This window comes from Oncorhynchus gorbuscha, linkage group LG22, assembly GCF_021184085.1.
Source record: "Oncorhynchus gorbuscha isolate QuinsamMale2020 ecotype Even-year linkage group LG22, OgorEven_v1.0, whole genome shotgun sequence".
Taxonomy (NCBI): Eukaryota; Metazoa; Chordata; class Actinopteri; order Salmoniformes; family Salmonidae; genus Oncorhynchus; species Oncorhynchus gorbuscha.
The window spans coordinates 30,448,043-30,505,361 of NC_060194.1; the positions used below are offsets into that span (position 1 = coordinate 30,448,043).

The window sequence follows — 57,319 nt, forward strand, 5'->3', positions numbered from 1 at the left end:
GCCTGGTGTAGAGGTCCTGGATGGCAGGCAGCTTAGCCCCAGTGATGTACTGGGCCGTACGCACTACCCTCTGTAGTGCCTGTACCAGGCAGTGATGCAACCAGTCAGGATGCTCTCGATGGTGCAGCTGTAGAACCTTTTCGATGATCTGAGGACCCATGCCAAATCTTTTCAGTCTCCTGAGGGGAAATATGTTTTGTCGTGCCCACGACTGTCTTAGTGTGTTTGGACCGTTCTAGTTTGTTGATGTGGACACCAAGGAACTTGAAGCTCTCAACCTGCTCCACTACAGCCCCCTCGATGAGAATGGGGGAGTGCCGGTCCATAAAAAGTTGATTAATTTAGCCCTCATACTACCATCATGTTTTACATTCATGGATTTCCAACTGGGGTCATTTTGAAACTAATGAAAAAAGCAACAATCATAAATGTCAACGTAATAATTTTCAAAACATCATTAGACATGTAAATAATGTTAGCGGAAATACAAATAGCAAAAACAGACTGTTATATTAGCAAACTGACAGTTAAATGGCATTTTCTGAAAAACAAAAATATGAATTGTTCTCTTAAATAATGTACAGCTACTTTCTAAAGTACAATCCACATTAGTACTTAAAAGCTGATTTACCATTATTTGATAGTAGTATAATTAAATTTTTAGAATTTCGAAGTCAATTTGAATGTTTTCTTATTTATGTGGTACAACTGCCTTTGAAATGGCCGGTACACCAACATTTGAAATTTACTTTGTTTAAAAAAAAGTAATTCACCTATTGATCCTGAGAGACAATGACCAATAATATGGTTTAGTTTTCTTTAGTTACTTACCCCACAGCCAGCATTAGCATCACTGCTAGGGGAACAATGGGAGGTAGGGCCAATAGCAGGATGCTTCAAAAAGCATGGCTAAATCTTCAGGCATACCATAACAAGTTGCACATATAGAATATTGGAGGATATTTTAGTAATTCTGGTATTTATATAACATTTCCCATAGAATAGCTTTTTTTCTGAGAATACAGCACTATGTGTACATTTAGAGGTTATCTGGTTTCTGTAACTGTCACGATCTGACCTTAGTTCATTTGTTATATCTTTGTTTTAGTATGGTCAAGGTGTGAGTTGGGTGGGTTGTCTATGTTCGTTTTTCTATAATTTGGGATTTCTGTGTTCGGCCTAGTATGGTTCTCAATCAGAGGCAGCTGTCAATCGTTGTCCCTGATTGAGAATCATACTTAGGTAGCCTGGTTTCACTTTTGAGTTGTGGGTGTTTGTCTTCTGTGTCCGTGTTTGTTACTACAAGGGACTGTTTCGTTTATTGGTTTGTTCCAGTGTTCTGTTTTGTTTGATTAAACATTATGGACACTTACCACGCTGATCCTCCGGTCCTTCTCGCTACTCCTCCTCCGAAGAGGAGAACGAGATCACTTACAGTAACACAGTTCTACCAAGTATTCATACGACTGACAGACTTTTATGAGCTGTTGTTTTTATTTAATTTTTATTTCACCTTTATTTAACCAGGTAGGCTAGTTGAGAACACCTTTATTTAACCAGGTAGGCTAGTTGAGAACACCTTTATTTAACCAGGTAGGCTAGTTGAGAACACCTTTATTTAACCAGGTAGGCTAGTTGAGAACAAGTTCTCATTTACAACTGCGACCTGGCCAGGATAAAGCATAGCAGTGTGAACAGACAACACAGAGTTACACATGGAGTAAACAATAAACAAGTCAATAACACAGTAGAATGAAAAAAAGAGTCTATATACATTGTGTGCAAAAGGCATGAGGAGGTAGGCGGATAATTACAATTTTGCAGATTAACACTGGAGTGATAAATGATCAGATGTTCATGTGCAGGTAGAGATACTGGTGTGCAAAAGAGCAGAAAAGTAAACATATAACATATATAAACAGTATGGGGATGAGGTAGGTAAATTGGGTGGGCTATTTACCGATGGACTATGTACAGCTGCAGAGATCAGTTAGCTGCTCAGATAGCAGATGTTTGAAGTTGGTGAGGGAGATAAAAGTCTCCAACTCCAATGATTTTTGCAATTCGTTCCAGTCACAGGCTGCAGAGAACTGGAAGGAAAGGCGGCCAAATGAGGTGTTGGCTTTAGGGATGATCAGTGAGATACACCTGCTGGAGCGCGTGCTACGGGTGGGTGTTGCCATCGTGACCAGTGAACTGAGATAAGGCAGAGCTTTACCTAGCATGGACTTATAGTTGCAGTTTTTAACTACAACTAAGCATATATGTAAGGTCATTTACATGTTGTACACCTTCAATCCAAGTTCTAACCAGTTCTAACCATAGGTGAGTTCATAAGGTGCTCCATCTCTGCTAGTGATCTGTCTATCTGGTCAAAATCACTGGTGAATGTCCCCCTCCTCCCTCTGAGGATATGTGTAACTTAATATATCTTTAGAGAAACCTGGATTTAAATCAATATTTCTCGAGATTTGTGCTAGAATAACTACTTTTCAGAGAATACATACCAGTACAGTTCTCTGTGTAGATTCAGAGTGTATCTGAATTCTGTTTTGCGGTTAGTATGTCTACCAGTGGAAGACTTTGTGTTGATTTTTATGGGCACAAAATAAGGTCATTTTCGTTTTGTACACAGTTATACGATGCATGGTATAGAAAAGGACAATCTTAGGTAAGTACATGAAATAGCTGTCTATCTGGTCAAAATCATTGATACAGGTCTCCCTCCACCCCTGGTGGTATGAATAGCTTGTTATTATGTCTCCAGTTATTATGTCTCTAGATTAAAATGAAGCTCCTTTCTATCAAATTACTACAGGTGTAAATGAGGTGTTTTGGAATTTGCATCAGTCCATCATGATACAGAATCACTAAACAATTATTTATATTTGTTAAGAACAAGTTGATTGACAAAGTCATGAAAAATGTGAAGAATTGAATAATCCAAAAATATTGATCCAAAATATTCCTCTGGCGTCAAAATGACCCCAGTTGGTAGAATGGGGGTAGAGGAGAGTTATTTAGTAGGATAGGCTATATCAGAGTACTTGGCAATTTTCCTTGCTTGAGACCCCTGGCCCTGCAGTGGTCCCTGTTTTATTTGAACAAGGGCTTTTCACTAAGCTTACCCCCTCTCTCCTTACACTCTATCAGGGCCACCAGGCCACGTGTGCTTCCCTGTCTGTCTAGCTGCTACCTGCTGCCCAACCCCAGGCCCACACAGCTGGCCTCGGCAGATATCTGAAGAGTGGACCAGGGAAGGGGGGGGGGGCAGGGCCAGGGCAGGCAGAGAGACAGACAGAGGGAGAGAAATAGTGACAGAAGGAGAGATCAAAACAGAGGGAAAGAGAAAGAGACAAAGACAGAAAAAAATATGAAAAAGCGATAAAAACAAGAGGGGAAAATGGGAAAGAGTGTGAGATTGTGTGTGTGCATGCTTAGTCTCACACAGGAAGATGCATCTAAGTTCATCCTAGCATCTGTATGGACAAGTATCCTATGTAGATTGGATATTTACCCGTGGAGGCTGGTGGGAGGAGCTATAGGAAGATGGGCTTATTGTAATTGTTGGAATGTAATTAATGGAACAGAGTCAAACATAGTTTCCATATGTTTGATGTGTTTGATACCGTTCCATTTATTCCATTCCAACAATTAGCCGTCCTCTTATAGCTCCTCCCACCAGCCTCCACTGATTCCACTATCTTACTTATTGACGTGGATGGAGCTGAGCCTGGAGTGGATAGCTGTGCCTTTGTTCATGTTATACCCTTCTTCTCATTCCAGATAATGGGGAATTCATATGCAGGGCAGCCGAAGTCTGCTCGCTTCGAAGAGGCCCTCCACAACTCTATCAAGGCCTCCCTTTGCTCCAGCAGTGGAGAACCACAGCCCGTCTTCACTCAGCTATACCTGGAGCCTGTCCATTATCATGGCAACATGGAGGGTATGTCCGTCTGTCCGTCTGTCCGTCTGTCCGTCTGTCCGTCTGTCCGTCTGTCCGTCTGTCCGTCTGTCTGTCTGTCTGTCTGTCTGTCTGTCTGTCTGTCTGTCTGTCTGTCTGTCTGTCTGTCTGTCTGTCTGTCTGTCTGTCTGTCTGTCTGTCTGTCTGTCCTCATCTAGATCGTTATATATAGAAACAGAACAAAACACTAGCTATAGCTAGCTGCCTCTTTCATTTAGTGGATCATAGTTAACAGAAACACATTGAAACTGATACTGCCATCTCTGATCATGTTTAATTATGCTGATGTTGACCAGCTGAATGGCACTTGAGAATGAGTCACTCAATTACACCCATACAGCAAGTCCATGTCATCTCAGTAATTTATACTTAACAAAAATATAAACGCAATATGTGGTGTTGGTCCAATGTTTCAGGAGCTGAAATTAAAGATCCCAGAAATGTTCCATATGCACAAAAATCTTATTTCTCTCAAATGTTTTGGACAAATTTGTTTACATCGCTGTTAAAGAGCATTTATTCCTTGCCAAGATAATCCATCCACCTGATCATTTCACAAGTGCACAATGTGCTGGGAACAATAAAATGTCAATCTAAAATGTGCGGTTTTGAGTGCAGGGATATCCAACAGAGCTGTTGCCTGAGAAATTCATGTTTATTTCTCTACCGCCTCTAACGTTGTTTTAGAAAATTTGGCAGTATGTCCAACCAACGTCACAACTGCAGACCACGTGTAACCATGCCAGCCCAGGACCTCCACATCCTGCTTCTTCACCAGCAGCATCGTCTGAGACCAGCCACCCGGACAGCTGATGAAACTGTGGGTTTGCACAACCGAAGAATTTCCACACAAACTGTCAGAAACCGGCTTAGGGAAGCTCATCTGCGTGCTTGTTATCCTCACCAGGGTCTTGACCTGGCTGCAGTTCGGCATCGTAACCGACTTCAGTGGGCAAATGCTCACCTTCGATGGACACTGGCACGCTGGAGAAGTGTGCGCTTTACGGATGAATCCTGTTTTCAACTGTACCGAGCAGATGACAGACAGCGTGTATGTCAGTGTTGTGTACATGGTGGTAGGGTTATTATGGGCAGGCATAAGCTATGGACAATGAACACAATTGCATTTTATCGATGGCAATTTCCATGAAGAGATCCTGAGGCATATTGTCATGCCATTCATCCGCCATCACCACGTTTCAGCATGATAATGCATGGCCCCATGTCGCAAGGATCTGTACACGATTCCTGGAACCTGAAAATGTCCCAGGTCTTCCATTGCCTGCATACTCACCAAACATGTCACCCATTGAGCATGTTTGGAATGCTCTGCATCGAGGTGTATGACAGCGTATTCCAGTTCCTGCCAATATCCAGCAACTTCGCACAGCCATTGAAGAGGAGGGGGACAACATTCCACAGGCCAAAACCAACAGCTTGATCAACTCTATGTGAAGATGTGTCACACTGCATGAGGCAAATGGTGGTTACACCAGAGACTGACTGGTTTTCTGACCACACCTCTACTTTGTTTTTAAGGTATCTGAAAGCAACAGATGCATATCTGTATTCCCAGTCATGTGAAATCCATAGATTAGGGCTAATTAATTTATTTCAACTGATTGATTTCCTTATATGAACTGTAACTCGGTAAAATCTTTGAAATTGTTGCATGTTGCGTTTATATTTTTGTTCAGTGTAGTTCTCTTGAAGAAAGGTAGACTTGAATGTGGCCATGTAATGTGTTATGGGTTCGTCCTTCTCTTGAAAAATACCTTGCAGTGTCCAATCTCCAGCTCCTTGCTTTTGTATGGCATCTTCACTCCAAGATAATTTCATGTGTTGTGTGATGTGGTGTATTATGGCGACATTGTCATAGGTGGAAATGATGTCTTACAGAGTCCTGGTTTCTTACAGGGTCATTATGTCTTATGGGGTCATTGTGTGTTATGGGGACATTATGTCTTAAGGGGTCATTGTGTTATGGGGACATTATGTCTTACGGGGTCATTGTGTTATGGGGACATTATGTCTTAAGGGGTCATTGTGTTATGGGGACATTATGTCTTACGGGGTCATTGTGTTATGGGGACATTATGTCTTAAGGGGTCATTGTGTGTTATGGGGACATTATGTCTTACGGGGTCATTGTGTTATGGGGACATTATGTCTTAAGGGGTCATTGTGTTATGGGGACATTATGTCTTAAGGGGTCATTGTGTTATGGGGACATTATGTCTTAAGGGGTCATTGTGTTATGGGGACATTATGTCTTAAGGGTTCATTGTGTTATGGGTACAGATATAAAGCCCAAGGTGGACCTGTACCTGCCGTGCGGGAAGCCTCCGTGTCAGGATCAGCTGAACGGCCAGGCCTCTAATGGTCTGGAGGAGATGAAGGTGGACGGCAACTCTGACACCAGCAGCCCCCCACCGCCCAACTTACAAGGCCCCTCGCCCAACAGCTGCTGCACCATGGACGGTAAGCGTCAAACCATCTCAAACTCCTTTCGACCTGGGACTTTCTCAGAAGTTGCGAAGCCCTCGGATTCAAATCCCTGCTAAAAAGAATATCTGAAGAACACATCTTGTTCATTCTCTCCCTAGGAACACCACGTTTGCAGCAATATTCACCTTAGTATGTTCCACTGTAATGTAGACATGTAGATTACATGCAGGGAGCCCTTGTCATGCAGGGCTTCTGGTAAAAGAGTCTTTGGTCTCAACGGGACTCCACCCTGGCCTGCCTAAATAATGGGGGGGTATTATTGTTGTGGATGTTTACTCCTGAGTTGACTGGTGTTCTCTCTCTTCTCAGGTTTCTGTCAGGCCGGTAGGGACCTCCGTCTGGTCTCCATGTTGACAGAGCCAATCCAAGTCCCAGCTGGCTTTGAGTTAGTTGGTGCCAAGTCCCCCAGCATCCCAGAGCACATCCTGGTGTGTGCTGTGGATCGACGCTTTCTGCCTGATGAGAACGGGAGAAATGCACTTTTAGGTCAGTCTGCCACGCCTCTTTGACTTGATACAATACGAAGGTCGTCCACAGCCTAGGTCAGAGTTACAGGAAATGCAATGTACTTTAGGCCTCTGAAATGAATGTACTATTTTACCCACTCAGCATGGATGAGTCATCTGAAGTGATATTTTTTCCCCACCATCCATAATGAGGCTTGCTACAACTTTTGATTTATGTTGCATTCAGCAGTTGATTGACCTGTGCTTTGCTGTCATTTAATGCAATAATAAGTAAGTTAATTGAATGGCTTATTTTGGGCTGTTTTGAAAATGTTTTGGTTAGCAATATTAACATAAGACAATAATGTATCCATATAACCTGAAATAATGCATACTTATTCTGTAAATACCTACAGTTCCCAACTCATGTTCTCTCTCTCTCTGTGTTTGGTGTGTGCAGGGTTTTCAGGGAATTGTGTTGGCTGTGGAGAGAAGGGGTTCCGGTACTTTACTGAGTTCTCCAACCACATCAACCTGAAGCTGGCCACGCAGCCCAAGAAGCAGAAGCACTTAAAATACTACCTGGTGAAGAACTGTCAGGATGCTCTGTGCAAAGGACCCCTCATCTGCTGGAAAGGTGAGATTTGTATTTGTATTTATTAGGGATCCCCATTAGCTGTTGCCAAGGCAGCAGGTTCCCTTCCTGGGGTCGAAACAGGCACTGGTATTACACGTAAAACAAAAGATTAAACAATACATTGTGTATCATTATTACTCCACTACATATCTACAATACAAAATGTATAATACCACCATACAACGTGAGATGTCTCTCCGATTCTATCTGCATATTTCAGACACTTTCTGGAACACTTTACATTGAATTGCTGTTATACCTGTGTAGTAACACTGTGGTTATACAACATTACATCATGTTTCATGCTACATGTCATTTAGTAAATGCATTATAAATGCATAGTAGCCTAATGTTTATAGTTGAGCGGTTTTTAAATTGAATTTGTAATAACTCAAATGTGGTATTGGTCTGGGGCTGTAATCTTTTTATGACCCATCAATATATGCACTACTGTTCAAAAGTTTGGGTTTACTTAGACATTTCCACATTTTTTTGTCAATTAAAAATAACATCAAATTGATCAGAAATACAGTGTAGACATTGTTAATGTTGTAAATGACTTTTGTAGCTGGAAACTTTTGATTTTTAATGGAATATCTACATAGGCGTACACAGGCCCATCCTCAGCAACCCTCACTCCTGTGTTCCAATGGCACGTTGTGTTAGCTAATCCAAGTTTATCATTTTAAAAGACTATTTGATCATTAGAAAACCCTTTTGCAATTGTTAGCACAGCTGAAAACTGTTGTTCTGCTTAAAGAAGCAATAAAACTGTCCTTCATTAGACTAGTTGTGTATCTGGAACATCAGCATTTGTGGGTTCGATTACAGGCTTGAAATGGCCAGAAACAAATAACTTTCTTCCAAAACTCGTCAGTCTATTTTTTTCTGAGAAATGAAGGCTATTCCATGCGAGAAATTGCCAAGAAACTGAAGATCTCGTACAGCGCTGTATACTACTCCCTTCACAGAACAGCACAAACTAGCTCTAACCAGAATAGAAAGAGGAATGGGAGGCCCCGGTGCACAACAGAGAAAGAGGACAAGTACATTAGATTGTCTAGTTTGAGAAACCGATGCCTCACAAGTCCTCAACTGGCAGCTTCATTAAATAGGACCCGCAAAACACCAGTCTCAACATCAACAGTGAAGAGTCAACTCCGGGATGCTGGCCTTCTAGGCAGAGTTCCTCTGCCCAGTGTCTGTTTTTGTCCATCTTAATCTTTTCTTTTTTTGGCCAGTCTGAGATGTCTTTTTCTTTGCAAATCTGCCTAGAAGGCCAGTATCCCGGAGTCGCCTCCTCTGTTGACGTTGAGACTGGTGTTTTGCAGGTACTTTGCAGGTACTATTTAATGAAGCTGCCAGTTTAGGACTTGTGAGGCATTATTGTATTATTTATTGATTCACTGATTGAATGGTTCCAGGTCTATTTTAAAAAGTGTATTTATTTCTCCCCTCCTTTTCCCCAGACTGTAAGACACGTCAGTTCTCCATTAGCAGTGCATACACCTCCAAACCCAACTCCTCATCCTCCCTGAGCATCAAGGAGAATGGAGGCACCAACAGACACAGCTGTTCCCCCTTCTCCCTGTCAGGTAGGACACAAACACCCTCCTCTTACCCTTCTCCCTATCAGGTAGGACACATACCCTACTCTTACCATTCTACATGTCAGGTAGGACACACACCCTCCTGTTACCCTTCTCCCTATCAGGTAGGACACATACCCTACTCTTACCATTCTACATGTCAGGTAGGACACAAACACCCTCCTCTTACCCTTCTCCCTATCAGGTAGGACACATACCCTACTCTTACCATTCTACATGTCAGGTAGGACACACACCCTCCTGTTACCCTTCTCCCTGTCAGATAGGACACACACCCTCCTCTTACCCTTCTCCCTATCAGGTAGGACACATACCCTACTCTTACCATTCTACATGTCAGGTAGGACACACACCCTCCTGTTACCCTTCACTCATGGCAGTGGAGCCTGGTCAGTTTGTAGGGTAGTTAGTGTTCAGTCAGTGTAAGATCTAACCTGATGTTAGACAGCTGTGCTCATATGCTCTATTGACTTTAGCCTCCTACTGAGCTACATCCTGCTCCTCTGTGAAGGAAGGGTAGAGGTGTGACACAACACCCCCTCTCCTCTCCCCTCCCTACCCTCTTCTCCCATCCCTCCCTCCCTCTGACCAAGATCTGGCTGGAGTGAATAGTGTCTGTGTTTGTTTACAAAGCATTGTTTGGTTAAAGGGGACAGTTATGGTCTACTTGTTGTAATGGAAAAACTGGATTGAGTCATTATTGTTGATTTGTTAGTGTTGTTTGGAGACATTTTGGTTAACGTCATTTGACAGGACCCATTCTAACACCCACACGGTATTCTTATTGCCCTCCAGACTCCCCATCTACCAGAATTCCCTCTGCATCCTCTGTGTTCCTCTCAGCCCTGGACCTGGCCCGAGAGTGCAGCTTCCTCAAGCCTTTGGCCTCTACCCCTGGGACAGAGACTCTACCAATAGGTTCAACTCTTCTTCTACTCTTGTTCTACCACGACTGTTTCTGGATGATATTGTGTTAATCTATGTGTGATCACATCTCCATCGCATAGTCATATTTCTCCCACAACGTCAGCTTCAAAGTGTTTTACACCATGGTACATCATACAGCAATAATATCCAGTGATATTATGCAGACTGCCTCATGTGTAATAGGCTTTAGTCTGGGTATTTCAGAACATTCCTTGTGTGTGTGTGTGTGTGTGTATCTCCAGTCAGTAGAAGAATCTACACTCCACAGCTCCATCTGGCCTATGCTTGGCCATGTAAACCAACATGCTTGTAGGCAACAGCTCATTCTCCTACTCAGACCAGGGCACATAGCAGAAGTGATGCCGTACGCACACAGGCCTCATCAATAATGAGCAGAAAATCCCTATAATGACTTTTTAAGGGCGAGATTGACAGGCCTGGGCTACACATACTGTACTGATTAATGTGTTCGCGTCTATGCACACACAGTGAATCTGAGATTGGTAAGTGCCCCATCAGTTCATTGGCAATAAGAAACCAATAGCTCAGTGTTAGGCGGGCATAAATCCTTCTTATAAAGTATATTGCTCAGTCTCTGTATTAGGAAGATATGTCAGGATGATTGGTTTTCTTTTGTGATTATCAAACACATGTATTTCTTGTATTTTTTTACTATTTGTTTCCTATAACAGAGGAAGATAAATGTGCATTTCACGTATGGCATCTCTCAAAAAAATTGTCTTACGAAAGTAAATGATTTAGCATCGAATCATCTGAAAATGAACTGTGGTGGAATGCATCAGAACAATGTATGGTCTGTCCGTCTGTCCGTCCGTCCGTCCGTCCGTCCGTCCGTCCGTCCGTCCGTCCGTCCGTCCGTCCGTCCGTCTGTGCCCACAGTTCTGATAGTGAACAGTCCGGCTAGCGGACTGGGTGCAGAGGGCCGCCCCCCCTTACTGAGCCTCTCCCAGGTGTCTCTGGGAACCCAAGGACAGGGGTACAGAACCTCGGACCCAGGAGATAGCCCTGGTGAGCACCATGTTCTCCTCCCAAACCTTTGTGACGCTTGTCTGTGTTGCTGTTTTAAACCCAAATAAGGGTAACTCAACCACCCTAGCTCCTCGTTTTAGATTCTATGGTCTGAAATAGTACATTTACTCATAGATTGCTATTGTAGAAGCCCAGTGAATGTTCTGGGGACCAGGATTGTAGGTATTCTGCAGTTTATTCATATGTTCCTCTTGTGTTGTTTTCTGTCCAGTTTCGTCTGCCATGACCCTTGGCCCGCCCAAGAAGCGCCACCGCGGTTGGCACCCCAACCCCCTGGTCCCAGTCCCCCCTACAGCCGTCCCTGTGCCCACCATCCAACCCATCGTCTACTCCCCAGGTCTGGCATTGAGTTTTTGATCATTTTTATTGTTTATTTACATAGGGACAGATTAATTTAGCCTCTCTCTCTCTGTCTCTGTCTCTGTGTGCATGCGTGCGTGATGTTGTCTAGTACATTGACCTCCCTTTTCGGGAGAAGGAAGGACACAAGGTCTGAGACATGCTCTGTTGTCAGTGTGATTCATTCAGCATCTCCATGGAGATCGGGTCAGACGGGTTAGTGCAGATACAGTATGAACAGAGAATTGCTAAAACTGAGAGGTCTGCGAAGCAGGAGAGCCAGGACACTATGACTTAAAGGAGACATACAGTATATTCCCTGGTTTTATTCTGTATATATCCAGAGGATAAAGGGCTGTATAGAGCCATGTGTATGACCACCCCACCTACAAACATTGGACATGGTTATCTTCAAATAATGGAAACAATCTGAAAAATCTATAGTAGACGAGGCCAACTCTCCTCCTGGAGTGGGTTGGCCTCGTCATGGTCCTGGTGAGTAGTTCAGTAGAATTAGCTATGCTAGATAAGGTTTTCAGTGAAAGTCTGCTGGAGGGTATCTCTGAAGGAGGAGAGTTGGTGCTGAGCTGATGTCTAGCTGTATTCTAATCCCAGTATTGACATGTAGCTCTCTGTCTTCTCCATCAGGCTCTGTACTGGCTATGCCTACTCCTCAGCCGCCTGTAGCAGGGGTCCTTCAGCCCAAATCTGTCACTGCCGGAGAGACTGTCATCGTCCCCAACAACCTGCTCAACACCTCAGGAGTCCGTCCTGTCATCCTCATCGGTACAAACCACCATTCTTTGAATGACTGCAATTGAATTGAATTTAAGTGAATTGAATTAACTCTGATGTTTGGTTTGGCAGGGCATGGTACGTTACCATACTTCTACGGGAACGTGGGGGACATTGTGGTGAGCCCCCTGCTAGTGAGCTGCTATAAAGGCAACCAGCTGACTGAGAAGACCCTGTCCAGTCTTGGACTGAACAGTAGCCAACTGCTCAGTGTGGAAACCATAATACTCCTCACCCTGCAGTACCTTGCAAGGCTAGGTAAAGGTCTCAAAACACTCATACACTTGCACTTACATGCATGCATACACCCTGTTCGATATGGAAGACTTATATAACATTTTGAATCACACAGGCTAAGCTCAGCCAAGGCCTGGTTGTTCTAAGTTTGGTAACACAATAGAGAATGACAGAGGACTCTAGTGCCCAAAAGACAGGCTTAGCATGGGCAGCACCATTGAAGATTTTCAACGTTTTGAAGATATCAACTGGGTGGGTCTTCCTATTGGTTAAGGAATGATCACATAATTCCATTCAGGTCATCAGGAGAGATCAGCTAATTAATTATACTCATAAATATTCCATAACTGCAGGTGGCAGTAAATGGCCAACCTTGACTTCATACCTGTTCTAACAACAATACAGGGGGTGGTGTGCACCCTTTCCGTTTGTTTACCAACTCATAGAAGTAGTAGAAGAAGAAAATGTACTACTTCAAAATGGTAATGGTCTCAATGGCACCGCCCGTGCACTCACAAACGCAAAAATGGGACGATACAATGTTCCGTCTTCTAACTTTATATACAAAGGTATATGGACACCCCTTCAAATGAGTGGATTTGGCTATTTCAACCACACCCGTTACAGACAGATTGATAAAGCCAGTGACTGATGTGGTGTACTCCTCAATGTCATCGGAAGAATCCCGGAACATGTTCCAGTCTGTGATAATAAAACAGTCCTATAGTTTAGCATCTGTTTCATCTGACCACTGGTGCTTCCAGCTTTCATTTTTGTTTGTAAGCAGGAATCAGAAGGATAGAGTTGTGGTCCGATTTACCAAATGGAGGGCGAGGGAGAGCTTTGTACACATCTCTGTGTGTGGAGTAGAGGTGATCTAGTATTTTTTCCCTCTGGTTGCACATTTAACATGTTGATGAAAATTTGGTAGAACTGTTTTTAAGTTTCTCTGCATTAAAGTCTCCGGCCACTAGGAGCGCCACCTCTGGGTGAGTGGTTTCCTGTTTGCTTATTTCCTTATACAGCTGACCTAGTGTGGTCTAAGTTATAATGCAATTCTGCATAATTTTGCATAACTGGAATCTTTAATATTGCACAAGTCGACAAATTGACAGACTACTTTGACACTGACAAACTGAGAATGTGATAAAAATGACCTTGTCTTGAATCCATCAATATCCTAGGTGTATGGAGACACTTGTGGCTACAATATGAGGAATTATCGTCCAGTTTCACTTGAAAGCATGTCTCTGTTATTTTACTTTGTAAAATGAAATATTTTGTTAGCCTACTGCAGACAGATTAGAGTCTTCTCTTTTCATCAGGAACCATTTGCATTCCAACCTGTGTTTTCCTGCGATTATATTGGAAAAAGGTTTATTTAGTATTTTTCATGCTGTTCATTCACAGATTTGCCACGTGTTCCCATCTGTAGGCTATGCCTTGTTGTTGGAATATACACAATCCACAACTAGGCCATTTTTTAAAATAAGTTATTGATTCTCTGTGTCAGTAGGCTACTCTAAATTATTTCATTTATTTCTGAACAGATAGCAGTAATTCTATAACTTTGGCTCATTTATTTCAATTCACCAGGGGGTGCTGCAGCTCCAGAACCCTTTGTGCTGGAGAGACGAGAGTTGCAGGCTCATGTCTATCAGAGCAGAGCGAGGGATCATAGAAAGTGAATGTCATTTTAGTTCTGTGAGAGATGCAGGCGTTCTTCTTACACAGCCATGGCCACGCGTTTGTCTCAAGCATAGGTTGTAATGTTGCCCAAACCATAAGCTGGCCCAACCCGAATCAACTCTTCGAATATCTACTTTTTCACATTACATTGGGGCAGGGGCAGGGGCAGGGGCAGGGGCAGGGGACTTTTTTTTTTTTTTACATTGCTAAAAGTGAAAATGATTTTTCAGGCCATGAGAGGTATAGGTTCCGGAAACAAAACAGTCCAAAACAGAGAGGTACCGGAGGATCCAGCTCAAATGAAGCACTGCATAAGAACACCGTCCCCTGCAAAACAAATAGCAAGTAGACATGGGAAACTGATATATTCATTTTTTATCTTCTGTTCTCTTTACTTCTCTTCTCTACACTTGTTCTCTCCTCATCTCTCCTCCTCCCACCCCAGGTTCGGAGCAGATCCCTCTGAGGGAGTTGTTTGAGCAGATCGTGCTGAAGGCCATGTTGATTTGTCCTGGAGGTCTCTCCATCTCCCCGGCCCAGCTGCCCTGGCTAGCCCGCCTGGGGGCCAGCGTCTCTGGGGGCAGTGTTCAGGTCCTAGTCACCCAAAACTCCCTGGGGGAGGGCATCTCCGAGTCCCTGCGCTCACTCTGCAGTGGGCCGCCTCACCAACAGTGCCTACCCACCTACGTGGTTATTGTTTTTGCCTCCAAGATGAGCGGCAATGAGTTCTGTGTGCTCGTTCTGGGTGAGTGTTCTCATACTGTCTTTACACTACAATACCTACATGTGTTGTGTCTGTATAGTTATAGCAGTGTTCCCCAACTGGTGGTCCACGGTCTGAATTTGGCCAACGGGTGATTTGACCCCCCCCCAAGTTTCCTGAGATAATTTTTAAAAATATATTTGTTGGACATAAAAGACACCAGCAAATCAGCTCCAAGTGATTTTAATTTTGCAAATCTGTTTCCATAAGAGATATATGTGATCGTATATACATGTAACAAGGTTTGAAATAGTTATGTTTTAGTTAAATATTACATCTGATAAAATTATTTGTAATTATGTTCCGGCCCCTTGACTATCCACTCTAGAAAGAATTGGCCCGCAACTGAATCTAGTTTATGATCCCTGATTAATAGGTGAACCTTGCCTGAGACCCTAAGTCTTGCGTCAGCTCCCAGAGCTGCCTAGGCATTAGCTCTGTGGGCTGAAACAGTCTTACGGCGCAAAGGACACTCAGGCTCATTCACACTTGTCTACATGTGTCTAACAGGGAAGTACCAGGCGAGAGCACTAGCTGAGGGAATGCTCACCACCAATGAGTTCCTGAAGGAGATCAGCTACGAGCTCATAACAGGAAAAGTCAGTGTCCTGGAGTCTAACTTCAAAACCACATCACTAGGTAAGTGCCATGGGACAGGACATCAATGGAAAAAACTCAACGATCATTTCTACTCTATTTTCTCATTTTTTGGTTGGAGGAAAAGTAATTACAGTGGGGCAAAAAAATATTTAGTCAGCCACCAATTGTGCAAGTTCTCCCACTTAAAAAGATGAGAGGGGCCTGTAATTTTCATCATAGGTACACTTCAACTATGTAAGTCGCTCTGGATAAGAGCGTCTGCTAAATGACTTAAATGTAAATGTAAACTATGACAGACAATATTAGAAGAAAAAAAATCAGAAAATCACATTGTAGGATTTTTAATGAATTTATTTGCAAATTATGGTGGAAAATAAGTATTTGGTCACCTGCAAACAAGCAAGATTTCTGGCTCTCACAGACCTGTAACTTCTTCTTTAAGAGGCTCCTCTGTCCTCCACTCGTTACCTGTATTAATGGCACCTGTTTGAACTTGTTATCAGTATAAAGGACACCTGTCCACAACCTCAAACAGTCACACTCCAAACTCCACTATGGCCAAGACCAAAGAGCTGTCAAAGGACACCAGAAACAAAATTGTAGACCTGCACCAGGCTGGGAAGACTGAATCTGCAATAGGTAAGCAGCTTGGTTTGAAGAAATCAACTGTGGGAGCAATTATTAGGGAATGGAAGACATACAAGACTACTGATAATCTGCCTGGATTTGGGGCTCCACGCAAGATCTCACCCCGTGGGGTCAAAATGATCACAAGAACGGTGAGCAAAAATCCCAGAACCACACGGGGGGACCTAGTGAATGACCTGCAGAGAGCTGGGACCAAAGTAACAAAGCCTACCATCAGTAACACACTACGCCGCCAGGGACTCAAATCCTGCAGTGCCAGACATGTCCCCCTGCTTAAGCCAGTACATGTCCAGGCCTATCTGAAGTTTGCTAGAGAGCATTTTGTAACGGTTTTGACTTGAGGTTATTATTTATAGGGGTGCCAGATAGGTTGTGCCTACCAGAGAAAACATTGGTTTCTCCTTTTAGTTTGGGTGGGAATGAGTCCCATCTGGTCCGTCAAGTCTACACCAATACAAAGGACTTATGTAAAAGTCAGGATGGAAATAAACTTTTCATAAACCCTTACAACATTGGAAAGAACTTAAAAAACAACTATATTATTTTGTGTGGGTTGTATTAGCAACAACAATGATTACACACACACATATAATAATATAACACAATGAGTTCTGGTTCCTCCAGAAATGTCCTGTACCTCGGGCCTAAAAAGAGTCCAGCCCGGTAAAGGAGTTCAGTGAACTCAAGTGACTTTTGTCACGCAATGTTTGTCCGTTCATTCAGTGTAGCGTAAACCCAGTATTTAAAACATACCATCAATATAACAATTATTTTACCACAGAACTTAAAGCGTATCAACTCTTATTAAGTCCTCAACTACAACTAACTACCTAAATCATCACAGTATACCTCACATCAAAACACATGAAATACCGTATACAAAAAGGTTGTAGTCAGTCGGTCAGTCAGACAATCCAATCCGCCAATAGATCTCCAGCGGAGAAAGGCCATGAAGAACGGAGAGGTGTAGTCAACGGACGCAAAGAGTGGATCCGATCCTGGGTAAACTCTATTAGGCTACAAAACACACGTTTAACGGCAACAAAACAAACGGAATAGAGAAGCTTCGGAACTGAGGGTTGAACACATCCTCATTCACGTCTCCATCACAACCCCACTTTTGCGCAGCTGATGCTGGCTATTTAATTGGGAATTAAAGGGAAAGCGCCCTATTGGAAGGAGCTGCACTGAGCTGGTTCAGAAAAATTTGGGGCCGTCACAATTTGGATGATCCAGAAGAAGATTGGGAGAATGTCATATGGTCAGATGAAACCAAAATATAACTTTTTGGTAAAAACTCAACTCGTTGTGTTTGGAGGACAAAGAATGCTGAGTTGCATCCAAAGAACACCATACCTACTGTGAAGCATGGGGGTAGAAACATCATGCTTTGGGGCTGTTTGTCTGCAAAGGGACCAGGACGACTGATCAGTGTAAAGGAAAGAATGAATGGGGCCATGTATTGTGAGATTTTGAGTGAAATCCTCCTTCCACCAGCAAGGGCATTGAAGATAAAACTTGGCTGGGTCTTTCAGCATGACAATGATCCCAAACACACCGCCCGTGCAACGAAGGAGTGGCTTTGTAAGAAGCATTTCAAGGTCCTGGAGTCCCCTAGCCAGTCTCCAGATCTCAACCCCATAGAAAATCTTTGGAGGGAGTTGAAAGTCCGTGTTGCCCAGCAACAGCCCCAAAACATCACTGCTCTAGAGGAGATCTGCATGGAGGAATGGCCCAAAATACCAGCAACAGTGTGTGAAAACCTTGTGAAGACTTACAGAAAACGTTTGACCTCTGTTATTGCCAACAAAGGGTATATAACAAAGTATTGAGATAAACTTTTGTTATTGACAAAAAACGTATTTTCCACCATAATTTGCAAATTAAATTAATTAAAAATCCTACAATGTGATTTTCTGGATTTTTTTCTCATTTTGTCTGTCATAGTTGAAGTGTACCTATGATGTAAATTACAGGCCTCTCATCTTTTTAAGTGGGAGAACTTGCACAATTGGTGGCTGACTAAATACTTTTTCGCCCCACTGTATGTAGGTAGTCCATTTAATGAATCAATCAATTAATCAAACAAACATGAACTGTGTTTCAAGGACAATGTTTATTTTAGTGTCAATATGAAAACAGAACAACACCACAATCTAGGTCCCATATTATTCTGTTTATGTATCTTTTCCCAATGATGCATATTCACCTTCCTTAATGCCCACTGGCCCATCCCTAATGCTTTGTTCAGCAATACCTTGAACTGGCAGTTTGGCAGTCACAGGATGGGAACGGGACACTGTGCCACAGACAGACACATCAATATTTGATGAGGTTTTGCTTATGTAGCTGCTGTGTGTGTGAGTGTCTTTGTCTCTGACGGGTGGTGGCCTGTTGTGTTGTTGTTTCCAGGGGACAACCTGGACAAGCAGCTGCTACACATCCAGCGGCAACGGAAGGGCCAGGTCATCCAGCCCTTCCAGGGCGATGTCACCGACCACATCCCGTCCCAGGAGGCAGCCACCATGGTACCTCCCTCCGAGTCAGGTGAGGCATGGCTACTGTCTGGTCCGTCTTCTCCTCCTCTTCCTGCTGGAGACTCACTATGAAGCTTCTGGATCAGAATATGGATGGATAGATATCAAAGTAATCTACTGTATATATTCAGCTCTAAGTTTCCAGTATTGTGACCTGCAGGTTCTTCCCCCCCTCCTTCCACAGAGCTGCTGAGTGACATGTTTCAGATCCACTCTCCCCAGCTGAGTGAGTTGTTTCAGATCCACTCTCCCCAGCTGAGTGACATGTTTCAGATCCACTCTCCCCAGCTGAGTGAGTTGTTTCAGATCCACTCTCCCCAGCTGAGTGTAGCCAGGAGCCTGCTCTCCCTGGTGTGTTCCATAGCAGACTCAGGCAGCCAGAGTCTGGACCTGGGCCGCTTCTGCAAGGTGGACTTCCTGGTTCTGGTTCCTCCGTCTCATGTCCTGGTGAACCAGACCGCTCATCGCATCCAACAATCAGGTATTCATGAGGGGCGAATAGGGTCAAATTAGAATTTGAAGGCTGCACTGGCAATACAATGGATTGAAAAATCACATCTTTAGGTAGTCGTCTACAAGAGACTCATTTCAAGATTACAGTATGTCTGCCTTTTATGACGTTTCTTAGTAGTGATTGTTGGACTTTTAGTAATCTCTTTCTGCCTGTCTCTAACAGGAGTGCTAGTGGACCTGGGTATAGAGGATGCTTCCTCAGCTCACCAGAGGTCAGACCAGTATGTGGTTCGTCTAGATGGAGACTTCCACGCCAAGATGGAGGCCTTTATGCGGAAAGTCAAACAGAATCCCTACACCCTGTTCGTGCTCATCCACGACAACTCCCACGTGGACCTGACCAGGTAACACATACACACACACACACACACACACACACACACACACACACACACACACACACACACACACACACACACACACACACACACACACACACACACACACACACACACACACACACACACACACACACACACACACACACACACACACACAGATTTGAGTAAACTGGAAGTTGTGCTGCTGATCCTGTTGGTTCTGACAGATGTTGTAATGAAAACTTTGCTATGGCTAGAGGGTCATATCAGTGTGGATGACGGATCACCACCTCAAGCTGAACCTCGGCAAAACGGAGCTGCTCTTCCTCCCGGGGAAGGACTGCCCGTTCCATGATCTCGCCATCACGGTTGACAACTCCATTGTGTCCTCCTCCCAGAGCGCCAAGAACCTTGGCGTGATCCTGGACAACACCCTGTCGTTCTCAACTAACATCAAGGCGGTGGCCCGTTCCTGTAGGTTCATGCTCTACAACATCCGCAGAGTACGACCCTGCCTCACACAGGAAGCGGCGCAGGTCCTAATCCAGGCACTTGTCATCTCCCGTCTGGATTACTGCAACTCGCTGTTGGCTGGGCTCCCTGCCTGTGCCATTAAACCCCTTCAACTCATCCAGAACGCCGCAGCCCGTCTGGTGTTCAACCTTCCCAAGTTCTCTCACGTCACCCCGCTCCTCCGTTCTCTCCACTGGCTTCCAGTTGAAGCTCGCATCCGCTACAAGACCATGGTGCTTGCCTACGGAGCTGTGAGGGGAACGGCACCTCAGTACCTCCAGGCTCTGATCAGGCCCTACACCCAAACAAGGGCACTGCGTTCATCCACCTCTGGCCTGCTCGCCTCCCTACCACTGAGGAAGTACAGCTCCCGCTCAGCCCAGTCAAAACTGTTCGCTGCCCTGGCCCCCCAATGGTGGAACAAACTCCCTCACGACGCCAGGACAGCGGAGTCAATCACCACCTTCCGGAGACACCTGAAACCCCACCTCTTTAAGGAATACCTAGGATAGGTTAAGTAATCCCTCTCACCCCACCCCCCTAAGTTTTAGATGCACTATTGTTAAGTGACTGTCCCACTGGATGTCATAAGGTGAATGCACCAATTTGTAAGTCGCTCTGGATAAGAGCGTCTGCTAAATGACTTAAATGTAAATGTAATGTAAATGGGTCAGTCCTCGGCTACACAGCGTACTGAATAAGAACAGAACAGCCCAAGCCAAGTCAGAACAAGACAGAAAAGAGCAGAGGTGTATTTTTCGTCATAAATATAGAACAGGACAGAACAACTTACCTCAAGGTAACTTCATTTTTGTTTCCCCTCGCTGTGTAGTGCCCGGTCCGGCTCGGTGTGCCACGGGGAGCTTCAGGGTATAGCTGACAGGGTGGTAAACTGCCAGGAGGTCCTGGAGGCCTTGAACCTGCTGGTGCTGCAGGTCAGCTGCTTCCCCTTCGCCCTGCAGACAAGACAGTCCCGCATCAGCGTTCACAACGAGGTGCACTGGCCAGACAACACAGACAGCCTGGTGACTGGCCCTGTGCAGTGGTTCATCTACATCTTCTGGTGGAACCTATTTGGAATTACAATCACATTTGGGTCATTTAGCAGACACTTCTATCAAAAGTGACTTAGTCAGTGCATTCAACTAAGGTAGGAAAACAAACCCATATCACAGTCAATGCAAGTAAAAACATCTAAATAGCCGCACAAATAATGGGGTCGAAAATGGTTCCACCACTGAGACAACAAGATTGGAAAGCTGCCACAGTCACCCCTCTCTTCAAATTGTATTAATTTATTTTTATTTCACCTTTATTTAACCAGGTAGGCCAGTTGAGAACAAGTTCTCATTTACAACTGGGACATGGCCAAGATAAAGCAAAGCAGTGTGACAAAAACAAAGGGGGAGACACTCTAGACCTAAACTGCTACAGATCTATATCCATCCTGCCCTGCCTTTCTAAAGTCTTCGAAAGCCAAGTTAACAAACAGATCACCGGACATTTAGAATCCCACCGTACCTTCTCCACTATGCAATCTATTTTCCGAGCTGGTCACGGGTGCACCTCAGCCACGCTCAAGGTCCTAAACGATATCATAACCGCCATCGATAAAATGGAGTACAGTTCAGCCGTCTTCATCGACCTGGCCAAGGCTTTCGACTCTGGCAATCACCGCATTCTTATCTGACTCTCAGATAGAGTTCAGAGTGTCAAATCGGAGGGCCTGTTGTCCGGATTTCTGGTGGTCTCTATGGTGGTGCCACAGGGTTCAATTCTCGAGCCGACTCTTTTCTCTGTATACATCAACAATGTGGCTCTTGCTGCTGGTGATTCTCTGATCCACCTCTACGCAGACGACACTATTCTGAATCATCTGGCCCTTCTTTTGACACTGTGTTAACAAACCTCCAAACAAGCTTCAATGCCATACAACACTCCTTCCGTGGCCTCCAACTTCTCTTAAATGCTAGTAAAACTAAATGCATGCTCTTCAATTGATCGCTGCCTGCACCTGTCTGCCTGACTAGCATCACTACTCTAGACGGTTCTGACTTAGAATATGTGGACAACTACAAATACTTAGGTGTCTGGTTAGACTGTAAACTCTCCTTCGAGACTCACATTAATTAAGTATCTCCAATACAAAATGAAATCTAGAATCGTCTTCCGATTTCGCAATAAAGCCTCCTTCATTCATGCTGCCAAACATACCCTCGTAAAGCTGACCATCCTACCGATCCTCGACTTCAGCGATATCATTTACAAAATAGCCTCTGACACTCTACTCAGCAAATTGGATGTAGTCTATCACAGTGCCATCCGTTTTGTCACTAAAGCCCCATATACTACCCACCACTGTGACCTGTATGCTCTCATTGGCTGGCCCTCACTACATATCCATCGCCAAACCCACTGGCTCCAGGTCATCTATAAGTCTTTGCTAGGTAAAGCCCCGCCTTATCTCAGCTCACTGGTCACCATAGCAACAGCAGCACGCATTCCAGCAGGTATGTTTCTCTGGTCACCCCCAAAGCCAATACCTCTTTTGGCCACCTTTCCTTCCAGTTCTCTGCTGCCAATGACTGGAACGAACTGCAACAGTCACTTAAGCTGGAGACTTACATCTCCCTCATTAGCTATAAGCATCAGCAGTCAGAGCAGCTTACCGATCACTGCACCTGTACACAGCCTACCTGTAAATAGCCCACCCAACTACCTCATCCCCACATTTTTATATTTTTGCTCTTTTGCACCCCAGTATCTCTACTTGCACATCTATCACTCCAGTGTTAATGCTAAATTGTATTTTTTTTCTCCTCTATGGCCTATTTATTGCCTTTCTACATTTGCACACACTGTATATAGATTTTTCTATTGTGTTATTGACTGTACGTCTGTTTATCCCATGTGTAATTCTGTATTGTTTGTATCGCACTGCTTTGCTTTATCTTGGCCAGGTCGCAGTTGTAAATGAGAACTTGTTCTCAACTGCCCTACCTGGTTAACTAAATAAATTTAAAAACAAATGTAAATGTAACTGACAGACACAGAGAACAGTCAGTTTGCATAGACAGCAGCTGATGTTCTTGTGTTTGACCCATAGGGGGAGGTCTCTCCTAAGGAGCTGGTGTACTTTGGCCTGAGGGACCACAGCAGCTCTCTGCGGTGGGGGGTGGCCAGCCCCATCCTGCGCTGTGATGACGCCTTCGAGAAGATGGTCAACATGCTGCTGGAGAGGTCAGTCAGTCACTCTGCGTCAGGGGTCAGGTCCCCAAAAAGCCAGTTCACCTGGACACCAAACCTGCCTTAAAACGACTAACACCACCACCTCTACTTTCTCTTTTGCAGACATCCCCGCCTACACAGCATGGTTATCAGGAGCTACCTGTTGATCCAGCAGTACACGGAAGCCATGATGGCTCTGATCTCCTCTCCTTCCCTACGGGACAACATCACCCCCGAGACCCTGGCCGTGGTGGAGGATCTGATCAGTGCTCCGGGCCGGGAGGGGACCAGGGGCCGGGGCCACATGCTGCTGATTCGGGTACCCTCTCTGCAGCTAGCCATGCTGGCCCAGGAGCGCCTGGAGGACGTCAGGAACAAGCTGGGTCTCCAGTTCTGCTTTGCCATACTGCTGGGGAACCCTGCCGCCGAGCTCAGCCTTCCACGACACTTCGCTAACCGACTCAGGGTGAGATTTGGGGTCACACTTTATTTGGATAGTTTGGATAGTCCATCTGTAGGTGCTCTACATATGGTAATACCATCAACAAAATATCTGTTGATAAGCAACTACTTGTTAACGTCACAGTTAGGGTTAGGTTTAGAATCAAATCAAATCGTATTAGTCAAATGCGCCGAATACAACAGGGGTTGTGAAAAGTGAAATGCTTACTTACGAGCCCCTAATCAACAATGCAGTTAAAAACAAAATAAATACAGATAAGAATAAGAAATAAAAGTAACAAGTAATTAAAGATTAACAATAGCGAGACTATATACAGGGGGGTACTGGTACAGAGTCAATGTGCGGGGGCACCGGTTAGTTGAGGTAATATGTACATGTGGGTAGATTTGTTAAAGTGACTATGATGACTATGATGACTATGATGATAACAACAGAGAGTAGCATCGATGTAAAAGAGGGGGCGGCAATGCAAATAGTCTGAGTAGCCATTTGATTAGGTGTTCAGGAGTCTTATGGCTTCTCACATAGGTGTTCCCTTTTGTCCAGGTGAGAAAGGGCAGTGTGGAGTGCAATAGAGATTGCATCATCTGTGGATCTGTTGATGTGGTATGCAAATTGGAGTGGGTCTGGGGTTTCTGGTATAATGGTGTTGATGTGAGCCATGACCAACCTTTTAAAGCATTTCATGGCTACAGATGTGAGTGCTATGGGTTGGTAGTCATTTAGGCAGGTTACCTTAGTGTTCTTGGGCACAGGCACTATGGTGGTCTGCGCAAAACATGTTGGTAGAGGCTGAAAATGTCAGTGAAGACACTTGTCAGTTGGTCAGCGCATGCTCACAGTAAACGTCCTGGTAATCCGTCTGGCCCTGCTGCCTTGTGAATGTTGACCTGTTTAAAGGTCTTACTCACATTGTTTGTGGAGAGCGTGATCACATTGTCTTTCGGAACAGCTGGTGCTCTCATGTATGTTTCAGTGCCATTTGCCTCGAAGTGAGCATAGAAGTTATTTAGCACGTCTGTTAGGCTTGCATCACTGGGCAGCTCTCGGCTGTGCTACCCTTTGTAGTCTGTAATAGTTTGCAAGCCCTGCCACATCCAATGAGCATCAGATCCGGTGTAGTACGATTTGATCTTAGTCCTGTATTGACGATTTGCCTGTTTGATGGTTCGTAGGAAGGCATAGCGGGATTTCTTATAAATTTCTGGATTAAAGTCCCGCTCCTTGAAAGCGGCAGCTCTAGCCTTTAGCTCAGTGGCTTCTGTTTGGGGCTTCTGGTTGGTACGGTCACTGTGGGAACGTCGAATTCGATACACTTATTGATGAATCCAATGACTGAAGTGGTGTACTCCTCAATGCCATCGGAGGAATCCCGGAACATATTCCAGTCTGTGATGGCACAAAACTCCTGTAGCTGAGCATCTGCTTCACCTGACCACTATTTTATTGATCTAGTCACTGGTGCTTCCTGCTTTAATTGTTGCTTGTTAGCAGGAATCAGGAGGATAGAATTATGGTCAGATTTGCCAAATGGAGGGCGAGGGAGAGCTTTGTATGCATCTCTGTGTGTGGAATAAAGGTGGTCCAGAGTTTTTTTTCTCCTCTGCTTGCACATTTAACATGCTTTAACAACGGATTTAAGTTTCCCTGCATTAAAGTCCCAGGCTACTAGGAGCGCCGGCTCTGGGTGAGCGTTTTTTTGTTTGCTGGGCCAAAATTCACCCAACTTACTGTGGGAAGTTTGTGGATGGCTACCCAAATCGTTTGACCCAAGTTAAACAATTTAAAGACAATGCTACCAAATACTAATTGAGAGTATGTCAACTTCTGACCCACTGGGAATGTGATGAAAGAAGTAAAAGCTGAATAAATAATCTCTCTACTATTATTCTGACATTTCACATTCTTAAATTAAAGTGGTGATCCTAACTAACCTAAGACAGGGAATTTTTACTAGGATTAAATGTCAGGAAGTGTCAGCTAAGGTGTATGTAAACTTCCAACTTCAACTGTATGTCATCTATTTTATTCTCCAACGATTGCACGTTTGCTAGCAGAATGGAAGGAAGTGGGCGTTTATTCAATCACCTACGAATTCTCAGAAGGCAGCCCGCGCTTTTGTCCCTTTTTTCCGCCTCCTCTTCCCGCAAACCATGGGGATCTGGGCCTGTTCCCGAGAAAGCAGTATATCGTTCGCGTCAGACTCGTTAAAGGAAAAACAGGATTCTGCCAGTCTGTGGTGAGTAATCGCAGTCCTGATGTCGAGAAGTTATTTTTGGTCATACGAGACGGTAGCAGCAACATTATGTACAAAATAAGTAAAAAATAAGCTACAAAAAACACAAATAAGGGTTAGTGTAAGTGTAAGAGATAGAGTTAGGGTAAGAGTTAACCTTCATAGCGTAACGGAACACCTCGACAACATTCCGCTGAAAAGGCAGCTCGCAAAAATCAATTTTTTTTTTTCAATATTCACAAGTCCAATATAGCAAATGAAAGATCAACATCTTGTTAATCTACCCATCGTGTCTGATCTCAAAAATGCTTTACAGCTAAAGCACAACATATGATTATGTTAGGTCATAGCCAAGTCGAAAAAACACACAGCCATTTTTCCAGCCAAAGATAGGAGTCACAAAAAGCAAAAATATAGATAAAATTCATCACTGACATTTGATGATCTTCATCAGATGACACTCATAGGACATCATGTTACACAATACATGTATGTTTTGTTCGATAATGTGCATATTTATATCCAAAAATCTCAGTTTACATTGGCGCCTTACGTGCAGTAATGTTTTTATTCCAAAACATCCAGTGATTTTGCAGAAATACTCATAATAAACATTGATAAAAGATACAAAATATATGACTTTTCCTTAATGCAACCGCTGTGTCAGATTTTTAAAAAACTTTACAAAAAAAACAATCTGAAAATGGTGCTCAGAACCCAAAACAGCCAGAGGAATATCCGCCATTTTGGAATCAACAAAGTTAGAAACAACACCATAAATATTCACTTACCTTTGATGATCTTCATCAGAAGGCACTCCCAGGAATCCCAGTTCGACAATAAATTACTGATTTGTTCCATATAGTTCCATAATTTATGTCCAAATGTCCACTTGTTGTTATCGTGTTCATCCCAGTAATCCATCTTCATGAAGCGCAGGCACTTCATCCAGACAAAACTCGAAAAGTTCCGTTACAGTCCTTTAAAACATGTCAAACGATGTATGGAATCAATCTTTAGGATGTTTTTAACATAAAACATCTATAATGTTCCAACCGGAGAATTCCTTTGTCTTCAGAAAAGCACTGGAACGAGAGGTAACTCTGTCGGGAGCGTGCATCATGAGACCAAGGCTCTCTGCCAGACCACTGACTCAAAGAGGTCTCATGAGCCCCTCCTTTATAGTAGAATCCTCATTCAAGTTTCTAAAGACGGTTGACATCTAGTGGAAGCCGTAAGACGTGCAACTTTATCCATATCTCAACGTGTATACGGTAGGCCAAGCTTTGGAAAACTACAAACCTCAGATGTCCCACTTCCTGGTTGGATTTTTCTCAAGTTTTTCCTGCCATATAAGTTCTGTTATACTCACAGACATCATTCAAACTGTTTTAGAAACTTCAGAGTGGTTTATATCCCATACTAATAATAATATGCATATATTAGCATCTGGGACAGAGTATGAGGCAGTTCACTCTGGGCACGCTATTCATCCAAAAGTGAAAATGCTGCCCCCTATCCCAAAAAGGTTAAGGTAAGGGTTAGGGTAAGAGTTACGTTTAGGGTTAGGATAAGGGTAACGGTTGGGGCTAGAGTTAGGATTAGTAGACAATTGAAATATTAGTGATAGTTTGTAGAGCGTCTACAGATGGACTTTCCAAATAAAGTGTTACCTAACTTGGTTTGAATTTGGTCCGTAAACATTTATAATTGTGTGTTGTGTTGTTGCTGCAGGCCTGGCAGGGATGTGAAAATGAGGACTGGATCCCTCAAACCTATGAGGATCTGGAGGGTCTTCCCTGTGTCGTCATCCTCACTGGAAAAGACCCTCTGGGAGAGACCTTCCCAAGGTGAGCAACTCAAACACATCACATTTGCCACAGTAGTATTAGCAAGTAGTATTGCAAATTTGTGTACCACTTGAGGTTGCTCATAAACCTCTATAGTAATGTTGTAATACTGCTAGTAATGCAAAGTGTTTCCCAATTCGGATACCTAGTCCCAATGGTCATCACCATCCTGTAAAAAAGGTTTACCGTCTATTGGCTTGACTTGGTAAAACTGCAGAATCCCCTACCTCACCTTTCCTAATTTTTCCCCTTAAAGGTCTCTGAAGTACTGTGATCTGCGTCTGATCGACTCCAGCTACCTGACACGTACGGCCCTGGAGCAGGAGGTAGGTCTAGCCTGCTCCTACGTGTCCCTGGGGATGGTGCAGGAGCCCCGCAAGGCAATGGCCCACAGGGACCAAGAGACAGACAAAACCAGTGGCCCCCAGGACCCAGACCGAGAGCTTCATGTGGACCTGGAGAAGTCCCAGAGCAATGTCAGCACTGCTACTAAAGCCTCCGGTAGGTCCCTGGACAACAGACTCAACATGTTTAGGAAATGGGAATGAGCCACTTGTTTTCAGGTTCCAGGATACTGTATAGTGAGGATGTTACAGTTGGAAAGGGTTTATGAAACAGTTGAAAGACTATTCTATGAGTCTGGACTTTCTCTCTGCCCATCCTATTCCTCTCCCTTTCTCAGGCTCTCTGGCAGAGAACGGGGTCAGCTATTCTGATGTCCCTGACTCCTCCCAGAAGCCCTCCACCTCCTCCTGCCCCCCCGGAGGCAAGGCAGGCAGCATCATGATGGACTGCAGGACAGTTCCGGGCACAGCCTCATCCTCTCCCTGCTGGGTCAAACAGGAGTGTGACTCCCTGGGTAATGCTGCCCCCTGCCCCTCCAACACCCCTCCCTCCTGCTCTTCCTCCTCCTCTACCCAATGCCCCAGCCAGTCCACGGGGTGTGGCGGGGGCAGCAAGTCACCTCTAGTCTCTCCACGGACTGTCATCCTGTCCCACGCAGCCTACAACCTCCTGGCTCCAGAATCAGGGAGCCAGCTGAGCTCCTTCTCCCTGCTGCCTCACGCTGATGTGGGCTGGAGCAGCCTGCTGAGGCCCCTCTTCAAACCTAACCTCCAGGGGGCAGAGCAGAGCATCTTCTACAGACAGTGGACCGTAGCCGGGCAGCACCATGCCGACCACGAGGCTCCCCCGGTGCCACACCCACGACGCCTGCTGCTCAGTGGACCCCCACAGGTTAGAGACCATACAGATATTAATATATCACCTCATATCTATATCAATGACAGCACCTCTCCTGTGCATGCCATCCGGCATAGTCTAGAGCTGCATGCTGATATGGATTGTCCTATCATATCCCTCCCATTCGGATACAGAGATAAGTATCAGTCTTCTACCACCATGTGCAAGAGAATATCGACCTAGTTGTATGGAGTCCTAAGAGGCAATTGTGTTTAATTATGGTATTTGAATGGATGCCTAAGATTAAGTGTTGATGGCTGCATGCAATGTCAGCTGTAACAACCGGATAGGTAAGTCCTTTTAAATACTCTGTTCTCTGTAATAGGTGGGGAAGACCGGTGCCTACCTGCAGTTTCTACGCATCCTGTTCCGCATGTTGATTAGACTGCTGGAAGTAGATGTGTACGATGAAGAGGAGTTGGAGGAAAGTAAGGAGAGCTGGATCTTATGTTTTATCTATCTCTGTCTTTATTTCTTTTTTTCTCTCTCTCTCTCTCTCTCATGCTGTGTGACTCGAGGAACTGAAGCTGATGTAAATGTTTATTGATGTGTCATTCTCCTCCTCTTCTAGCGACCACGGACATGTCTGAGGCCACACCCCCAGCAAGGACCCAGTGGCCAGACATCGAGGAGATCCGCAAACTACCCTTTGACCTCTTCCCCAGAGACCCTAAGTTCAGAAGGGCCAGTTCCGTTTACACTGACAAGATGCCAAAGGGCTTGAAAGGTCAGCAGAAATAAACTCTTATTCACGGCCCATGTCATTGTAGAAGGAAGCTGCCCTGATTCAGGGTCAGATATGAGTGGATCCCATTAATAGGTTGAGTTAATATTTGGTGTTAACATCTGATCTTACATCATCTGATCTTAGTTTAAGGGCAACTTCTACCTCAAGTGTATGTATATTGATTTGTTGTCTGTGTGTGTGTATCTTAAACTGCTATGTCCCATACCATGTGGATGTAACTATAATATTTGTCCATGCAGATCCCAAACTGGAAGGAGAGAGCCAAATGCCTGTAAAGAGGGAGACTGTGTCGATTCGGCTGAGTATGTTCGCGGCCCACAATGCATTTCACCATTGTAAGCAGTGTCACCATTATTGTGAAGGAAGCCCTGCCACACAGGTCAGTACATAGGGAGGGAACAGAGCCATCTATATATTTAGATCTAAAGATGGTTCTGGGAGGGAAAAAGTAGTTTGTCATTGTGAAGAGATTGTTTGTCTCATGGGAGAACTTGATTTATTGGCTTAACTAACAGAACACTTGTGTCAACTATTGCTGTGTTGTGTGTTCTCAACAGCCCCACCCTTCTTCCACTTTTATAAACCTATAGAAAAACACCACTCAGCTTGTAGAAGGACTGTTGTGCTGAGCATTGCAGCCTTTTGTGCTGGGTGGTGTGCTGGATGGTGTGCCGGATTGTGGCGGGTGATGTGCCGAGTGGTGTGATGTGTGGTGTACTGAGTGGTGGGTGGTGTACTGGGTGGTGTGATGGGTGGTGTGGTGTACTGAGTGGTGTACTGGGTGGTGGGTGGTGTACTGGGTGGTGTGATGGGTGGTGTGATGGGTGGTGTGGTGTACTGAGTGGTGTACTGGGTGGTGTGGTGTACTGAGTGGTGTACTGGGTGGTGTGATGTGGTGTACTGGGTGGTGTACAGAGTGGTGTACTGAGTGGTGTACTGGGTGGTGTACTGGGTGGTGTACTAGGTGGTGTACTGAGTGGTGTACTGAGTGGTGTACTGGGTGGTGGAGCTCTGAGTGTACAGGATGTGTAACGTTGTGTAACGATGTGTGTTGATGTGTTTTTGTTCAGCTGTCGGAGTGCACCTTCCACGCCTTCACATTCTGCTCGTCCATGCTGGGAGAGGAGGTGCAGCTCCACTTCATCATCCCCAAGGCCAAGGAGCAGCACTTTGTCTTCAGCCAGCAAGGCAGTCACCTGGAGAGCATGAGGCTGCCACTCATCTCTGCGCAGGTAAAGGGTGATATGGACAATCTTGAGTCTGCCCTCCAGTTCTAAGAATGTTGTTCCCAAGATGAGTATGAATAGTGGCAAGGAATGTTCTCCCTTCAGCTTCTGTAATCAGTAGTGCATTTTTTAAATGTATTTTTTTATTTCATCTTTATTTAACCAGGTAGGCTAGTTGAGAACAAGTTCTCATTTACAACTGCAACCTAGTCAAGATAAAGCAAAGCAGTTCGACACAAACAACAACACAGAGTTACACATGGAATAAACAAACATATAGTCAATAATACAGTAGAAAAGGTCTATACAGTGTGTGCACATTAGGTAAGATACGGCAATAAATAGGGGTTCACCTAGGGGTCATGAAAAGGGTTGTACCAAAGTGTTTGATGTATTATAACAAATGGATTATACTTATGTTTTATTAATAGAAGGAGAGGGGTTAATAGACCTCCGCCCTACTTACATTTATAGGGTTTTAGACTACTGATTAACAATATTGTAGAAGTTCAGTATTGTTCTACATTTGTATTTTAGTTTTCTCTCTCTTTTTCTGCCTCATTATAAAGAGGCCTCTTAGAAATGTGTGACTTAGATAGAACTCTGCAGGGGAGTGAAGGAGATAAGACAAGGTAAACATTCCACAATAAATCAACTTTGGGGGAAGGGGACATTTACTGTTAAGTGTTTAGCTAACAATAAAGGCCCTGTTTATACAGCTTTGTAGGCATGGTTTAGGTCCCAGGAGTAGAGGATGATGACGTAGGCAGTGACATCATCAGGGCACGACTTAGGGTTTAATAAAACTCTGGAGACCTTTTGTTGGATGCAGAACTTACTCAGAAACATTCATGATATGTTCCTGTTCGTCAACTTCTGTCTGCAATTGCATTAATAAAGGTTTTTTAATTATTTAACTGAAGTTATTGTCATAATGCTAATTTCACCAATGAGTAACTAATTGATGAGGAAACGAGGGAACGAACACTAACAATATACCAATTAAACACTGGAGTGATAGATGTGCAGAAGATGAATGTGCAAGTACGGATACTGGGGTGCAAAGGAGCAAGATAAATACATAAATAAATAAATACAGTATGGGGATGAGTTAGCTGGATGGGCTATTTACAGATGGCTATGTACAGGTGCAATGATCTGTGAGCTCCTCTGACAGCTGGTGCTTAAAGTTAGTGAGGGAGATATGAGTCTCCAGCTTCAGTGATTTTTGCAGTTCGTTCCAATCATTGGCAGCAGAGAACTGGAAGGAAAGGCAGCCAAAGGAGCAATTGGCTTTGGGGGTAACCAGTGAGATATACCTGCTGAAGCGCATGTTACGGGTGGGTGCTGCTATGGTGACCAGTGAGCTGAGATATTGCGGGGCTTTACCAAGCAAAGACTTGTAGATTACCTGGAGAAAGTGGGTTTGGCGACAAGTATGAAGCGAGGGCCAGCCAACGATAACGTACAGGTCGCAGTGGTGGGTAGTATATGGGGCTTTGGTGACAAAACGGATGGCACTGTGATAGATTGCATCCAATTTGTTGAGTAGCGTGTTGGAGGCTATTTTGTAAATGACATCGCCGAATTCGAGGATTGGTAGGAGTCAATTTTACGAGGGTATGTTTGGCAGCATGAGTGAAGGATGCTTTTTTGCGAAATAGGAAGCCGATTCTAGATTTAATTTTGAATTGAAGAGGCTTAATGTGAGTCTGGAAGGAGAGTTTACAGTCTAACCAGACACCTAGGTATTTGTAGTTGTCTACATATTCTAAGTCAGTACCGTCCAGAGTAGTGATGCTGGACGGGCGGGCAGGTGTGGGCAGCGATCAGTTTAAGAGCATGCATTTAGTTTTACTTGCATTTAAGAGCAGTTGGAGGCCATGGAAGGAGAGTTGTATTGCATTGAAGCTCGTTTGGAGGTTAGTTAACACAGTGTCCAAAGAAGGGCCAGAAGTATACAGAATGGTGTCGTCTGCGTAGAAGTGGATCAGAGAATCACCAGCAGCAAGAGCCACATCGTTGATGTATACAGAGAAGAGAGTCGGCCTGAGATTTGAACCCTGTGGCACCCCCGTAAAGACTGCCAGAGGTCCGGACAACAGGCCCTCCGATTTGACACATTGAACTCTGTCTGAGAAGTAGTTAGTGAACCAGGCGAGGCAGTTCTTTGAGAAACCAAGATTACTGAGTCTGCCGATAAGAATGTGGAAATTGACAGAGTCGAAAGCCTTGGCAAAGTCGATGAATATGGCTGCACAGGAATGTCTCTTATCGATGGCGGTTATGATATTGTTTAGGACCTTGAGCGTGGCTAAGGTGCACCCATGACCAGCTCTGAAACCAGATTGCATAGCGGAGAAGGTACAGTGGAATTCGAAATGGTCGGTGATCTGTTTGTTAACTTGGCTTTCGAAGACTTTAGAAAGGCAGGGTATGATGGATATAGATCTGTAGCAGTTCGGGCCTAGAGTGTCTTCCCCTTTGAAGAGGGGGATGATCGCGGCAGCTTTCCAGTCTTTGGGAATCTCAGACGATATGAAAGAGAGGTTGAACAGGCTAGTAATAGGGGTTGAAACAATTTTGGCAGATAATTTTAGAAAGAGAGGGTCCAGATTGTCTTGCCAGGCTGATTTGTAGGGGTCCAGATTTTGCAGCTCTTTCGGAACATCAGCTATTCGGAATTTGGGTGAAGGAGAAATGGGGAGGCTTGAGTGAGTTGCTGTGGGGGGCTGTTGACCGGAGTAGGGGTAGCCAGGTGGAAAGCATGGCCAGCCGTAGAAAAATGCTTATTAAAATTCTCAATTATAGTGGATTTTTGCCTCAGTGCAGTGGGCAGCTGGGAGGAGGTGCTCTTATTCTCTATGGACTTCAGTGTCCCAGAACCTTTCTGAGTTTCTGCTACAGGATGCCAATATCTTTTTGAAAAAGCTTGCCTTATCTTTCCTAACTGCATGTTATATGTTTCAATGAAACAGTGCCATAACAGCATTTAAGCAACACCTACAGTAAACAACACCTACAGTAAACAACACCTACAGTAAACAACACCTACAGTAAACAACACCTACAGTAAGCAACACATTATCAACACAGACACTCACATCATTATGTTACAAGAAGTTGCCACATGTCACACACAGAGCGATCTGTACACTGATGTACCTCTCCTTCTCTCACTTTAGTGGTTTGATGCTAATGAGCCCTGGTCCTAGTCTAATGGAAGCAGCCTGATCTCGTGATAGCTCAGCTTAACAGTCAGTCTGCTTGACCAGGCTACCTGGGCCCTAGCCGGCTGCACTATGCAACTTTAACTATATCTCTACTTTCTCTCCCCAGGACCCCAGTCTGTTGAAGAGCCCCATCTTCACCCCGACCACGGGGCGTCAGGAGCACGGCCTTTTCAACATTTTCCATGCCATGGAGGGCACCGCCCACCTCCACATCCTGGTCGTCAAGGAATACGAGATGCAACACTACAGGAGAAAATGGCCCAACCACATCCTGCTGGTGCTGCCAGCCATGTTGAACAGCGCTGGAGTCGGTGAGTGTCTGGGCTCTGCGCTGAAGTTTCCCTGAGGTACAGTTCTAGGATCAGCTTTCCCTCCCACAATCCTAACCTTAACCATTAGTGGGGAAAATACACAACTGACCCAAGATCAGCTTCTAGGGGCAACCTCACCCCTCATTTAGATAGTTCCTCTCATTTCATTGTTCTAGTTCTGTGATCCTTGATTGGAGAGTTGCAGTACTACAGGTTTTTCGTCCCATCATAGGGCTCAATAAGGTGTTTCACTGCTGAGTGGTAGCATTGAGGACCATAGTAATGTGTGATAGAACACTCAGCAAAGAGATCATAGAGCTGCCTTGTGTTTTATTAACTATATTTATGAATTTCTTTATACACTAATGTATTTTACACTTTTAGTTTGTCTAGCAGCTTATCTCTCTCTGCTGATAGTGATGAATTTATGGCAGTCAGTGTGAACTTCAAGAGACATACTGTATCTTGCCGTCTGTTGAGTAAGGTTGTAGTCAGTAGGTAAGAGTTAAATATGACATTAACCAATAGGGTAGGGCCTGGTCAATGAAAACACAACTAGGCCAGTAGTCTGAAATATGGATCCACCAATCAGGGGTGTAGTCTTTATGGATGGACCAATAGTGTTGCAGCACTACAGGCACATGGCACGTGCAGCAATAGGGGCATTAGGTAAAGGGCGATAAAAACAGGACAGTTCAGCAGGTGGACGGACTAATAAAGTAATAATTAGAATTCAGGTCAAAGCTACTGTGTTCAGACTGTTGTTTGAGTTAGAGCCTTTAGAGTTGGAGCTCTGTGGTAGAGCTCTTTAGTTAGTGGTTGGCAAATATTTCTCTGCTGTGTTCATACAATTTGTGAATTTGACCCACAATAAATCTGTTGGATTTGACCTTGGGGATAACCACAGTCCAGACCGTTTTCTAGTCAGGTCATGTGACCTGACCAAAATAAATAAGGGATCAGTGGATCTCCACCATCATCATATATGTCATTATGGTCAGAGCCCTGGTCAAAAGTAATGCACCATATTGGGAATAGAGTGCCATTTGGAACATACCCACTGTCAGTAACATAGCTGTAACATTACTGTTATCTCTGTCCCAGGGGCAGCACGGTTCATGATCAAGGAACTGTCATACCACAACCTGGAGCTGGAGAGGAACCGTCTGGGAGAGCAGGGGGTCAAGAGGCATGACATCTGGCCCTTCATAGTCATGATGAACGACTCCTGTGTGCTCTGGAACGCACACCAACCCCAGTACAGCAGCAGGTAAACTCAAACTGGCATGCACACGCACGCATGCAAGCATATCCTCATGTGGGGCTCAGTTGGTAGAGCATGGCGCTTGCAATGCCAGGGTTGTGGGTTTGATTCCCACTGGGGACCAGTATGAAAAAGTACCAACATGTATGCATGTAAGTCACTCTGGATAAGAGTGTCTGCTAAATGACTAAAATGTAAAAAATATATATACAGTATATACTCAAAAACTCCCTAATTGTTGGTCCATGAATATGGATCTACAATGAATTCTCAGAAAGAACCATCATTTATCTGGACTACTCTATCAACACCCTTACTAATATCTGTCTCTTCCCTCTCTCCCTCAGTGATATGGCAGACACAGGGCCCAGTCTGACCAACGTGTCTTTGAAGACGGTGCTGCAACACATTGAGGCTACTCCTAAGATCTTCCTGTATACAATGTGTGGCACCCGCAAGTGGAGCAGTGCCCTGTCCCGCCGCCTGCCTGCCATGCCCTTCTCCCGATGCCACCTCCATGACTTTGTCATGCTCAATGTGGACCTGACACAGAACGTCCAGTACGACTTCAACAGGTACAGCTGTGAGGAGGTGGACTTCAACCTGAGAGCCAACAGCAGTGGTCTGCTGCTCTGTCGTTTCAACCACTTCAGCCTGATGAAGAAACACATTCCCTTTGGAGGACACAAGGACTTTCTGGTCAAACCCAAACTCACAGTGAGTTTTCTGCTCCTACTTTTTCTACCACATCCTTCTTTTAAACTTTTCCTTTTATATATACAGTACCAGTCAAAAGTAAGGACACACCTACTTATTCAAGGGTTTTTCTTTATTTTTATTATTTTATACATTGTAGAATAATAGTGAAGACATCACTACTATGAAATAACTTTGTGCTTTTGTCTGTGCCCAATAATGTTTGTACCATGTTTTGTGCTACTGCCATGTTGTGTTGCTACCGTGTTGCTACCATGTTGTTGTCATGATGTGTTGCTACCTTGATGTGTTACTGCCATGCTATGTTGTTGTCTTAGGTCTCTCTTTATGTAGTATTGTATTGTCTCTCTTGTTGTGTTGTGTGTTTTCCTTCCTATATTTTAATTTTATTTTCAGATTTTTAATCCCAGCCCCCTCGCCCCCGAGGATTCCTTTTGGCAGGCCGTCATTGTAAATAAGAATTTGTTCTAAACTGACTTGCCTAGCTAAATAAAGGTCAAATACAAAAATTAAATAACACAAGGAATCATGTAGTAACCAACAAAGTGTTAAACAAATCAAATATATTTTAGATTCTTCAAAGTAGCCACCCTTTGCCTTGAAGACAGCTTTTCACACTGTTGGCATTCTCTCAAGCAACTTCATGAGGAATGCTTTTCCAACAGTCTTGAATGAGTTCCCACATATGCTGAGCACTTATTGGCTGCTTTTCCTTCACTCTGCGGTCCAACTCATCCCAAACCATCTCAATTGGGTTGAGGTCGGATGATTGTGGAGGCTAGGTGATCTTATGCAGCACTCCATCACTCTCCTTGGTCAAATAGCCCTTACACAGCCTGGAGGAGTGTTTTGAGTCATTGTCCTGTTGAAAAACAGATGATAGTCCCACTAAGAGCAAACCAGATGGGATGGCGTATCACTGCACAATGCTGGTTAAGTATGCCTTGAATTCTAAATAAATCACTGAAAATGTCACCAGCAAAGCACCCCCACACCATCACACCTCCTCCTCCATGCTTTACGATGGGAACCACACATGCAGAGTAGGTGAACAGATGATCTCCGCATCTTACAAAGACATGGTGGTTGGAACCAAAAATCTCTAACTTGGACTCATCAGACCAAAGGACAGATTTCATCCGGTCTAATGTCCATTGCTCGTGTTTCTTGGCCAAGCAAGTCTCTTCTTCTTATCAAGTTTAGTATTGTTTTTTTTCCAGCAATTTGATAATGAAGGCCTGATTATCTGATTGAACTCTGTTTGAACTCATTTATTTTGGCTGCAATCTGAGGTGCAGTCAACACTAATGAACTTATCAGTAACTTATCAGTAACTGGGTCTTCCTTTCCTGTGGCGGTCCTCGTGAGAGCCAGTTTCATCGCTTGATGGTTTTTACGACTTCACTTTCAAAGTTCCTGACATTTTCCGTATTTTATTTTATTATATATATTTTTTACATTTTACCCCGTTTTCTCCCCAATTTCGTGGTATCCAATTGTTTTTTAGGAACTACTATCTTGTCTCATCGCTACAACTCCCGTACGGGCTCGGGAGAGACGAAGGTTGAAAGTCCTCCGATACACAACCCAACCAAGCCGCACTGCTTCTTAACACAGCGCGCATCCAACCCGGAAGCCAGCCGCACCAATGTGTCAGAGGAAACACCGTGCACCTGGCAACCTTGGTTTGCGCGCACTGCGCCTGGCCCGCCACAGGAGTCGCTGGTGCGCAATGAGACAAGGACGGTCGGTTACGACAGAGCCTGGGCACGAACCCAGAGTCTCTGATGGCACAGCTGGCGCTGCAGTACAGCGCCCTTAACCACTGCGCCACCCGGGAGGCCCGACCTTCATGTCTTAAAGTAATGATGGACTGTCGTTTCTCTTTGCTTATTTGAGCTGTTTTTGTCATAATATGGACTTGGTCTTTTACCATATTGGGCTATCTTCTGTATACCAACTCTACCTTTTCACAACACAACTGATTGGCAGAAGGTAAGAAATTTCACAAATTAACTTTTAACAAGGCACACCTGTTAATTGAAATGCATTCCAGGTGACTACCTCATGAAGCTGGTTGAGAGAATGCCAAGTGTGTTCAAAGCTGTCATCAAGGTAAAGGGTTGCTACTTTGAAGAATCTCAAGTATAAAATATTTTGTTAATTTCTTTAACACTTTTTTGGTTACTACGTGATTCCATATGTTTTATTTCATAGCTTTGATGTATTCATTATTATTCTACAATGTAGAAAATAGTAAAAAATTAAGAAAAACCTTGGAAAGAGTAGGTGTGTCTAAACATTTGACTGGTATTGTACATAATATAGTGTGTTTGTATGTGCCTAAATATGTCTGAAACACAGTCAGTCACCCTAACCCCCAACCTGCTCCCCCTCTAGGTGATGGAGAATCCAGCCCCCATCAGCCCGTACCAGTATGTCTGTGCCCCAGACAGTGATCACACCCTCCTGGCTGCCCCGGCTCAGTTCCTCCTAGAGAAGTTCCTCCAAAGCTGCAGCCACAGACTGTTCCCCAAGGCAGTACAGAACAACAGCAACCCTGTGCTGTCCATAGACAGTTTCCTCAACATAGGCCCTGAGGTAAGATCCATAGACCGTTTCCTCAACATAGGCCCTGAGGTAAGATCCATAGACAGTTTCCTCAACATAGGCCCTGAGGTAAGATCCATAGACCGTTTCCTCAACATAGGCCCTGAAGTAAGATCCATAGACAGTTTCCTCAACATAGGCCCTGAGGTAAGATCCATAGACAGTTTCCTCAACATAGGCCCTGAGGTAAGATCCATACACAGTTGACTGATTTGTCTAAAATCCTTAATCATGTCCTCATTACATGTAGCGCCAAAAGACCCCTCATAATCTGTAAAGTTCTCTACTTTTGATAGATTTAAACAGACAATATTGGAATCACCTTGGTCACAACCATGAACTGTCAACTCCGTCTGCTTGATAGATTAAGATAGAATATGAATTTTGGTTAAAATATGTTGAATGTCATTAGATTTTGGAGTCATAAAGCTACTGAGGAAAAACAAAATTGCTGCTTTGAATACCACTTGAATGAAGAAGAACATTTTTGTTTTTGTCAACTATGTAAAACATCAACTCCATCAGATTTCTGTCTAATGTCAACTCCGTCAGAGTGCTGCAAGATCTGATAGGATGGTTGTTTTTGTTGGGGATTTTGAAATGAATCATTCTCAATATTTTACAATTGTTTGTATTGAACTTTTATTTTTAGAGGCAATAATATGTCTGTTTTCAAGATCTATTGTCATCTCCGTCAGTGGCTTGTCAATTCCATCACTGATGGTGAGATAGTTTTTTTGTAAATATTCAGAACAAATATTAGAACCACTGTTCTGCAACATTTGCTGTTGAAGTATTTGCTGTTCTAGGTACAAGGGATCATATTCGCTTTATACATGTTTTATGTTCTCAACCTAGAAAAACATGCCAAAATCCTAACAAAATCAGCCCAGGAGTCTTCAATAGAGCTATAAAACAAAACAAAAAGACATTTGGAGATTTGTATTCCATATTTGAATAATCTACAATTAGAATTAAACAAGCAAGGCCTTTAAACACTTGTTGGATAATAACTGTAAAAATGAAATGCCTTTTATGGTGTCTGATGGAGTTGACATGAATCCAGTTAGTTAATTAAAAATAATAATAATAATAATTAGGTTGTTCCTTTACATGGTGTGATGGCTAATACTCTGACCAATCACAATATAGTTGATATTGTCCCATCTTTTAAGAAACCCTGAGTTCTAAAGCAGTTAAAAAAATTGGAGCCTCCTGTCAAAATGTGTAAAATAGCACGAGATGATCTATAAAACTTCACGTTTTTTCTCTCTGGCCTATGGGGGGAGGGTGTTTAACATAGGCCCTGAGGTAAGATTTAGTCAGTTACCTCAACATAGGCCCTGAGGTAAGATTTAGTCAGTTACCTCAACATAGGCCCTGAGTATTAGCTGAGCAATCTTTTGAAAAAGGGGTGGAGAGAATGTGAAAATCTTAAGATTTCCACATTTTGTTGTTACAGCTTGAATTTAAAATGGATAAATATAAATGTTTGGTCACTGGCATATACACAATACCCTTACAATGTCAAAGTGGTGTGTGTGTGTCTTGGCCACCGTACTCCGGTGCTAACCTTGTCAAGATATTCTCCACTGCTGTGCTCGTTATCGAGGCCACTGGGCACTCGTTGTCCTTCGACTATTTAAAACTCGAACGGGTCACTTCCCTTGATAACCGCGTCTAGGAAGGTTGTTAGCCTACTCAGCTATAAAACGTGAGATTTGGATTGCCTCCCCTAGGCATCCTTCTCCCCTGGTATTACTGGCATGCTACAAGCTAGCGCCACTGTGTGTCATCAGCTAGTTTACTAACTCCACCTAGCTGCCACTGTGTGTTGTCAGCTTGGCTTACCAAACAACGGCCATTCGTGCATGTTTCACATTAATAAGCCTATGTGATATCTCTCCTAAACATGATATCTCTCCTGCTCCAGCCCTGTGGTCATAGCTAGGCTCACCCTAAATTGTTTGGCAGGTGCTGTAGAATTCCTGCCAGATTATTGTAGCTCTCTACCTTTACTCTGTATTGTGATAGTTGTTGTAATACAGTCTCCAGTTACTATTATATTAGTTAACCTGATTAATCAGATTATTGCATAAGAAATATTTTATTTGTTTATTTTATATATTTTTTCTTCACATTCAGAGAGAACACTGGGCATGCATAGCTGCTCCTCTTGTGAAGCTAAACTACAAGTAGAAGATGGGCATGAACCGTGCCCTGCCTTCCTAAGCGTTGGCCACCTGTATGAGGCCCTTGCTGAACCCTGCATTAACTGCGCCATTATGCCTGTGAAAGTAAGGGAAGCGAGGTTAGTCAGAATTGTCAGCCTGGTTTTCACAGATAATCTACCAGTGTTGATCGCCTGGATCCACCCAGGGCGACCAAAAGAGCTAAAGCCCACGAAACTGATGGCCTTCACGTTCCTGTTTTACCAGAACTGTCACGGTTGTCGTAAGAACGGGACTAAGGGATGTTGAGTTCCACATATTTATTTCAAAAGTGGAACTTAACGCAAAAACAATAAATCAATAAACAAACAACAAAACGTGACTACGTGGTGCACATGCACAAACACAAAAAAAAGAGGTACTTAAATATGATTACATATGATCCCGAATTAGAGACAACGATTACCAGCTGCCTCTAATTGGGAATCATCCAAAAACACCAACATAGAAAATATAAACTAGAACAAAACATAGAAATTATAAACTAGAATGCCCCCTAGTCACTCCCTGACCTACTACACCATATATAGAAACAAGTGCTCTCTATGGTCAGGGCGTTACAAGAACACAGGCATTTTCTGCGGTTCACCATCCAAAGCCAGGCATATCAATTTGCGATATTACCCTTCGTAATCTCCCTGGCTCCTTGCATCTCCAAAAGATGTGTGAGTGCAGCCATGATCTCCCTCCACCTACAGGGGATCAGGATCCTTCCTTACTTTGACGACTGGCTCATCTTCTCCCCCTCTCGCGAGTTTGTGGCTGAGAACCAAGCTTTGACACTGACCCACCTTACCATGAACAACAAAAACAAAAAACTTCACACCAGGCCAAAAGGTCACCTTTATTGGTATGGCTCTGAACTCCTGTACTATGATGGCATGTAAAACTCTCAGTGTGTGGACAGCATTCTTCTTCTGCAATTTACCAGTTGAATGAGTGGTGAAGGTACCAACGTTCCAACAACTGATGGGCACGCTCACGGCGGCCTCCAGGCCTCCTGTCTTTAAGACTACTACAAGTGTGGTTTAATGACCTCCGCCTGGACCCCAAGTGGGACAGAAACACCAAAATGCAGGTGACATGGGCATGCTACTCTACTCTGGGGCCATGGAGGAAGAGAACCTACCTGACTACAGATGTCCCTCTTGGATCAATTCCGGTAAGGCGGGAACTGACAACCGACGCTTCACTAACAGGCTGGGGAGCACTGTGGCAACACGGGTCTGTATGGGGAGAGTGGCTCCCACGCTGGAGAAAAATGCACATCAACGTGCTAGAACTTCAGACAGTTTACCTAGCCCTGAATCACTTTCTGCCGGTTCCTGATACAATCAGACAATACATTGACAGTGTTCCACATCAACCATCAAGGGGGAATGAGGTGGCCCAACAACTTCTGACATGGGCCCTACGAGCCATTCATCTCCCGGGCAAGGTGAACGAGGTGGCGGACTTCTTGTCGTGACAGAAAATGGCCCCGAGAATGGAGACTTTACATTTACATTACATTTAAGTCATTTAGCAGACGCTCTTATCCAGAGCGACTTACAAATTGGTGCATTCACCTTATGACATCCAGTAGAACAGTCACTTTACAATAGTGCATCTAAATCTTAAGGGGGAGGTGAGAAGGATTACTTATCCTATCCTAGGTATTCCTTAAAGAGGTGGGGTTTCAGGTGTCTCCGGAAGGTGGTGATTGACTCCGCTGTCCTGGCGTCGTGAGGGAGTTTGTTCCACCATTGGGGGGCCAGAGAAGCGAACAGTTTTGACTGGGCTGAGCGGGAACTGTACTTCCTCAGTGGTAGGGAGGCGAGCAGGCCAGAGGTGGATGAACGCAGTGCCCTTGTTTGGGTGTAGGGCCTGATCAGAGCCTGGAGGTACTGAGGTGCCGTTCCCCTCACAGCTCCGTAGACAAGCACCATGGTCTTGTAGCGGATGCGAGCTTCAACTGGAAGCCAGTGGAGAGAGCGGAGGAGCGGGGTGACGTGAGAGAACTTGGGAAGGTTGAACACCAGACGGGCTGCGGCGTTCTGGATGAGTTGTAGGGGTTTAATGGCACAGGCAGGGAGCCCAGCCAACAGCGAGTTGCAGTAATCCAGACGGGAGATGACAAGTGCCTGGATTAGGACCTGCGCTGCTTCCTGTGTGAGGCAGGGTCGTACTCTGCGGATGTTGTAGAGCATGAACCTACAGGAACGGGCCACCGCCTTGATGTTAGTTGAGAACGACAGGGTGTTGTCCAGGATCACGCCAAGGTTCTTAGCGCTCTGGGAGGAGGACACAATGGAGTTGTCAACCGTGATGGCAAGATCATGGAACGGGCAGTCCTTCCCCGGGAGGAAGAGCAGCTCCGTCTTGCCGAGGTTCAGCTTGAGGTGGTGATCCGTCATCCACACTGATATGTCTGCCAGACATGCAGAGATGCGATTCGCCACCTGGTCATCAGAAGGGGGAAAGGAGAAGATTAATTGTGTGTCGTCTGCATAGCAATGATAGGAGAGACCATGTGAGGTTATGACAGAGCCAAGTGACTTGGTGTATAGCGAGAATAGGAGAGGGCCTAGAACAGAGCCCTGGGGGACACCAGTGGTGAGAGCGCGTGGTGAGGAGACAGATTCTCGCCACGCCACCTGGTAGGAGCGACCTGTCAGGTAGGACACAATCCAAGCGTGGGCCGCGCCGGAGATGCCCAACTCGGAGAGGGTGGAGAGGAGGATCTGATGGTTCACAGTATCGAAGGCAGCCGATAGGTCTAGAAGGATGAGAGCAGAGGAGAGAGAGTTAGCTTTAGCAGTGCGGAGCGCCTCCGTGATACAGAGAAGAGCAGTCTCAGTTGAATGACTAGTCTTGAAACCTGACTGATTTGGATCAAGAAGGTCATTCAGAGAGAGATAGCGGGAGAGCTGGCCAAGGACGGCACGTTCAAGAGTTTTGGAGAGAAAAGAAAGAAGGGATACTGGTCTGTAGTTGTTGACATCGGAGGGATCGAGTGTAGGTTTTTTCAGAAGGGGTGCAACTCTCGCTCTCTTGAAGACGGAAGGGACGTAGCCAGCGGTCAGGGATGAGTTGATGAGCGAGGTGAGGTAAGGGAGAAGGTCTCCGGAAATGGTCTGGAGAAGAGAGGAGGGGATAGGGTCAAGCGGGCAGGTTGTTGGGCGGCCGGCCGTCACAAGACGCGAGATTTCATCTGGAGAGAGAGGGGAGAAAAAGGTCAGAGCACAGGGTAGGGCAGTGTGAGCAGAACCAGCGGTGCCGTTTGACTTAGCAAACGAGGATCGGATGTCGTCGACCTTCTTTTCAAAATGGTTGACGAAGTCATCTGCAGAGAGGGAGGGGGGGGGGATTCAGGAGGGAGGAGAAGGTGGCAAAGAGCTTCCTTGGGTTAGAGGCAGATGCTTGGAATTTAGAGTGGTAGAAAATGGCTTTAGCAGCAGAGACGGAGGAGGAAAATGTAGAGAGGAGGGAGTGAAAGGATGCCAGGTCCGCAGGGAGGCGAGTTTTCCTCCATTTCCGCTCGGCTGCCCGGAGCCCTGTTCTGTGAGCTCGCAATGAGTCGTCGAGCCACGGGGCGGGAGGGGAGGACCGAGCCGGCCTGGAGGATAGGGGACATAGAGAGTCAAAGGATGCAGAAAGGGAGGAGAGGAGGGTTGAGGAGGCAGAATCAGGAGATAGGTTGGAGAAGGTTTGAGCAGAGGGAAGAGATGATAGGATGGAAGAGGAGAGAGTAGCGGGGGAGAGAGAGCGAAGGTTGGGACGGCGCGATACCATCCGAGTAGGGGCAGTGTGGGAGGTGTTGGATGAGAGCGAGGGAAAATAATACAAGGTAGTGGTCGGAGACTTGGAGGGGAGTTGCAATGAGGTTAGTGGAAGAACAGCATCTAGTAAAGATGAGGTCGAGCGTATTGCCTGCCTTGTGAGTAGGGGGGGAAGGTGAGAGGGTGAGGTCAAAAGAGGAGAGGAGTGGAAAGAAGGAGGCAGAGAGGAATAAGTCAAAGGTAGACGTGGGGAGGTTAAAGTCACCCAGCACTGTGAGAGGTGAGCCGTCCTCAGGAAAGGAGCTTATCAAGGCATCAAGCTCATTGATGAACTCTCCGAGGGAACCTGGAGGGCGATAAATGATAAGGATGTTAAGCTTGAAAGGGCTGGTAACTGTGACAGCATGGAATTCAAAGGAGGCGATAGACAGATGGGTAAGGGGAGAAAGAGAGAATGACCACTTGGGAGAGATGAGGATCCCGGTGCCACAACCCCGCTGACCAGAAGCTCGCGGGGTGTGCGAGAACACGTGGGCGGACGAAGAGAGAGCAGTAGGAGTAGCAGTGTTGTCTGTGGTGATCCATGTTTCCGTCAGTGCCAAGAAGTCGAGGGACTGGAGGGAGGCATAGGCTGAGATGAACTCTGCCTTGTTGGCCGCAGATCGGCAGTTCCAGAGGCTACCGGAGACCTGGAACTCCACGTGGGTCGTGCGCGCTGGGACCACCAGATTAGAGTGGCAGCGGCCACGCGGTGTAGAGCGTTTGTATGGTCTGTGCAGAGAGGAGAGAACAGGGATAGACAGACACATAGTTGACAGGCTACAGAAGAGGCTACGCTAATGCAAAGGAGATTGGAATGACAAGTGGACTACACGTCTCGAATGTTCAGAAAGTTAAGCTTACGTAGCAAGAATCTTATTGACTAAAATGATTAAAATGATACAGTACTGCTGAAGTAGGCTAGCTGGCAGTGGCTGCGTTGTTGACTTTGTAGGCTAGCTGGCAGTGGCTCCGTTGTTGACACTACACTAATCAAGTCGTTCAGTTGAGTGTAATAGTTTCTGCAGTGCTGCTATTCGGGGGCTAGCTGGCTAGCTAGCAGTGTTGTTTACGTTACGTTGCGTTAAAAGAACGACAATAGCTGGCTAGCTAACCTAGAAAATCGCTCTAGACTACACAATTATCTTTGATACAAAGACGGCTATGTAGCTAGCTATGTAGCTAGCTACGATCAAACAAATCAAACCGTTGTACTGTAATGAAATGAAATGAAAATGTGATACTACCTGTGAATGCGACCGGGTTGTTGAGTCCTATTCGGTAGACGTTGGCTAGCTGTTGGCTAGCTGTTGGCTAGCTAGCAGAGTCTCCTGTGTTAAGGACGACAAATAGCTGGCTAGCTAACCTCTGTAAATTAAGATAATCACTCTAAGACTACACACTCTAAACTACACAATTATCTTGGATACGAAGACAGCAAAGACAGCTATGTAGCTAGCTAACACTACACTAATCAAGTCGTTCAGTTGAGTGTAATAGTTACTACAGTTCTGCTAATCGGTGGGCGTTTGCTAGCTGGCTAGCTGGCTAGCTGCTGGGCAAATAGCAGTGAAGACTACGTTAGGACGACGAAATACAATAATTATGCAATTTTCTTTGATACAAAGACGGCTATGTAGCTAGCTAAGAAGAAATTGCTAAGATTAGACAAATCAAACCGTTGTACTATAATGAAATGTAATGAAAAAGTTATACTACCTGCGGAGCGAAGTGCCGATGCGACCGCTCGCTCCAACTCGGACTTCACCCGCAAGTAGTGAAGATGATAAGGCAGCGGTTTGGAACTGAACATGTGGACCTGTCCGGGCGAGAACTTGGGATCTGCGAAAACCTCCCTTCGAACATACGGAGGAGTCAAACATAAAATGGTTACGTTCTGAAAATGGTTTTCCTCTTAGCTATTTCATCAGCGAAACGTGGGAGTGAGCTCCACAAACTCTCTATGAGTCCTGTCTGCACACTATTGAAGGCCTTATGGTCCAATCCAGCCTTTTGCCTAAATGTATCACCCCTTCACATCAAGCCATTGAGCTGGCGGCCTTCTTCCCTCACTCCTTTCCAGAATGCGGAGGAGAAGCGAGCAAATCTCCAGTGTCCAGCCTGTTCCCTCAAATGCTACATGCAAGTCTTGGAGCACTACAGGAAATCAGCCTAGCAGTTCCTGTGCTTCGTTGGGAAGTCAAAAGGTCTTGCATTGTCCAAGCAGAGGCTTTCTCACTGAGTTGTGGATGTCATTGCTCAGGCCTACAAGGGTATAGGGCTCCCTGTCCCAGAAAGTGTGATATATTACTGGACCAGAAGTGTTGTCACATCTTGGGCTGCACTGAGAGGCGGCCCCCTGAATGAGATATGCACAGCTGCTGTCTGGTCGTCGCACTGCACGTTCTCAAGATTTTACAAGGTCAACGTTGCATCTTGCCACAACATGGGGTCTGCCATTCTTCCAGTGGCACCGGCACATTAATCAGAGGTTAGTAGTGCTATTCCTTGCGACCTTGTTGGCATGTCTGACAGTCTTCCAAGTATTTGTAGAACCATATTTACATTCTTAACTTCCGTTCTACTTCATACATATAAAACAGAAGTTACCAATGAAACTATGGTTCTACAAATATCTGGAAGATCGTCAGTACTTTCCTGTCACTCTGAATGTTTGGGCGAGAAGATTCTCTAAAACAGTGTGTGATCTGACGCACAGTTTAAATGAACAGTGGGGGCACGTCACCATGTTCGTTGAACCATAGATACTTCCGTTTTTCCGGATTAAAAGGAAATGGAGCTAAGCACAGGCAAAGTTCTAGAGGGAAACCTGGTTCAGTCTGCTTTCCAACAGACACTGGGAGATGAATTCATGTTTCAGCAGGGTAATAAACCTAAACTACACAGGAGCTGCTTACCAAGGAGACAGTGAATGTTCCTGAGTGGCTGTGTTACAGTTTTGACTTAAATCTACTTCAAAATCTATGGCAAGACTTAAAAATGGTTGTCTAGCAATGATCAACAACCAATTATTTGCCAGAGATTGAAGAATTTTGAAAAGAATAGTGGGCAAATATTGCACAATCCAGGTGTGGAAAGCTCTAAGAGACTTACCCAGAATGACTCACAGCTGTAATCGCTGCCAACGGTGCTTCTACAAAGTATTGACTCAAGGGTGTGAATACTATGTAAAGTAGATATTTCTGTATTGTATTTTAAATATATTTGCAAAAATGTCAAACATGTTTTGAATTACTGTCATTATGGAGTATTGTGTGTAGATGGGTGAGACAAAAACTATATAATCCATTTTGAATTCAGTCTGTAACACAACAACAAATGGAATAAGTCAAGGGGTATGAATATTTTCTGCAAATGTTCTGCAAATATTGCACAATCCAGGTGTGTAAGTCTTAGAGACTTACCTAGAAAGAGTCACAGCTGTAAATGCTGCCGAAGGTGATTCTAACATGTAAGGGGAATTAATACTTTCTGAAGGCCAACTTGTGTCCAACTCATGTATTGATTTCTGCAAAATAAATGTATTGTAAAAATGTTAAGTCGAGCACAGGTTTTAAGAATTTTTCGTATAGGATTTGGACAATTGGAACGATTCCATGTTCCCATGATAAAACATCATGACTGAGATGGAGGAGATGTGACTGTGCTTTCTGCATCCCCAGGTGTCAGTATGTTACGTCAGCTCCAGGCCACACTCCTCAAACCTGGACCACCAGGGTCTGGTCTTCAGCGGCCTGCTGCTCTACCTGTGTGACTCCTTTGTTGTCTCTGGCCTCCTCAAGAAGTTTCACTTCATCAAAGGTAACTAATGCTATTTTCTATGTTGTGTTTTGTTAGCCCTTATGTAAAGTTAAGTGTAACCTCATCCATAGTTTTGGAACCATGTAAGGTTTGACCAATGTAATGTCTGTGAGGCCTAGGGCTATTAATCTTCAATTCAATTCACTCGATCAATACCACCTTTCTGACTGGTTCTCTGACCTCTGATTATAATGTTTTCCAATATATACATCCAAAATTACATATACTGTATAATGAACCATACAAATATACCGTAGGAAAACAATGGCACCTTTCTGATTACTTCCTTGACCTATGACCTCTGACCCTGTTCCTAGGTGCCACATTGTGTGTGATCTGCAGGGACCGTAACTCTTTGCGTCAGACCATCATGCGGCTGGAGTTGGAGGACAAGTGGCTGTTCCGCCTGAGGGATGAGTTCCAGACGGCCAACTGCAGCGAGGACCGGCCCCTCTACTTTCTCACCGGACGCCATGTTTAACCCTAAGACTGATGCCAGACCTGCTCAGCTGCCCTCCTGTTCCATAGACCCTAACCAGGCAGAAGGATAACCACCAACCACTGATCTCAGACCAGTTAACAACCACAATTATTCTTACATTTACATTTACATTTAAGTCATTTAGCAGACGCTCTTATCCAGAGCGACTTACAAATTGGTGCATTCACCTTGTCTGTCAGAGGATACAATCACTCTTAGAACTGTTCAGCCAACCTCCTGTCACACAGACCCTAATCAAACAGGAGGATAGCATCTGTTCTCAGACCACTTAACAAGCACAACAATTCTCTGTATGTCAGGAGATCAGAGAGATGTATTGGGGCACACCCAGGCCCCAAGTGCCCTATATGGACACGTGGCCATCATCAATGTGGATGTAACTTCTCCTATACGCTCCTCTCCCACGCTGCACTATGTTCGGAACAGAATTGTTTAGCCAGAGACTCTTAACTGAGGCTTGTGTTGGAGTCTGTCCCTGATCTGAGCCTGGCGAAAGCACACCATGCGATTATCTGAGGACAGCGCCCCACATACAAAACCATGAAAAACATATTTCAACCAGGCAGGTGCGACACGAAAGTCAGAAATAGCTATATAATAAATGCCTTACCTTTGATGATCTTCTTCTATTGGCACTCCAAAATGTCCCAGTTACATCACAAATGGTCCTTTTGTTTGATAATGTCCTTCTTTATATCCATAAAAACTCAGTTTAGCTGGCACGCATCAGTCAATAATCCTCCCAGTTTCCCTCCATCAAAATGCATACAAAATTAATCTAATTAATACTTATAAACTTTTCCAAACAAGTCAAACAACATTTATAATCAAACCTTAGGTTCCCTAATACGTAAATAAACAATAACGATTCTCCGTCTTAAATTTTATTGTCTTTACCGGAGAAAAATACCAAAGACCGTGCTCTCATTCACGTGCTTGGAAACACTACAGCCAACTTCAATTTCTGGGTCATTTTTTCAAAAAACCAGCCTGAAACTCTTTCTAAAGACTGTTGACATCTAGTGGAAGCCTGAGGAACTGCAATATGGGAGGATTTCACCTTATAATAAAAGTGACAGCCATTGAAAAGTGGTAGGCTGAAAAAATATGTTTTTGGTATGGTTTGTCCTCTGGGTTTCGCCTGCCATATCAGTTCTGTTATATTCACAGACATTATTTTAACAGTTTTAGAAACTTTAGAGTGTTTTCTATCCAAATCCAAATGCATATCCTAGCTTCTGGGCCTGAGTAACAGGCAGTTTACTTTGGGCACGCTTTTTCATCCGGACGTCAAAATACTGCCCCCTATCTCAAACAAGTTTAAACTCTTTCTTGAACTGCATTGTTGGTTGAGAAAATATTTACTAAATAAACTAAAGTAAAAAATTATAAAAAGTAACACGAACAATAACAAGGCTATATACAGGGGGTACTGGTACTGAGTCAATGTGCAGGTTAGTCTAAGGTAATTTGTACATGTAGGTATGGGTAAAATGCATAGATAATAGACAGTGACGTAGCAGCAATGAAAAAAACAAATGGGGGGGGGTTGGCAATGTAAATAGTCCAGGTGGCCATTTGATTAATTGTTCAGCAGTCTTATGGCCTGGGGGTAGAAGCTGTTAAGGAGCCTTTTGGTCCAAGACTCGGTGCTCCGGTACCGCTTGCCGTGCAGTAGCAGAGAGAACAGTCTATGACTTGGGTGACTGGAGTCTTTGACAATTCTTAGGGCCTTTCTCTGACACCGCCGAGTATATAGGTTTTACATGGCAGGATGCTTGGCCCCAGTGATGCACTGGGCCGTACGCAATACCCTCTGTAGCACCATACTGTCAGATGCCGAGCAGTTGCCATGCCAGGCGGTGATGCAACCGGTCAGGATGCTCTCGATGGTGCAGGACCCATGCCAAATCTGTTCAGTCTCCTGAGGGGGACAATGTGTTGTCGTGCCCTCTTCATGACTGTGTTGGTGTGCTTGGAACATGATAGGTGGTTGGTGATGACACAGAGGAACTTGAATCTCTCGACCCAATCCGCTACAGCCCCGTCCATGTCAATGGGGGCCTGTTCGGCCCGCCTTTTTCTGTAGTCCATGATCAGCTCCTTTGTCTTGCTCACATTGAACGAGAGGTTGTTGTCCTGGCACCAAACTGCCAGGTCTCTGACCTCCTCCCTTTAGGCTGTCTCATTGTTGTCGGTGATCAGGCCTACCACTGTTGTGTCATCAGCAAACTTAATGATGTTGTTGGAGTTGTGTTTGGCCACGCAGTTGTGGGTGAACAGGGAGTACAGGAGATGACTAAGCACGCACGCCTGAGGGGCCCCAGTGTTGAGGATAAGCATGGCAGATGTGTTGTTGCCTACACTTACAATTTGGGGAAGGCATGTCAGGAAGCCCAGGATCCAGTTGCAGAGGGAGGTGTTTTGTCCCAGGGTCCTTAGCTTAGTGATGAGCTTTATCCAGGTGGGAAAGGGCAGTGTGGAGTGTGATTGAGATTGCGTAGTCTGTGGATCTGTTGGTGTGGTATGCGAACTGGAAGTGGGTCTAGGGTTTCTGGTATGATGGTGTTGTGAGCCATGACTAGCCTTTCAAAGCAATTCATGGCTACCGACGTGAGTGCTATAGGGAGGCAATCTTTGAGGCAAATGATCTTCTCTTCCTTGGGTACAGGGACCATGGGGGTTTGCTTGAAACATGTAGGTATTACAGATCAGTCCGGGAGAGGTTGAACATGTCAATGAAGACACTTGCCAGTTTGTTCTTATAAGCATCCGGATTAGTGTCCTGCTCCTTGAAAGAGGTAGCTCTAGCCTTTAGCTCGATGCGGATGTTGCCTATAATCCATGGCTTCTGGTTGGGATATGTACGGTTGCTGTGGGGATGACGTCGTCGATGCAGTTATTGATAAAGCCGGTGACAGAGGTGGTATACTCCTCAATGCCATTGGATGAATCCCAGAATATATGCCAGTCTGTGCTAGCAAAACATTCCTGTAGCGTAGCATCTGCGTCATCTTACCACTTCCGTATTGAGCAAGTCACTGCTATTTCCTGCTTTAGTTTTCGCTTGTAAGCAGGAATCAGGAACCACTAGGAGCGCCGCTTCTGCATGAGCATTTTCTTGTTTACTTATGGCCTTATACAGCTCGTTGAGTGCAGTCTTAGTGCCAGCATCAGTTTGTGGTGGTAAATAGATGGCTACGAATAATATAGATGAGAACTCTCTTGGTAGATAGTGTGGTCTACAGTTTATCATGAGGTACTCTACCTTAAGAGAGCAATACCTCGAGACTTCTTTAATATTAGTCATTGTGTACCAGCTGTTATTGACAAATAGACACACACACACCGGCCTCTCGTCATACCACACGTAGCTCCTCTGTCCTGCTGATGCACAGTTATCCCAGCCAGTTCTATATGATTTGTGTCGTCGTTCAGCCACGACTCGGTGAAATATAATATATTACAGTTTTTAATGTCCCTTTGGTAGGATGTCCCTTTGGTCTTAATCGTAGATCATCAATTATATTTTCCAATGATTGCACGTTGGCCAATAGAACGGATGGTAGTTGACGTTTACTCACTCGCCTATGAATTCTCAGAAGGCAACCCGACCTCAGCCCCCTTTTTCTCCGTCTTTTCTTCACGCAAATGATGGGGATTTGGGCCTGTTCTCGAGAAAGCAGTATATCCTTTGTTGTCTAGTTCGAGGTGAGTAATTGCTGTTCTGATTAGAGACAGAAGCAGCAACATTATGTACAGAATAAGTAAAAAAATAAGTTGTAAAAAACGCATAACAACTAACAAAATAGCACAGTTGGTTAGGGGCCCGTAAAACGGCAGCCATCCCCTCCGGTGCCACTATCCCCTTCTACTGTCTGCCTAATTCACAAGAACACTCAAGAATAAATCCCACTCCATTATTAGATTACTAGTGTAAAGATGATAGGGTCTGGAGTGTATTTGATTTCTATACATTTTGATGCTGGTCTGTCGGGGAAAACGCTTCTAGTTGATATCCGAGCCACTGTATATTGTCCAGTCAGGTTCCATTTGACTGGCAAGCCACTGCAAGGGATCCCGTTGCTCTTGTTCCTTCATAATGTAACATGTTGTCCCTCACAAAACTGTTCCCATAATACTATCTTTTTTAGTTTAACTGAGCCACTCAAAAGGAGTGAGGGAGAGCAGGACGAGACCTGTTGAACAATCAGCTAGCTCTAAAGGGCTGATACTTAGATAAATAGCATAATTATATATATATGTTATGCAGTTGATTTGTATTTTATTTTATTTTATTTCACCTTTATTTAACCAGGTAAGCTAGTTGAGAACAAGTTATCATTTACAACTGTGACCTGAACAAGATAAAGCAAAGCAGTGCGACACAATCAACAACACAGAGTTACACATAGAATAAACAAGCGTACAGTCAATATCACAATAGAAAAAAAGAGAAAGTCTATATACAGTGTGTGCAAATGGTATGAGGAGGTAAAGAAATAAATAGGCCATAGTAGAAAAGTAATACAATTTTTGCAAATTAACACTGGAGTGATAGATGAGCAGATGATGATGTGCAAGTAGAAATACTGGTGTTCAAAAGAGCAGAAAAGTAAATAAAAACAATATTGGGATGAGGTAGTTAGATTGGGTGGGCTATTTACAGATGGGCTATGTAAAGCTGCAGCGATCGGTTAGCTGCTCAGATAGCTGATGTTTAAAGTTAGTGAGGGAAATATAAGTCTCCAGCTTCAGCGATTTTTGCAATTCGTTCCAGTCATTGGCAGCAGATAAATGGAAGGAAAGGTGGCCGAATGAGGTGTTGGCTTTGGGTATGACCAGTGAGATATATCTGCTGGAGCACGTGCCACCGGTGGGTATTGTTATCGTGACCAGTGAGTTGAGATAAGGCAGACCTTTACCTAGCATAGACTTATATGACCTGGAGCCAGTGGGTCTGGCGACGAATATGTAGCGAGGGCCAACCGACTAGAGCGTACAGGTCGCAGTGGTGGGTGGTATAAGGGGCTTTGGTGACAAAACGGATGATACTGTGATAGATTGCATCCAGTTTGCTGAGTAGAGTATTGGAAGCTATTTTGTAAATGACATCGCCGAGGATTGGTAGGATAGTCAGTTTTACAAGGGTATGTTTGGCGGCGTGAGTGAAGGAGGCTTTGTTGCGAAATAGGAAGCCGATTCTAGATTTTAGGTGGATCAGGGAATCACCCGCAGCAAGAGCGACATCGTTTATATATACAGAGAAAAGAGTCGGCCCGAGAATTGAACCCTGTGGTACCCCCATAGAGACTGCCAGAGGTCTGGATAACAGGCCCTCTGATTTGACACACTGAAATCTGTCTGAGAAGTAGTTGGCGAACCAGGTGAGGCAGTCATTTGAGAAACCAAGGCTGTTGAGTCTGCCGATAAGAATACTGTGATTGACAGTTGAAAGCATTGGCAAGGTCGATGAAGACGGCTGCACAGTACTGTCTTTATTTGATGGTGGTTATGATATCGTTTAGTACCTTGAGCGTGGCTGAGGTGCACCCGTAACCAGCTCGAAAACCAGATTGCACAGAGGAGAAGGTACAGTGGGATTCGAAATGGTAAGTGATCTGATTATTAACTTGGCTTTCGAAGACTTTAAAAAGGCAGGGCAGGATGGATATACAGTGCCTTGCGAAAGTATTCGGCCCCCTTGAACTTTGCGACCTTTTGCCACATTTCAGGCTTCAAACATAAAGATATAAAACTGTATTTTTTTGTGAAGAATCAACAACAAGTGGGACACAATCATGAAGTGCAACGACATTTATTGGATATTTCAAACTTGGGCGTGCAAAATTATTCAGCCCCTTTACTTTCAGTGCAGCAAACTCTCTCCAGAAGTTCAGTGAGGATCTCTGAATGATCCAATGTTGACCTAAATGACTAATAATGATAAATACAATCCACCTGTGTGTAATCAAGTCTCCATATAAATGCACCTACACTTTGATAGTCTCAGAGGTCCGTTAAAAGCGCAGAGAGCATCATGAAGAACAAGGAACATACCAGGCAGGTCCGAGATACTGTTGTGAAGAAGTTTAAAGCCGGATTTGGATACAAAAAGATTTCCCAAGCTTTAAACATCCCAAGGAGCACTGTACAAGCGATAATATTGAAATGGAAGGAGTATCAGACCACTGCAAATCTACCAAGACCTGGGCGTCCCTCTAAACTTTCAGCTCATACAAGGAGAAGACTGATCAGAGATGCAGCCAAGAGGCCCATGATCACTCTGGATGAACTGCAGAGATCTACAGCTGAGGTGGGAGACTCTGTCCATAGGACAACAATCAGTCGTATATTGCACAAATCTGGCCTTTATGGAAGAGTGGCAAGAAGAAAGCCATTTCTTAAAGATATCCATAAAAAGTGTCGTTTAAAGTTTGCCACAAGCCACCTGGGAGACACACCAAACATGTGGAAGAAGGTGCTCTGGTCAGATGAAACCAAAATTGAACTTTTTGGCAACAATGCAAAACGTTATGTTTGGCGTAAAAGCAACACAGCTCATCACCCTGAACACATCATCCCCACTGTCAAACATGGTGGTGGCAGCATCATGGTTTGGGCCTGCTTTTCATCAGCAGGGACAGGGAAGATGGTTAAAATTGATGGAAGATGGATGGAGCCAAATACAGGACCATTCTGGAAGAAAACCTGATGGAGTCTGCAAAAGACCTGAGACTGGGACGGAGATTTGTCTTCCAACAAGACAATGATCCAAAACATAAAGCAAAATCTACAATGGAATGGTTCAAAAATAAACATATCCAGGTGTTAGAATGGCCAAGTCAAAGTCCAGACCTGAATCCAATCGAGAATCTGTGGAAAGAACTGAAAACTGCTGTTCACAAATGCTCTCCAACCAACCTGACTGAGCTCGAGCTATTTGGGTCTAGAGTGTCACCTCCTTTGAAGAGGGGGATGACCACGGCAGTTTTCCAATCTTCGGGGATCTTGGACGATACGAAAGAGAGGTTGAACAAACTGGTAATAGGGGTTGCAACAATGGCGGCGGATAATTTTAGAAAGAGAGGGTCCAGATTGTCCAGCCCAGCTGATGCATATATCCCAGTAGCTCTCACTACTAGATGTTAGAGAAAGAACAAACTTTCCCTGCCACCTCTATCTTGCTATTGAATGTTCCTGTGGTCTTGTTTCTGATTGTAATATTACTCAGTGTTATATTTCTGTGCTTCATTGTATAGATGGCTTAGGCCTCCACCCATATACCTGAATTAATTCAGTCAAATCACTTACAGTTGCAGGTTTTCTCATGAAACTATGGATAATCAGTGAATGGGTGTGTAGAGTCACTGTCAGATGACTAGGTCAGTTGGACACAGGTAGGAATGTTTTTATATGTTACTGCACAGGGTCATCCAAAGAATATGCCTTATTAAATGATGTTGTTACATAGATCAATCACTCAATCCTCACTAATTTACAGTAATATTATAGTAAGTCTTACAATGGCCATAGACCAAAGCTAGGGAGAGAATTTGTCTGGTTGGGGTTGAGTTTAGGAAATGGTTGAATTTTAGGACAACTGTCTGTTAAAAGCTTTGTTTACATTAATATATTAAATAAACCCTATTACAACTCACAGAGGGTTTTTTGACCATTTTAGTATTTTCACTTTTATCAGTTATGTTTTGGTGTCATGATAATGTATTTGTCTGCATT

At 44.4% G+C, this 57,319-nt stretch overlaps 1 protein-coding gene across 1 annotated transcript; it reads left to right on the forward strand.

Moving 5' to 3' along the window:
* Positions 1–3,789: 3,789 nt before the first annotated feature.
* Positions 3,790–49,558, forward strand: LOC124009103 (GREB1-like protein). The gene is made up of 31 exons (XM_046320599.1): positions 3,790–3,946; positions 6,266–6,445; positions 6,782–6,958; positions 7,379–7,555; positions 9,025–9,150; positions 9,961–10,081; positions 10,982–11,121; positions 11,354–11,479; positions 12,130–12,267; positions 12,349–12,534; positions 14,648–14,947; positions 15,476–15,604; positions 18,626–18,776; positions 19,044–19,231; positions 19,427–19,607; positions 20,929–21,121; positions 23,203–23,336; positions 23,448–23,790; positions 27,758–27,873; positions 28,130–28,374; positions 28,556–29,109; positions 29,441–29,543; positions 29,687–29,842; positions 30,103–30,242; positions 30,934–31,095; positions 34,429–34,633; positions 35,738–35,891; positions 36,245–36,614; positions 39,015–39,215; positions 48,939–49,077; positions 49,395–49,558. Exons 1-31 carry the CDS (start codon positions 3,790–3,792, stop codon positions 49,556–49,558), a joined length of 5,856 nt encoding a protein of 1,951 aa, XP_046176555.1.
* The last annotated feature ends 7,761 nt before the right edge of the window (positions 49,559–57,319 follow it).

Coding starts and splice junctions, on each gene's coding strand:
- LOC124009103 (XM_046320599.1), top strand. CDS start 3,790: ATGGGGAATTCATATGCAGGGCAGCCGAAGTCTGCTCGCTTCGAAGAG. Junction 19,232..19,426: donor TCATCGCATCCAACAATCAG/GTATTCATGAGG, acceptor TGTCTCTAACAG/GAGTGCTAGTGGACCTGGGT. Junction 21,122..23,202: donor CAGACAACACAGACAGCCTG/GTGACTGGCCCT, acceptor TTTGACCCATAG/GGGGAGGTCTCTCCTAAGGA.